At 35.3% G+C, this 72,089-nt stretch overlaps 2 protein-coding genes and 1 pseudogene across 2 annotated transcripts; 2 read left to right on the top strand and 1 right to left on the bottom strand.

Moving 5' to 3' along the window:
• Positions 1-7,035: 7,035 nt before the first annotated feature.
• On the bottom strand, positions 7,036-11,861 carry LOC107634806 (uncharacterized). Its single transcript, XM_016338223.3, has 6 exons — positions 11,131-11,861; positions 10,768-10,868; positions 9,445-9,542; positions 8,551-8,759; positions 7,515-7,567; positions 7,036-7,324 (listed from the first exon to the last, which is right to left on the bottom strand). Exons 1-6 carry the CDS (start codon positions 11,759-11,761, stop codon positions 7,310-7,312), a joined length of 1,107 nt encoding a protein of 368 aa, XP_016193709.2. The 5' UTR covers positions 11,762-11,861; the 3' UTR covers positions 7,036-7,309.
• A 15,360-nt stretch (positions 11,862-27,221) lies between these two features.
• LOC148578441 (uncharacterized) lies at positions 27,222-28,925 on the top strand (annotated as a pseudogene).
• Positions 28,926-49,717: 20,792 nt separating this feature from the next.
• On the top strand, positions 49,718-50,191 carry LOC148578440 (uncharacterized). The gene has a single exon (XM_088503045.1). It carries the CDS (start codon positions 49,718-49,720, stop codon positions 50,189-50,191), a length of 474 nt encoding a protein of 157 aa, XP_088359171.1.
• The last annotated feature ends 21,898 nt before the right edge of the window (positions 50,192-72,089 follow it).

Below are 72,089 nucleotides of genomic sequence, written 5' to 3'. Positions count from 1 at the left end.
CAATAGTGTTTCAAATGGTAAAGTGAATGTCGACATAAAAACCAATATATATAACAGGATTAGGAATAATTCTTATATAGAAATGTCTCCATAACTAGAAGGTCATGAATGAGTAAATTGTGGGATCGATCCATGACCGTTTCTAGAAAAACAAATAAAAAATTAGTTGAGAAATGAGACTTTCCATAAACAATCTCATCTTATACTCTTAATAAAATATTAATTTTTGTGTTTTAATTCATACTTTTAATTTATTCTGCTAAATATCATGAGTTAAATTAAATACTGATGTGACAAATTAATATGCTAATTTAATAAGACTAAATACATCAATATTTAATGGGTTAATCACAAAAAATATTCTCGAATTTTGTAAATGCTGAGAATAATGTTCCCCACTTTTATTATTGACAAAAATATTCTTGAATAATTTAAAAACATGCACGAAATGTCTGTCCGTCAAGTGATGCCTTCTTCGTTAATGGAAATGTCTAATATAGCAAATGAAAAAACTTATGTGACAAACAGAGATCTTACCTGGACTCATTCACAAATTTTCCAATTCATTAACCCTAATCCCTAATTAATAACCTAATTCCAACTAATGCATTGAGAAGTTAAAATTGTAAAAGAAGGTCAAAGAGAGTAAAAAAGTTAACGATGCAGTTATTGTTGCCTCTCCATCTTCTCCTCTTCAAGTCACCGTCGAAGACCATCATCTGTCCACCGTTGCCGCGACGCTGATTTGGAGGGGCATTGTCGCATCTTGGTGGTTGTTCATCTGACAAGATATGCGTATTATCTTTTCCGTTAGGAACTTTGTTTCGTTCATGTTGTTGTGGTTATATGGTCTTTGATGGAAAAAATATGGCAACTAAATATGTGACAATGTTGATTTTCGGGCATTAAAATTTTGTTTTTTGGTGTATGCGTTGTTTGCTGTATTGTATTGGTTTAGGGTTTAGTTAGTTTCATTTTTTTTTGTTTTGGAAGAACAATTTTAGTAGTTAATTGGAGCTTTGTTAGTATTAAAATGTGTCTTTTCTCTACTTAGAATTTTAGATGTTAACACTCATAACGTTCGTGATGCACCACATGGATAGGTTAGAGAGCAATCAAAAGGGTGAAATGCAATATTCTGGGAGTACTGTTAGCAACATTGATAGGGTATGTGTGGATACTTGTAATTTATTTCTGGTAGAAGGGTTGTTTTTCGATTTAAGTTACGCAGGGTTTAAGGATGTCCATTGGTTGGAACCCGATGTTGACTTATCAAATGGCTTATGGCCACTTAAGAGGGATGCTGATGTTGTTAGTATATGTGAGGCAACTATGAAAAATAGTAATAGGGTTCACTTGTATTTTGAGCATGCTGTTGTAGAAAATCCTGAGTGCGTAAATGAAGTCGATGTATCTGATGAAAAGGTAGAAGTTGTAGAGGTGAATGATGAGGATGTTTGTGGTAATGATGAAAGACAGGAAGAACATGAGGTGATGGAGGATCAGTACAATGGTAATGAAGATGAAAGTCAAGAGATGGGTAATATTGATTCTGCGGTGCATGATGAAAACAACAATAGTGTAAAGACCACTAATGTACTACCAACTAAGGCACCCCAAGTTGAGGGAGATCAAACTGCTGGACATGAAATCAATAAGAAACAAAATAGGGAGAGCCAAGATGCAATAGTTGATGAGTCAACCTCTGAGAATATAGGTAGACATGCTAGAAAGAGGATTAGAAAGAACACGCAAGGCCACCATCATTGGACATCACCAAATTAGGAGGGAAAACACTAACTGAAGAAGCTATAGGAGAAGCAGAATCTGCACAAGAAGTGTCAAGTGAAGATGTGAATCTACATGTTGAACCTGCAGTAGAAGATAATTTCATTTAGAAAAATTATGTAATTTAAGTATCATATAAATACTGAACTGCCATGTTGTTAACACCGGGTATTTTATTTTATGTTATTCTAGACGAGAATCATAATGAGTTAGGGAAAGGTAATTTAGAAAATTAGGAAGAAGGAAAAGACACTTAAAGTCACAACCATCAGGGCAGAGAATTATTCCTCCCAGAGACAATGAAGCCCCAACAGTGATTGTGCCTGTACAAGAGTCTAATGCTGATGGAGTTGGTGAGGGTAAAAAAAATGAGTTCCAGTACGAGTCTGAGAATCTCCACAGTTTGGCTGAATCAGATGATGAAAACGGGATTCCGATATTTCCACAACACAATCCTCATGCACGCTTCGGCCAAGTTAGACTCGAGCTAGGCATGGAGTTTGCAACGATGTAAGAGTTCAAGGATGATGTGAAGAAGTTTAATATCCAAATGGGGAGAAAAGTGTTCTTTTTAAAGGTTGAGCCTTTAAGATGCAGAGTTATTTGTTATAATCAGGACTGTCCATGAGAGGTGTATTGTTCAAGAAAAAATTTTCTACCAAATTTTCAAATCAAGACTTTAGTTAATAAGCACACCTGTCTTAGGAGTAACAAATCTAGATCAGTAATATATAGATGGATGGCTGGAGAGTTAGTTAACAAGCTTAGCATTTCTCCTAATTTGCTACAAAGGGAGGCAGAAGAGTGGTTTAAGGTAGAATATGACATAAGTGTAGGTGAGCGAATGATTTATAGGGCAGTGGAGACAGTAAAAAATATCATTGGTACAGAGAAGGAACAGTATGGGAAGCTACCGCAATTATTTATGGGAGCTGCTTAAGGCGAATCCTGGTTCTATATGTACTATGAGCACAAATCCACAGCCAGAGAATTTGCCTAAGTTTAGACGTTTATAAATATGCTTAGAGGCATATAAGAAAGGATTTAAGCGTGGTTATAGGCCTTTTATTTGCCTTGATGGAACCTTTCTTAAAGGATATTTTGGGGGGAAAACTACTCACGGCTGTAGGACAATATGCGAATAATCATCTATTTCCTATAGCATATGATGTGGTTGATGCTGAAACAAAAGAAAATTGAAAATGGTTCTTCCAGCTATTTCATGAAGATATCGGGGATTACAAGGAATTTGGGTGGAACTTCATGAGCGACAAACAAAAGGTAATTTATAAATCTTAATGACTTAGTTATTTGTATTTGTGCACTTCTATTGTACTATTGAATGTTGGTTTCAATATTTCGTTTAGGGGCTGGTTCCAGCACTCCAAGAAGTCATGCCAAAAGTGCCACATAAATTTTTTGTGATACACATCTAGTAGAACTTGAACAAGAGATGGAAGGACAAAAAAGTACTTGGCCAATTTGAAATTCAAAAATACAATAGCCTATGTCAAGCGGATCAATGCAGGAGCATGGGAGTACTTGTCAACTTATAAACAATCATCATGGTCGAAATCAGGATTTTCTGATTGGCCTAAAGTAGATAATGTTACCAACAACAATGCTGAATCATTTAATACAACAATAGTGGACATGAAAGAAAAAAGTATTCTAACAGTGCTAGAAGAGATGAGGTTCTACATTATGAGGGTTATGGCACAGTACAAGGATACTTTATCTTCATACACAGGAAAAACCAAGTCATGCTTACCTTTCATAGTGGGCACCGAAAAAACCACCTCCCTGAGTTAGCATTCGTCTTCGATTTTAGTGCAATAACAGCAAGAGAATAGAGACACGTACCATCATACTGCTTTGAACCAGAATCTTCACACCTATCGTTGCATCCTTCTGCCATTGACGTAGACTTTCGTTTCATTCCAGCTCCATCCATGGTTGAACCCCTCTTCAGATGCATCACATTTTCATTTTGCAATTAGGAATTATGGTTAATGAATTGAGAAATTTGGGAATGGCTCCAGGTAAGATCTCCATTTGCCATATAAGCTTTTTCATTAACGGAGAAGGCATCACTTGACGAACGGACATTTCGTGCACATTTTTTAATTATTTAAGGATATTTTTGTCGATAATAAAAGTGGGGGACATTATTGTCAGTGTCTACAAAATTTGGAGGTATTTTTGGTGGTTAACCCATATTTAATCCGTCATATAACACTTAACAAAACACATTAAGGTTGAGATTGAGAGGGAGACTGAGACTGAGAAGTTAAGATTGTGAGACAGAGACTGAGAGACAAAGATTAAATTAAGTCTTTATATTATGTTTGGTATAAAATATACTGGACTGAATTATGTCTCAATATTATGTTTAATTTAAAATAAAAATAGAGATTAAGAGGTAGATTTGGAATTTAAAGAGTTAAATAAGAGTATTTTTGAAAAAAATGATATTAAAATTTCAGTTTCTTGTAATTTACTTTTTGATATACTGAAATGACTGAAATTTTAGTTTCAGTCTCTAGTCATCAAATGCAATACTGAATTTTAATTTTCCAATCTCAATTTTAGTATTTAAAAATAAGAGTTATGCTATGTATACACCAAAATTAGCCATTAAAATCAGCTATCAATATAAAATATATGTTAAAATATAAATACATATTGAAAATAAATTAAATCATAGATATATTTATACACAAATATATTAGTGACTAATTTTGGTGGCTAATTTTAATGTACAAATAACATTTTTTTTAAAAACAAATGCTACCTAACAACATAAACTAAAACAAAGACAAAGTTACTTAGTTACCCACAAGGCCACAATAAAAGGCAGCAGTATCAGTTTTCTGACTAACATGTAGACATACTCACATGATTCCAATTCATATCCCAGCCGGATAAGTGAACAAAATATTAATAATTGAATAATAAATAAATAAGAGAAAGTACCGGCAGAATATGCCAAATTATCATTACTGATAAGCAGCCACTAAATATATATATCTGGCAATTTTAATTGATTTTCTCACAAGTAGCAAAACATATTGGCAAGAAATTAAAAAAAATTGATTGGATGTGGTATGTATTATTGCAAAGCCCCAAAATAAACGTAACAAACACATAATAACAAAGCTAGTTGTAAATAAAAACTCTTGTATTTGAATTTTATTTTGTATATATAACAATTTATTAGTCAACAATAAAATCTTAAATAGAGTTTTAATACGCGACGAATGAATTCTTAGTGTTAGACTAGGAAATTCCATAAAAAATTAAAAAATAAAAACTCTTGGGATGCTAATCATAATCGAATAAGAAATGTTCCTAATGATTAATCCGGGACCTCAGAGGGAGGTTATGCTACAGGTTTTTTTATTCAAGGCCTGTTATGTGGGGGCATGACATTGAATGCACATTAAGCAAATCAAACAAAAAATCAATCATTTAAAAGTTAAATTAAAACATTGCTATGGCTCAGAAAGACAGAAACCCTCAAGAAGGTTGTCATAGACAAGCCAAATAAAGAAGCAAACAACAGCAGCAATCTAATTTGCAAAGACGGTGTAAGGAATAATGAATATATTTTTCTTTTTTGTTATTAAAACGAGACTAACGTCCTTAGACAACTACAAGATCGAAATTAAATGGTGTAAGAAATAATGATCTGCAACCACTCTTATTAGTGTTGTTGAATCTTAGAGGAGTCGAAACCCATGAAAATATAAAAAAATGTGGGTCAATCAAATGAATTCCAACCTGGTTAATGGTTATTGAGAAGGAACCATACATTCTATGGACCTAGCCACCTAGGTTAATACCAAAGAATAAAGTCAACTAAAGATTTATATCAAACAAAAAAAAAAGGGTCAACTAAAGACGCCCACCTACCTTCCTCATTAGGCTCACGTTCATAAAATTAATTTTATAAATTTAATTTTAATAAAAAATAAGTTTATGTTAAAATAATTTATATTTAGTAATTTTTATATCAAAATGAATTATAGTAAAATAAATATTATTTGAATTATACTACTCAAAATTATTTTTAGATAAAAAATTATTAAAATAGACATCAATTTAAATAAATTTTTTATATTATTCTATCATTTTAATTTAAATATTTAAATAGATATTATTAATTAATTTTATAATAAAATTAATATTTATTTACTAAAATAAAAATAATGTATAAAAATTGGTAAAATATTTTTATATCAAAAACAAAAATAAGATATAAAAAATATATCAAAATATACTTTATTATATTATATTACTTATAATTTTTTAGTACTCTCGATTCTCTTTTATTTAATATTATTTTAAACTATAAATTTTTATTATTTATGACTTTATCCTTAGTTATAATTAGTTTTTTATTTACTTTCTTCTTTTTAATGGGATTAATAATTTATATTATAACAAAATTATTATAATAAATTAATATACAAAAATTACACTTACAAATTTAACATAGTCAAATAAAAATAATTTTTTTATACAAAATCAAAAATAAAAATTTAATAAAAAAATATAATTATATATTTAAAATATTTGAATACTAAAGAGACTACAAGTAAGAAAATAAATGGTAGAATTGATAAGAAAAATAAATTCAATCCTAACTTGATTTTCTAAGTTTAGAGAAAAAAAAGTATCCAAATATAAAGAGAAAGCGTTCAATGCCCTCAAACGTGGTGCTTCTCTTCTTTCTAATGCTAAACCAAATTCAGCCTTAAAGAAGTGCCGAAAATTCGAATAATATATATTAAAAACTATAACCAAGTTAGATTAGTCTAATGATTACTCGCTTAAAGAAGTGCTGGAAATTCGAATCACACCTTGTGCATGCAGCAACCTATTGGCCATCGACAAACTCTTAAATGAAACTCAATATCTCAACAAATTAGTTCGGGTTGGGAGATAACGTGAAAAACTAAAATATATATATATAATATGTGAAATAGCACTAACTTAATAGTTGATTTCTTATATACACAACATTTTTGTTGATATTACTTATATGTTCACGAACACTCCAAAACTTCGTTTGTAGCTCCAATAGAATGTCACAACTGTCATGTTATTCAATTATTTCAATCGCTTTGTTCGTTTTTGCTTTTTGGGTTTTAGATTACAAGTTACTCTAATAGAAGAATTGCTCGTGTACATTTAATATTCCTTTATATACACTATAATACTATATATAAGAGACGTAGTTAAATAACTTAACTAACTTAGTCGCCTAATAAAATACTAACATTCTTTACAATAACAAAGTCGACATTCATTCCTCAACGTGGGGGAAATTAGAAACACGAAATGAAAGGGTGGCTGCATAAATTAATAAATTTAAGCAAAAGTGGAACAGCTCAGCCAGCAATTGTGTCTTGTCAAATAATAAAGCAAGCAACATTTGATCATGAATATTCTCTCGGCCATGTTGCAACCACTTACTTATATGTCACCCTACAAGTTCACGCAACATCTATGATTTTCATTTCTCATCATCCTGCACATTCAAGCAAGGTTTCAAATAAATTGGTCAATTCAGATTATATTAAAAACGAAGATAGTAATATACATTATAACTTATACCAAAGGCTAAATTTTTCCTCAGCTTTTGTAATTGAAGAAAATGAAAATAAAAATTATCAAGTGGATTAGTAGAATTACAAATAGTCATATAGTATGATACTTACGGAACTTTCCACCAGGTTGTCTAAATCATCATCCAAGCCCCCATTGCCATTATCTGAAAGACGAGAGAGGTTGATGGTGAATTTAAACTCTCATCAAAGCTTGCAGACTAAATTCACGTTACATATTCAGGTACATATTGATGTATATGACATGCATTGAGGCTCAATATTACAGTTCGTTCTAAATGTAGATGGACCAAATTGATTTGCAAAATCTTTGGAGGACAAAATTGATGGACTAATTTGGGAATCTGTGGACATGAAACACCTACTGCACAATAATTTACGTTCCATAATCCAATTTATATCCCCAGAGTAAGATACTAACTATTTTTTTATGCTCAGCAAGATAACAACTATTATAATATTCTTGAATACACCCACTAAATTTTCCCATACTTGAGAATATGGCCAGTCTAGATAACAAATGGGCAAACACCAAGAAAATCGTAGTCCATCTAGTGGAGTTAGCTTATGGAAAGAAACAATTTCTAAATAGATTTTTTCAAGAGAAATTTGCAAATGGAAACTACTCCTGGCGTTTGGGAGTTTAAATGAAAGGAAATGTGAAAGGAATCATCCACTCTCAAACTCTCTTTTAATGCTTGTCTTCAACTTGTGAGTTAATTAGGAGGAGGAGTTTTGCATTGATCACATCAATTTCAGTTACTTCAAAAACTTCAATTAAGGATTATATATCCAAATCTTCACAGCATTTCACCTTCCCCTTTCTCATCTTATTAACCATCCAAACATGGGGATTGAAGCTCAATATGGTCCTCTCTAAAGCTTCCAGACAATAGCATAAATCAAAGGACCAAACATGTATCAAGTATAAGACAAAATATTCATAGACAAATTGCATGGCATAACTCTGAGTGTTTGTTATAATATCATTAATATCCTTTTAACTATTCTGATACTTAAGAAAAATGAGATATAAATTATAATTGGAGATGCACCAAGCCTATTAGTAATAAACCAGATTATTCAGAAATAAATGATAGGTTTTAATGGATAAATTGATAAGGTGTACCTTGATCATTGTCACTGTCTCCTGCATCTCCCAGAAGAAATACATCCAAGTCTTGCTCAGTTGTTGAAGTTTTAGTTTTAGTCTCCTTTTTCACTTCCTGCACTTCTTGATTAGAGGTCAATTCAACTTCTAATGGTTCCATCACTGTCTGATCTTTTACTTGTTCAGATGATTTTAGTTTAGCATCTTCCATGTACTTTTTCTCATAGCTATCAGAAATCACAAGATAAAACAGTTTACCCAAAGTCACAAAACAGTAAAAGTAAATCCAGGAGAGGTAATTTTTAGAAATACGTGGCATATAAATCATGTATGAGTAAAACTAACATGATACTGTCTCACAAGTATATTGAGTTTTCGTAACAAAAGTACAATCTCCAAATTGGACAATTATTTCCAACAGCAAAGAAGTTCCTTAAATATTGAGTGTAATTCCTTGTGTCAAGGATGGGGATGAATCTTTTAGATACTTCGCAAACCTTAAAAAAAATGTACAAATTCCAATAAAAAAAGGGCAACGCAATGCATAAGTATCCCGTGTTAACCCAGTGTAATTACTATTACCACGGCTTGAATCCGTGACCTTGAAGCCACACAGAGATAACTCAATTGTTGCTCCAAGGCTCCCCTTCAAAAATGTATGAATTCCAATATTCTAACTTAAAAAGTAAATGTTAAATGCCTACAGTAAGTGATATTTATAAAATTTTAAAAAATCTCTGCATGTTTTGCGTCATAAAAAAAACTTGGAAGCATTCATAGAATACATGATCTTGTAGTCTTCTCAGACTATGAAGACCAAATAATCCTTTATCAAATTTACTGAGGTCAGAAACAAAATTTAATGTGAAAAGTGAAAACCAAAATACTGCAGCCACAGGATAAATGACTTACGGTGCAATATGATTATTCACAAGTATAAAATATATTCTCCAGAACTTCCTCTCTTTCATAACACGTGGACACAGCTCATACCTCAATCTTGAAATTTCCTACAACAACAATAGCAGGTATACATAAACCAAGCCATAAATCCTAGCAAACTATCTTATCTTCATGCTAGATTAATGCAAAAAGATGTAATGTCTTTAAATAGTCGATTTGCATAAACGATATAATTGGAGATTGGAACACATGTTATGATTCTCTCGTGGTAACATGTCTTCACCAATTACCCCATGTGGATCCAACAAACTGACGGTCAAATAAGGCTTGGTTTGGTAAAATTTTTTGAAGAGGTGCTTGTGCTAAAAGCACAAGTCCCTCATTTTACGTTTGGTAAATCAAAAACACCATGTGCTTGTGCTTGTAACTTTTAAAAGATAACAGTATTTTTGAAAGCACCTAAGGTAGAACTTTTCAAATATGGCTTGTGTTTATCAAAATTAAAAAGTCTAATATTACCTCATACATTAATTAATATCCAAATTTAATTCTTACATTAATATCTATTATAGTATTTTTTAATTTTAAAAACTATTTTACCAAGTGCACTTGCTATTGCTCGTACATATTGAAAGTCATTTTTAATTTAATTTACCAAAATATAGATACTACAACTTTTTAAAAGCTAGCTTTTATAAGCTACTTTTGGAAAAGAAAAGCTTTACTATACCTCGCTACAGTCTGGGATGGTTTAGCTATTGCACCCTTAACCTATTCCATTCTCCCTCCCTCTTTTCTCTTAAACTTACACCCAATTCCTCCTCAAACAGCAAAGGATGATAGTTAAGGCACAAATAATTAACATCTGAAATCCACAGACTATCCTCAATACCACGCCACTTAATACACTATCATGCTGCAAACATGAGCTCCATTTTGGCAATTATCCTGGTTAGAATTCATGTACTCTACTTTACTCATGACTTCCCACTCCAACGCTTTTAAGGATACATGAAACTTTTTTACCTAATATCATGTCATGTGAAGATTTCAACTATAATATTGGGCAAATGGTAGTTACTACATACTACCCGAAACAGCATGTAAAAGACAGAGTCACTAATCACTATAGAAAAAGCAGGTTTTACTTCTTAGCTGCCATGGTTTAGATTACAGTAAATGAAGAATTGATTTTAATATCACTGGCTCTTCTCTTAATGAAAGCACCACGAAAGAATGCAGTTATCTAAACAAAGTACTTAATAAGTTAATCCTCAAAACCCCTTATTTATTCTTTGATTTAATACTAATCAAACTTTAAGAGGATGATACCTTGACTGCAGAAAGAACAAGTTTGGCATGTTTCTCCTGCCAATCGGTTAGGTCCTGCCTAACATTAGAAACAGCAGGGACATCAGACAATTCAGTATCATCTGCAAACAGGAACCAAGCAAGTTAAGAACACAAGCTTCTCCTATTAACAATAAACAGAACTAGTATTCACCAACACTATTTATACTAAGACTAAGGATTAAACTAAACATCACTAAAGCTATAATGCACTCAATTTCACTTTAGAATATACTAAGATAAATCAACGAAGAGCAGAACGGCATCAATTGAACAAGCTTACATAACTGCACCTAAGTCGAACCCTAAGATTCCTAAAAAAGGATAAGAAAGAAAGAAGAAAACCTTGAAGAGGGAAATCTCGGAAGGTGGTGACGGTGATGCCGGTGACGAATTCTCTGAGATGGTCGGTGATGCCGAAAGCTTCGAGGTCGACATCGTCGGGCGGAGAAGGTGCGGTTGCGGTGGCGGAGTCGGCGAGGGCGAGGAGCTTGATCTGATCGGCTCGCTTGATGGCTTGGGCGCTTAGCTCGGAAGCTTGAGCGGCGAATTCTTTGGAAAGCTTGGAAGCTCCAAACGACAGGTCATGAGATCGTTTTGCTGCCTCTGCCGCTAAACTTCGAGCTTTGTTCCACAGCTCCATGTTGCTTCTTCTTCTTCGTGATTGGAAAGTTAACGTAACGAACGCTAAGGAAGGAAGGGTCAGTTTTTTTTTTTTTTTTTCGTTTTTTGATTGGGAAAAGTCCACGGAGTGGAAAAACGCAGAGCTCGCTGACCGCCACGTATTCCGCTTCATCACTCTCTCTCTAGTCTCTACTGCTCCGTGTTTTTTTTTTTTTAGATTATTCATGTCAAAATCAATCAATATAGAAATAGGAATATCAATATCTACACTCTGATAGTTATTATAATGTGTCAAAATTTGATGACTGCATTGTTCTCTCTTGCTAATTTCAGAGTACTTTATATTTAACATAGAATAATTATGATTTTGATTGGGTTTGTGTTTTGTGCAGGAATTGCATGGTGCTACGCAATGTTCTATATACTACTATCAGGAATTCAGGATGCATCCTAATTGAAGATGATGAAAAAGAAAAAGAACAAATGTTTAGTTAGAAGATTTTTGCTGAAAAGGTGATGACAAACACATGAATCATGCTTAGTATATGTTAGCCCATTCCTAAATTAGTAATAATAACAAGTATAATTACCCGTATAATGAACATGATAAGATTAAAATTATAATTTTAAGTTATTTTATTAAAATTAATTTGAATTATAATAATTTGATTAACAAAAAAGTAACATGTTATGCATTATTTATTTTTTTAATCTAGTGTTAATTGAATTAACTCTAAAATAGTTATTAATCGATTTTAGTAATCTACTTTCTTTAATAAATCAACATATATACTGCATGTGATCATAAATAATCTAGCAATACTTAAATTCACCAACAAATTTTTATATGTTTACTGTGACCTAAGAACATATCAAAATCATCTCAAAATTAACAACAAATTATTAGAAAATTCTAATGCAGAAAATTCTCCAATAACCAATAAATAATTTAAACGAGTAAAGTATCGTTTTTGTCCACAATGTTTGAAGTAAATTCTATTTGTGTCCCTAACGTTTAAATCGTTCTATTTGTATCCCTCACGTTTGTAAAAGTGATTCAATATTATCCTGCCGTTAATTACACATCACGAGCGCTTTAGTTTGAGTTTTAAAAATCTCTTCTTGAAGTTAGAATACAAATATCTGGGATAGAATCGATGATCTACTCCGAAAAATAGCTCATCAAATGTTGAAACTAATTCCTACAACATTTATACAATTCACTTTTCTAGGGACATAATTGAATCTAAACACAAATAGTAGGTATAATATTAAAATCGAACACATCCAAGTGAGACCTAATTGAAAATGAATACATTCAAGTGAGAATAATTGAAAAATATAATCTGATTTGTTAGTATAATTGATAGTAGGATAACATTGAATCACTTTTATAAACGTTAAGGATACAAATAGGACGATTTAAACGTTAGGGACACAAATAGAACTTATCCCAAACATTGGGGACAAAAATGATACTTTACTCTAATTTAAACTCATTGAATAACAACTCAATACTATCCTTTGATACCTGCAAAATATATACCTAAAACAATATTATATCAATGTTAGTATACAAAATTATATGATTAACGTAATTATAAAATTGTTTATCAGGAAAATAAAATAATATGAATTTTTAAGATAATTTTAATATTCTCAAATTATAAATGTACAATAAGAATGCATTATTCATTAGCACAAAAAATTTGTCAATTTTTTGATTGATAATAATAAATGTTAATAAATTAATAAATTTAATTAAGAGATTTCGTTATTACCTTTTCATTATAAGTTTTCAAAAACTTTCTTTATATACCACAGTCATTATGCAGTTATCTTTCAAGTTTCCGTAATCTTGCAACAGCACTTACACACCATCTTTGCTCGTTACTCGTTACTCTTTAAAATATGAACAAAAAATATTTATAAACTGGACCTAGCATTACTTAATAAAATCATGGAGGGGATGGAACCTGAACCTGGCCTACAAAACTCTATGGAAACAATTTCTCAATAAAAAATTAAGTTCCTCCCAAGAAAACTAACTTTACCCACATTCCATTAGGTTGGTCCTAATATGTGAGCAGATCCAACCATCATTCGGTAAAATAGAGTTTATTGTCCCTTCTTTGGACGCTTACATCCATGTAATTAGAACCCGAATCACTGAATACAACTCGATGAGATATTTCATAGATATGGTGCATTGTAAACAATTACGGCAAAAGACAATCGCACTGAAACATTAGACGAAAAGAATAAGTTGGAGTAAGAACAATCATTAAATTATCAAAAGAATAATATAATAGAATGAGTATATAAAAAAATACTATAAAAAATTATAAATTGTACCTTAAAAGGATCAATTTCGATGAAAAACGAAGAATACATTCTTATTATATGAAATAGTAAAAGAAGAATAATAAATTAAAAAAAATGAATTGACTCTCACATCTAGGCTTATATACCACAAAAAAACACTATATATATATATGTGTGTGTGTGTTTTATTAGAACAAAAATAATTATGTAAAGTAGTTAGTATGAAGGTAATATAATTTTTTATTATTTACATTAGTTATACATCATATATTTGTTTTGTTAAAATTATATAATTTTATCATATTATGATTAGAATTATAATTTTTATCATGATTAGAGTAACCTTTGCTAACTTCATATCATTATCATATCATATTATTATTATTATTATTTGTTGAGTTAAAAAATTAATTAAATTAATTAATAATGACAAACATTAATTTATTAATTAGTTTTGATTATTTTGGTTAAAGTGATGCAGGCCAAAAATTCAATATTCAACTGCAGCCCAAACTGAATGAAAACAAAAACAAAGCTAGCGGGCTACAAATCAATAAAAATCCAAAAGAAAATTAGGCAAGGAACCAACGGGCTGAACTTGATACAAACCCGATCCAAGCCCAATTGGTTCTCTCATTCAAACTCTTCCCATGTGCCTTCACCAAAAGCAACGTACACCTATCTTGTCTCAATCAAAACTCAGAAAAAGAAAGAGAAAAAGTTTAGTCCTTAAGTTGTTCATAGAAGAAGAAAGAAAGAGAAGGTTAGGCAAGAAAGGTTGAGGTCAAATTAGCAAATTCAAACCAAATCAAGTTTAGGCAAAGGTTAAAGGTAAACTATTTTCTATTGCATGCATGCTGCTTTCCTCTCTTCTTTCCAACACTCTGCAAGTCCGAAATAGGATACAAGGGAAAGATGATTTGTGTTGTTCTCTGTTGTGTATCTATGGTCACAAGTGAGTCTTGGGGACCAAGTAGCTTCTCAATGGCCAAGATCTCGGTTTACCATTGAGGATATCTGTTTTCTGCTTTTCTATGGTTTTCGGTCAACAAGAGAAGGTCAGAACCCATTGTTCTGAAAATCGAATCGGACCGGCCGGTTCAACCGGATTAACCGAGAACCAGTCATCTGGTCGATTCGGTTCCACTGTAAAACTGTTCAGCAAAAAAATTGGGCTAAGAACCGGCCGAACCGGCGGTTAACCAGTGAACCGTCGGAACCGGCCGGGTTTTTCAGGGTTACCGGTTTTTTTATAATAAATATATAAAAAAAACCCAACCAACAGATACCCAGCCCACTCCACCCCACCCCTACCCCACCCCACCCCCACCCTTCCCCCTTCTCTCCCTATCTGTCTCTGAGAAACCCTAACCTAGCTGCCATCACTCTTCCACCGTTGCACTCTTCTCACCCCTCCCCTCCCCTCCCCTTTCTCTCCGTCTCTGAGAAACCCTAAACCCAGCCACCATCACTATCCCACCGTCGCACTCTTCTCATCGTTCTTCTCCTCATCGCCGTAAGTCGGTCGTCGTCTCTTCGGATCGTTACTCTTCTTGTCGCCGTCGGCCGGTCGTCGTCTCTTCGGCAATCTCTTGATGCGTGAGCATCTTTCCTATCTTTTCCTAGTAAATTTGCATCTAATTTGTTGAGTTTAATAAAGAATTAATTTTATTTTAGCCACTATGGATGCTACTTTGAGTCTTTTGCAATTTTGTTTATTTTAGGTAGCATTAAGCGGAATTTGATGGAGTTTCTGCAGCACAAGAATCAAAGGAGATGGCAGCAAGGAGCGACGCGTACGCGTGACTGACGCGTACGCGTGATTTTGGAGCTTTCCATGGCGACGCGTGCGCGTGACTGACGCGTACGCGTGACAGACGCGTACGCGTGATTTGAAGATTTGCAAAGCGACGCGTCCGCGTGACTCACGAAAAAGACCATCGACGCGTACGCGTGACATGCGCCACGTGCAGAAAACGCAGAAAAACGCTGGGAGCGATTTCTGGGTTGTTTTGACCCAGTTTTCAGCCCAGAAAACATATATTAGAAGCTACAGAATGGACGAAATAAGTGGTCCACATCCATCCATTGAAGACTTGATTATTTAAATTAATTCGAATTTAAATTTAAATTTGAATTCTAGGAAAAGATATTATTTTAATTTTAAAAGTTAGATTTTAAATTTATTAGGATTAGTTATAAAAGGGAGAAACTTTCCTTCCTTTAGGAAGGCCCCGGAGGGAGACTTCCAATTCCATTCCAAATTTACATTCTGTATTCCATAACATTCTACCATGAGCAACTAATCCTCCATTGTTAAGGTTAGGAGCTCTGTCTATTTGTATGGATTGATTTTATTGTTTTTTTCTATTTTAATTTATGTATGGATTTATATTTAAGAATTATTTTCGCTCTTTATTTTATGAATTTGGGTGGAACGGAAGTATGACCCTCTTTCTATTTGAATTCTTGTAAAACTTGGAAAAGCTCTTTACTTGAACAACAGCTTGAAAACATATTCTCCTAAATTTTAATTATCTGGATTTAACGGGATACGTGACATATAATCCTTTTATTTTTGGGTAATTAGAGTTTTTATGGCATATAAACTGGAATTTGATCATGCAGCTTCTAATTGGAATTAATTGACCAAGGAATTGGCAGTTAATGAATTTTAGAGGAGACTAGGAAGGTCTAAGGAATTAGGGTCTAGTCACATATAGTTTGCCATAAATTAATCCTACATGATTAAAATAGTTAGTAAGAAAAGTGAATCCGGAAAAATAGATAACTCTGAAACCTTAACTGCTTTCTCAATATTTTACTCCAAACTTATTCATCTGCCTGTCTTCAAACTCTTCTTTATTGTTTAATGCTTTTAAACTCTTAATTACTCTTTTCTGTTTGTCTAACTAAGTCTATCAAATACTATTGTTGCTTAATCCATCAATCTTCGTGGGATCGATCCTTACTCACGTAAGGTATTACTTGGTACGACCCGGTGCACTTGCCGGTAAGTTAGTGGGTTACAAATACCGCACCAAATTTTTGGCGCCGTTGCCGGAGATTAATTGTAATTGACAACTACTTGTTGTTTGATTTCTTAGATTAGATAATTTTTCTTTTAATTAATTTTATTTTAGTATTATTAATTTTTGTTTATTTATTTGTTTATTTTTATTCCCGTAATTCTTTTTCTTTTATTCTTCCTTTCATTCTTTCACGCGTACCCCCCTCCCCTGCTGTTTCGTTTTGGTTTCCCATCCCCTGCCCCGTTTTATTTATTTATTTATTTTTCTTTTACATCCGTTTAATTTTTTTTAAATCTCGTCGATTTTTTTTATTTTATTTCTCTTTTCATTTTTATTTTTTTTTCTTCGTTTTACTTTGTTTCTTTTTTGTTATTTTTTTATTTTTTATATTCTATTAGTTTTATTTTATTTTTATCTTTAAAAAAAATAATAATAAAAAAAATAAAAAAATAAAATAAAATAGCACTAAAATTTTTTTTAATTTCTGAAATTAAGTTTAATGTTACCCAGTGAATTTTATTTTAATTTTATTTTAATTTTTTTAATTTTTTTAATTTCAATTATTATTTTCGAAATTTTTTTATTTAGTATTTTTTTAATTATTTTACACAGGTTACCTCACAGGAACTTCTCTGCACTCTGTCGTAGAGAGTCCCATTTTTTCTTGTGTTCTGTTTGTTTATGCGCAGGAACAGAGACAAAGAACATCTCTTAGACTTTGATCCTGAACCTGAAAGAACTTTCAGGTGACGTTTACAACAAGCAAGACTTTACAAGGCTACAGAATCCACTATGGATCCTAATAATAATGCTACTGCCAATGTGGCAAATCCGAATAGGGATGAGCAACAAAGGAGAGTGCTTGGCTCTTATTCTACCCCTACTGCGGATCTTTATGGAAAAAGTATTGTGGCGCCTCCTATAGCTGCAAACAACTTTGAGTTGAAGCCACAATTGGTCACCTTGGTGCAACAAAATTGCCAGTATCATGGACTTTCTCATGAAGATCCAAATCAGTTCATATCTGATTTTCTGCAGATATGTGATATTATAAAGACAAATGGAGTGAACCCAGAGGTGTACAGACTCATGCTCTTCCCGTTTGCTCTGAGGGATAAAGCAAAGCTATGGCTAGATTCCCAACCAAAGGAGAGTTTGAATACTTGGGAAAAGGTTGTTACAGAGTTTTTTACTAAATTTTTCCCACCAAAGAAGCTGACTAAGCTTAGGTTGGAGGTTCAGACCTTCAGACAGAAGGAGGGTGAAACCCTTTATGAAGCCTGAGAGAGATACAAGCTACTGACTAGGCAATACCCTCCGGACATGTTCTCCAAATGGACCCAACTAGATATCTTCTATGAAGGCTTGGGCGAGATGTCCAAGATGAGCTTAGATACTTCTGCGAGCGGTTCACTGCACAAGAAGAAGACACTAGAGGAGACTATTGAGCTGATTGAATTGGTTGCAAGCAACCAATATTTATACTCATCTAACAGGAATTCTGTGAACTCTGAGACCTCTCAGAAGAGAGGCGTGCTGGAAGTGGAAGCTGTTAATGCTCTTCTTGCTCAGAACAAGCTTATGTCCCAGCAGATAAATCTACTTACTCAACAGATGGGTGGCATGCAAGTCTCAGCTATCAACACTCAAAATCCACCCCAAGAGACCTCCTATGACATGGCAGGTAACTTTATGCAAAATGATAATTATGATTATGCTCAACCTTCTTCTAAACAGGTCAATTACATGGGGAGTGGTCCTAGGAATCCCAACAATGATCCATATTCCAAGACATACAATCAGGGGTGGAGGAATCACCACTACAAGAAAAAGGCGTATTTGTAACAAAAGAAATTGTTACAAAATGTCGAAATTTTGAAACAAAAGTTTTTTGTAACAAAAAAAGGGGTCGTTGCAGTAAGTCCCGTTACAAAAAGTTTTTGTAACGAAAAATGAAACTGTTACAATTCAATATGATGTTTTGTAACAATTTTTTCTGATACAAAAAACCAGAAGCCGCTACAAAAGTGGTAACAAATTTTGATCTTCAAGGTATTTTTCGTGACAATCTATTTTTTCCTATAAAAAAATTTTGTTACAAACTGTAACTTGATTTTGTAACATTTTTTTTCTTTAGTTACAAAAGTAAAATAATTATTTTGTAATATTTTTTTTAATTAACTAATATATTAACTATTTTATTAAGCAAGTCTACATTTATATAATATGTAAAAATATACATAATTCAAACATGCCTCATTTAGCTAAAATTGTTTTAAAACAAAATAACATTAGTGAGTACATTGATTAGTTCTACAAGTTATATGTCTTGCACAAGTTCAACCAAAAGTTAAAAGTTCTAACATAGATTAGTGTCTCTATGAATCAAAATATTCTTGAGCCCTCAAAGTAGCATGTGGTCACCATTTCAGCACTCCTATAAATAAGAAAATAAAAAAAAAAGTTAGGTGCATAGTCAAAAGAAATATCTTAAGGCAGTTAGAAATCATGTAGCAAACAAGGGTCTATTTTGACACAGAAATTCGTCAAATAGAACTTGTTTGCTCAAACAACACAATGCAGTTTAATTGAGCAACTAAATAGGACAACAACAAAATAGTGAATAATAAAACCCAAACTTCCAGTTTCCAACAACCAAAACAGTGAAGCACTTAACTGGATAATCAATCAATTGAGTTTAGCAACAGTTGAAAACCAAAAGCAATTAAATACCAACTCAATCAATTAATTGAATCAAAGATGAATATTGAAAACAGCTTAAGATAAATTCCGGTAGCATTTCAGCAGTAAATTTTCTTATTTCACAATTTCAATCAATCAATTCAAATTCCATATGAATTTTTTAACAGTTAAAAACACAAAAAATTATAATGAATTCATAGGAAGGAAGTAAATAAGCCAATTCCAGCAAGAAAACATGAGAAAACAATTAAAACCAATCCAACCAGCAAGAAGCAGAGCAACACTCAGCAGAACAGCAATCAATGGCCCATCATACAGCACCCAAAACAGTAAAATGAACAAAGGTAATGGATTCAGGCAGCATTCTATTCATTGTAGTCAATAACCATTACACTTGCTGTTGAGTTGAGAAATTAACTAAATTAATTAGTGATGACAAACATTATTTTTGAGCAAAATAAATAATTAGTGTTGATTAATTATATCTACCTATTAACTAATTGTTTATTGTTGCAGGCCAAATGTTAATAGCCCAAATGGAATAAAAGGCATTCAGCAAAGAATATTGGGCTGAAAGCAAAATAAAGAGCCCAAGCAAAAGCAAAGGAAGAAACCAAAGAAATTAAATCGGGCCATGCATACTAATATCCGATCCAAGCCCGAACTGATTTCAGAATTGAAATTCCCTCTCTCCTGCTTAACCAAAAGCAACGTTCTTCTTCCTTCTAATCAAGTCACATCAAGATTTTAGAAAAAGCAAGAAAGAGAAAGAGAAGAAAAGCTTCCTCCATAAGCCAATAACTAAAGAAGCAAGAGAGAGAGAGTTGAAGCTTGAGGCACAGAAGCTAAAGCAGAAAATCCAAGCTAAATCAAGCTTAAGAAAGGTAATCCATCTCATCTTGCATGAATCAAATCCTCATCCCTTCTTCCCAACTCTCTGCACTACCCGAAAATGGCTTTGAAGGGAAAGTTGTTTTCTGCCCCATTCTGCTATGTATCTACGGACTTAATCAAAACTTGGGGACCAAGTTGCATCTCTATGGTTCAGATTTGGTTGACCAGTGAAAAACAATTCCGGTTACTTCTTCATGGCTTTCGGTCAAGTTGGAAAAGTCAGAAGCAAAGGTTCTACTTTGATGCTTGAGAAGAAAAAGTAAGCTTGTGGGTTGGTGAAGCTCAAGGCTCAAGGTGTTGACCTTGGAAGAAGAACTTAGCCACATGCAAGGAGATATAAGAAGCTTGCTGTTCATTCAGAAAGTAAGGAGAGAAAACTAGTGAACCTGAGGTGTTTGTTCTGAGAGAGCTCTTTGAAGAAGTTCAACTAATTGGACAGTGTAACCTAATCAAAGGTGCATTCCGCCAGTATGAAGAACTGAATCAGAGGCTTGCTAATCTGGTTTTTCGCATAGCACAGAGGCTGTTGATGAAATCAATCTCCTTCATGTTTTACTGATTGTAATGTACTTTTCTAAGCTTATCTTTCTGTAATTTCTTGAGAGAAAAGGCATTGTGAGAAAGCTTGAGAAAAAGCCATGAGTGGAAAAAGGCTGAGAGATACACTTGAGAGAAAAGCCTAGAGTTATTTTCTGATTTCTTTAGGTTGATTAAGTGTCTTGTATCTAGTATCTGAATGGTATCCCTTTCTTAGTTGGGTTAGCACTAAGAGGTATAGTTAGGTATTAGCATAGCCAATGTCAAGTTAGGTTAGAACTTGAGTGTGAAAGGATTGGGTCAATCCTGTGTTATTGGTGTATGTAATACTGTTTACTATAGTGAAATTCTTCCACAGTTGTGGAGGAGACTGGACGTAGGTTGCATAGCACAAGGCAACCGAACCAGGATACATGCTGGTGTTAGCTTTTCTCTTCTCTGCTGTTTTCTGTTTTCTGATATTCATGAGACAAAAATAAATTGTCTCATAAATTTCCGCTGCTAAGTTAAAACAGAATTAGAATTGCAAATCTGTTTTAAAAGGATAACAACTGTAATTAAAAGGAAGGCAAAGATTCAACCCCCCCTTCTCTAAGCCAACCACAACCTTCAATTGGTATCAGAGCGTTGGTCTCAAGAATCAAGCTTAACCGCTTGGAGCAAAGATCCAATGGCGAACAATCTGGGCACAACCACAATTGCCTACACCCTCACTGAAGGCCAGTCAAACAACCGACCACCTTTCTTTAACGGAAAGAACTATTCCTACTGGAAAGAAAGGATAAGGATCTTCATCCAATCCATTGACTACAACTTATGGAAGATCGTTGTGAGTGGTCCCAAGATCCCAACAAAAACAAGTGCTGATGGAGTGGTGACTCCGAAAGAAGAAGCTGAATGGAATGAAGATGACAAGAAGAAGATAGAGCTGAACGCTAAAGCAATCAACCTTCTTCACTGTGCTATCAGCTTTGAAGAGTACCGGAAGGTGTCTAGATGTAAGACAGCCAAAGAAATCTGGGAAAAACTCCAGGTTACACACGAAGGCACTAAACAAGTCAAAGAAACGAGGATTGATATGCTGCAAAAAGAGTATGAGATGTTTAGCATGAAGGATGGAGAAAACATTGATGAAGCATTTGAGAGATTCTCAATCATAATCAACAACCTTGATGCTATGGGTACAAACTATGCAGAACAAACCTTGGTGAGAAAACTCCTTAGAAGCCTCACAAAAGAGTGGGAAAACACTGCCACTGTCCTAACCGAGAGTAACAACATAAGTCCCATAACCTATGATGAGCTGAGAGGAAAACTCCTTGCCTATGAAGCCACACACACAAACACAGACTCAAAGAAAAAGGGAATAGCCCTCAAGTCACAAATAGAACCGAAAGAGAGTGAGTCTAGTGATGGTATTTCAGATGACGAACTTTTGTTTTTTGCTAGGAGATTTAGAAGGATGATGAAGAACAAAGGCAAATACAAGGGTGCAAGTTCAAAGGAGCACAAGATAGACTTGAGCAAAGTGACGTGCCATCATTGCAAGGAGGCTGGACACTTCAAGTCAAACTGTCCAAAGCTCAAAAAGGAGGACAAAGGCAAGAAGGAAAGGAAGAGAGTACTCATGGCAGCTTGGGAGGATCTTGAAAATGACTCAAATGAAGAAGAAGAATCTGAAGGAGATGACAAAGACTGTTTCATGGCTGGAAACAACAATCTTGATGAGGTAAATTATTATGATTTGACCATTGAGGACTTGCATGTTATTATTGATGATCTCACCTTAAACACCTCAAAACTGCTTGATAAATACAATGGATGCAGATCTGAAAGAGATGTGTTAAGAGCTGAAAATGAATTTTTAAAAGAAAAAGTGAAGGAAACTGAATGTGCTTTGGACATCATTGAAGAAAACAGATTTCTAAAATCTGAACTTGAAAAATTAAAAGGAAAGCACATTGTGGATCCTTCACATGAGTTAATTGCTGAAAACAAAAGATTAAATGATATGATTAAAATGTTGAATAGTGACTTAGCAAAATTTGCTCAAGGTTCTAGCAACTTGGACAAATTACTTGCAAGTCAAAGACCATTGTTTGAAAAATCTGGTTTAGGCTACATAGCCAAGGAAGATGTAGTTTCTAACACATCCTCTATAAAATTTGTGGCTTCTTCATCAAATACCAAATCCATACCAAACAAATCAGGTACCGGATATGTTTCAAAATGTGAAGAAAAATCTGATAAAGAATACACAAATGTAGCTGAGCCTTCACCAAGAACTGGTCCAAGTTCAAACCGGCCAGGTTTGGGTTATATTTCGAAAAATGAGGCTGCTTTCAAGAAACCAACTTTTCACAACAAAACCTCATTCTCGAAAGGCAAAAATATACAAAAAAATTCTGGTGAAAATGCTTTTGCAAAGAGGAACAACCTTACTAAAAATCAGTTTGTCAAAAGAAATGCATCTCCTCCAAGAACCAGAAAATTTCAAAACTTTAATCATTTCAAGCAATATAACTCACATCAGTTTCAGCAACACACACCAGAAAATCATTGTGTTAATTGCAAGAAATTTGGTCACTCATATGCACAATGCTTCATTGAAAAGAGAGTTGTAGGAAACAAAGTCTACAATGTTATTTGTGATTTCAATGCACTTGGGCAACCAAGATGGATTAACTTCAAAGGATCCAAATTAATTTGGATACCTAAGGCTACTTGAAACTCATCATGCAGATTTGCCTAGCATCCAAGAACAAAAAGGACATGTGGTACATGGATAGTGGATGTTCAAGGCACATGACTGGAAGGTCAACCTACTTCATCAAACTAAATAAGTATGATGGAGGTTTTGTGACCTTTGGAGATGATGGTAAAGGTAAAATCATTGCTGTTGGAAAAGTAGGTAATGAGCAATCTACTTTCATTGATGATGTACTTTTGGTTTGTGGTTTAAAGCACAATCTTTTAAGTATAAGTCAGCTGTGTGATTTGGGATATTTAGTTGTTTTCAAAAGGCTTGAATGCTGTGTTGTCAATGAAAAGACAAATGAAGTGATGTTTGTTGCCAAGCGTTTCAATAATATGTATGGACTTACTCTTGATGAACTAAAGAATCAAAATGTAGCTTGTCTTCACTCTAAAGAATCTGAAAAGTGGTTATGGCACAAGAGATTGAGCCATGCAAGTATGTTTCAAATAAACAAACTTGTAAAGAAAGAATTAGTAAGAGGTCTTCCTTTGATAAAGTTTGACAAAGACATCACTTGTGATGCTTGCCAAATGGGAAAACAAACAAAAAGTTCTTTTAAATCAAAGGAAGACATCTCTACTAAAAGACCACTTGAGTTGCTACACATTGATTTATTTGGTCCAACAAGAACTCAAAGCCTAGGTGGTAAGCATTATGGTTTAGTAATTGTGGATGACTACACTAGGTTTGGTTGGGTTTTATTTCTTGCACACAAAAATGAAGCCTTTTCGGCCTTTGAACCTTTTTGCAAGAAAATTCAAAATGAAAAGGATTTGAAAATCTCTTCTATAAGGAGTGATCATGGAACTGAATTTGAAAATAATTTGTTTGAATCCTTTTGTGAGGAATTTGGAATATCTCACAACTTCTCTTGTCCAAGAACACCACAACAAAATGGTGTTATGAAAAGAAGAAATAGAAGCATACAAGAGATGACAAGAGCTATGCTTTGTGAGAGCAATGTTCCAAAATTCCTTTGGACTGAAGCGGTTAACACAGCTTGCCACATTTTAAATAGAACAATCATAAGGAAATTTTTGAAGAAAACCCCTTATGAACTTTGGAAAGGCTACCCACCAAACTTAGATTACTTGCACATCTTTGGATGCAAATGTTTTGTTTTAAATAACAAAGAAAATTTGGGAAAATTTGATCCAAAGGCTTATGAGTGTTTGTTTGTAGGATATTCCACGACTAGTAAAGCATATAGGGTTTATCATCAAGATGCTAGAATTATTGAAGAATCCATACATGTTACATTCTGTGACACTAACTTGGTGCAAAGCATTTTGGAAGATGGTGATGCAGGAAATCAAGCTCAAAATGAGGATGAAACTGCTCAAAATCATGGAAAAGAAAATTCTGGACAATCTGAACCAGAAACAGCAAATGCTGAAAATTCAAGAGACAATTCCATTTTGTCTCATGAATCTGAAGGAAATTCTGCAGACAGCAGCACACAGAATCCCTTGGTGATTGAATCTGCCTCCAAGTCCACCAGACCTCGTGAATGGAGATTCTTGAAGAATTATCCTGAGGAATTTGTCATTGGGGACGTCTCTCATGGAGTGCAAACAAGGTCTTCCACTAGAAAGGCAAATGAAGGTTCAAACATTGCTCTTCTTTCACAAATAGAGCCTCAAAACGTCAAGGAAGCACTTAGTGACCCTTTTTGGGTTAAAGCTATGGAGGATGAGCTTCTTGAGTTTGAAAAGAACCAAGTGTGGACGTTGGTTCCAAGGCCAAGTGGAAAGAAAGTGACCGGCACCAAGTGGATATTCCGGAACAAGTTGGGAGAAGATGGTAGCATTGTAAGGAACAAGGCAAGGCTGGTGGCACAAGGATATGACCAAGAAGAAGGAATCGACTTTGATGAATCCTTTGCCCCTGTTGCCCGAATGGAAGCCATAAGACTTCTCTTAGCTTATGCTGCATTTTGTGGTTTTAAATTATACCAAATGGATGTGAAATGTGCATTTTTGAATGGAGTGATAGATAGAGAAGTGTATGTGGAGCAGCCTCCTGGTTTTGAAAACAAAGAGCACTTTGATCATGTTTTCAAACTATCTAAAGCTCTCTATGGTTTAAGACAAGCTCCTAGAGCTTGGTATGAGAGACTTAGCTCTTTTCTTTTGAAAAATGGTTTTCAAAGAGGCACCACTGATACAACTCTATTTATCAAGAATTCTAATGATTCTTTTATCCTAGTCCAAATATATGTTGATGACATTATTTTTGGATCAGCCAATGAATCCCTTTGTTCTGAATTTGGAAAACTCATGACAAGTGAATTTGACATGAGTATGATGGGTGAACTTAATTTCTTCCTTGGGCTGCAAATTAAACAAACTGATAAAGGAATTTTTATTCATCAAGAGAAGTATGCCAAGGAATTAGTTAAGAAATTTGGTATGGAAAATGCCAAACCCATGGGAACTCCCATGCATCCTAATTCTAAATTAGATAAGGGAGAAACTGAGAAAGATGTTGATGAGACTAGGTATAGAGGAATGATTGGCTCTCTTATGTACTTAACTTCCTCTAGACCCGATATTGTGCAAAGTGTTGGATTGTGTTCTAGGTTCCAATCCAAACCAAAAGAGTCACATCTTTCGGCTGTTAAAAGGATCATTAGATATGTTCATGGCACATCCAATTTTGGTCTTTGGTATCCTAAGATTGATGATTTTTCTGCAGTTGGTTATTGTGATGCAGATTTTGCTGGTGATAGAGTTGATAGAAGGAGCACTTCTGGTTTATGTTGCTTCCTTGGGAAGTCCTTAAATGTATGGTCAAGTAAGAAGCAACCAACAGTGGCCCTTTCCACTGCAGAGGCTGAGAATATAGCTGCTTCTTCTTGTTGTTCTCAGCTTTTATGGTTAAAAACACAGCTTGCTGATTACAAATTAAAGGCTGAAAATATTCCCCTGCTGTGTGATAATATGAGTGCCATAAATATTTCTAAAAATCCAGTTTTGCACTCTAGGACTAAACATATTGAAGTGAAATTTCACTCAATAAGAGAACATGTCCAAAAAGGGGATATTAGCATTCAATTTGTTAAATCAGAGGAGCAATTAGCAGATATTTTTACAAAACCATTAGCTGAGGATAGATTCTGCATGCTTAGGACTTGTCTAGGAATTTTGAGTTATGATTCCTTGTTTGAAAAATGCTGATGTATTTGCTGGAGCTTTTTGTCTCATAAACAGGCATGAGACAATTTTGGGCAGGTAATGAACGTTTCCATCAAGTCAACATGTTCTAGGCTTATTTCAAATGAACCTCAATCTGGGCCAACCTCAATATTCAGATCAAGAGTGGTCCAAATGTGTTTCATTAATCTCATATCACTTCAAGGCCCCAACATGAATGTTACAATATTGTTTGTTATTTTTGATGACCTGTGTTTCATAAAAGGTTTTCAATAAATGTTTTGTGGCCCAAAAGGTTTCAAGTGGATTTGTTCTTGGCCCAAAAAGGTGTTTCAGGTTAATATTGTTGTTTTTCAAAATTTTAAAATTAATTTTTAAAATCAAATAAAATCTTTCTTGAATGAGGTCATGTCTTTTCAAGTCTTTTCAAATGGTGATGCAGTTGCATGGTTTTGGAAACTTGCTTTTGGGTACGGTTACCAACACTCCCTCTCTTCCCTCCATAACTCCTTCTCCATCACTTCGGTTTTCACCACTACCCTTACTACTCTCTCTTCTTCTTAAATTGAAACTAACCAAATGAGGAAGAAAACCATTGCAAAAAGGGCTCCTCGTGAGAAGGTTTTCAAGCTACCCACAAAGCCATCCACTCGCTCTCAAGACCGCACCTTTACCCCTTCTCCTTCTCCTCCTACCTCTCCTCATCGCTGTGACCCCATGGCTCGGACCAAAAACACTCCAAGGTTTCCTGCCTCTGCCAAGCCGACGCCACCACCAAAGGCCACACCTTCCAAGCCTGGCTCCTCAAAACCAAGTTCAGCAAAGCCTGGCTCCTCCAAAGGCAAACGTCAGGCGACTGAGGAACCCATACCCGAACCATCTCAACCAAAATCCAGGTCGGTTCCAATGCGCTCTCAACGAGGTAACACTCGAGTCCCTCTCCAGAATGTTAAAGAACCAGACATTGGACCATTTGATCACAAAGCTCACTTTTTGACTTCTCATTCGAACTATAACCCTTATAGATTCAAATCTGCCATGAACAATGATTTTTATGAGAAGGTTATCCAGTATCGTACCCTATGTCCCTCTTTTCTCGCTGATTTGCCATCTTTGAAAAGAAAAGGTTTTCCTTTTGTTGATAACTTGATTTTTCTGGACTGGAATCACCTTTTTGATATCAAAAAACCTGTTTATCCCTTGTTGGTCAAAGAGTTTTATGCAAACATGACTTATCATGAGGGCACTGCTCATTCGTATGTCAAGGGCCGAGATATCGTTTTAAACAATGAGACCGTCAGTGATGCTTTGAAGTATACTGATGTTGGGCCCTGTGCCTACACGTCAGTTAAGTGGGATGAAGGAGTTGGTGTTTCTTACAATGATGCCCTGGCTAGTATTTGTGAACATATCTCTTTAATAGATGGCATTACACCCACTCACAAAGCCCTAGGATATGAGCGTGCTCAACTGCACCGAATAGTCAATCATATTATTCTGCCTCAAAGCGGCTCATATCAAAGGATTTCCTACACTGATACTCTTGTTTTATATGCCCTTCTCACCAAAACTGAAATTTCATTTGCATATTTGATGGTTAGATACATGTTTGACTCTGTTAGAAGTGAAAAGGACAAAGCTCTTCCTTATGGCATGTTTCTGACTTGTATTTTTGAGTATTTTGGTGTTGACTTGACCAATGAGAAATATGAGAATAGACATTCATACCTAAAGGGGGGTGGTTCAGTGAAACAGAACAAAGGACCCACTCGATCTGAACGAGTCGTCCTAGATGATGAAGATGAGGATTTTGTCCCTGAGGATTCCACTGCTCCTTCCACTGAGGGTACTTCCATTTCCACTGGGAAGAAATCCACTCTGCTGAATGTGGTCAGAGATGTTGCTCAAGAGTTTGTCTCCCAATCGAATCACTTGATTGAATTGAGCAAAGAGAAAAGGAAGCTGGCTAGCAAGCATGAGAACTTTCTGAAGAAATCAAGGGATAGGGTGGCTGTACTTATGACTTTCATTGACAACCTTCAAAATGATGAAGATATTGCCACTGATGTTGAAGAGGATGCTGTTTCGGAAGGGGATGGCTCTGATGCCTAGGATTTGTCTCATAAAAACTGCTGCTGCTCTCTTTTTGTCTCATAATTTCTGCTTCTTTTGCTACTTTTGAACTATTTCATTTTGGATGACTGTAATAACTCTTACTACTGATGCTCTTTAGACAGCTTAATTAGTACATTGATCTGTGCTCTAACTCTTTTCTGCAGGATGCAAGACTTTGTTTTTGTTGCTCTTATCCGCCCTTGATGACAAAAGGGGGAGTAAAATAGCAATAGCAATAGCAATAGGATAGGATAGTAGACTTGTTACTTATCTTTGCTGCATTAATACTTGTTTCTCACATGCTGAATCTGTTTGCTGATGGTAATAACTTGATGTTGGGCTGATTATGTGATGTTGCTCATTTGATATCCCTTGTACAAGATATATTGTACATAACTCTTTATTGTGCTTTCTTTAAGTACAATGTGAAACAGGGACAAAGAGGAAAGCATAGATTCAGGGGGAGCAACATAAAATCAAAGGGAGCTTTTCTAAACCTGACTCAAACTCATTTCCTTTTGATTATTGCTTAAATTATGTTTGTCATCAAGGGGGAGATTGTTGAGTTGAGAAATTAACTAAATTAATTAGTGATGACAAACATTATTTTTGAGCAAAATAAATAATTAGTGTTGATTAATTATATCTACCTATTAACTAATTATTTATTGTTGCAGGCCAAATGTTAATAGCCCAAATGGAATAAAAGGCATTCAGCAAAGAATATTGGGCTGAAAGCAAAATAAAGAGCCCAAGCAAAAGCAAAGGAAGAAACCAAAGAAATTAAATCGGGCCATGCATACTAATATCCGATCCAAGCCCGAACTGATTTCAGAATTGAAATTCCCTCTCTCCTACTTAACCAAAAGCAACGTTCTTCTTCCTTCTAATCAAGTCACATCAAGATTTTAGAAAAAGCAAGAAAGAGAAAGAGAAGAAAAGCTTCCTCCATAAGCCAATAACCAAAGAAGCAAGAGAGAGAGAGTTGAAGCTTGAGGCACAGAAGCTAAAGCAGAAAATCCAAGCTAAATCAAGCTTAAGAAAGGTAATCCATCTCATCTTGCATGAATCAAATCCTCATCCCTTCTTCCCAACTCTCTGCACTACCCGAAAATGGCTTTGAAGGGAAAGTTGTTTTCTGCCCCATTCTGCTATGTATCTACGGACTTAATCAAAACTTGGGGACCAAGTTGCATCTCTATGGTTCAGATTTGGTTGACCAGTGAAAAACAATTCCGGTTACTTCTTCATGGCTTTCGGTCAAGTTGGAAAAGTCAGAAGCAAAGGTTCTACTTTGATGCTTGAGAAGAAAAAGTAAGCTTGTGGGTTGGTGAAGCTCAAGGCTCAAGGTGTTGACCTTGGAAGAAGAACTCAGCCACATGCAAGGAGATATAAGAAGCTTGCTGTTCATTCAGAAAGTAAGGAGAGAAAACTAGTGAACCTGAGGTGTTTGTTCTGAGAGAGCTCTTTGAAGAAGTTCAACTAACTGGACAGTGTAACCTAATCAAAGGTGCATTCCGCCAGTATGAAGAACTGAATCAGAGGCTTGCTAATCTGGTTTTTCGCATAGCACAGAGGTTGTTGATGAAATCAATCTCCTTCATGTTTTACTGATTGTAATGTACTTTTCTAAGCTTATCTTTCTGTAATTTCTTGAGAGAAAAGGCATTGTGAGAAAGCTTGAGAAAAAGCCATGAGTGGAAAAAGGCTGAGAGATACACTTGAGAGAAAAGCCTAGAGTTATTTTCTGATTTCTTTAGGTTGATTAAGTGTCTTGTATCTAGTATCTGAATGGTATCCCTTTCTTAGTTGGGTTAGCACTAAGAGGTATAGTTAGGTATTAGCATAGCCAATGTCAAGTTAGGTTAGAACTTGAGTGTGAAAGGATTGGGTCAATCCTGTGTTATTGGTGTATGTAATACTGTTTACTATAGTGAAATTCTTCCACAGTTGTGGAGGAGACTGGACGTAGGTTGCATAGCACAAGGCAACCGAACCAGGATACATGCTGGTGTTAGCTTTTCTCTTCTCTGCTGTGTTCTGTTTTCTGATATTCATGAGACAAAAATAAATTGTCTCATAAATTTCCGCTGCTAAGTTAAAACAGAATCAGAATTGCAAATCTGTTTTAAAAGGATAACAACTGTAATTAAAAGGAAGGCATAGATTCAACCCCCCCTTCTCTAAGCCAACCACAACCTTCACTTGCAAGCAGCAGAGGCACAACAGTTTATCCATTAATTCAACAGAAAATCAATCAAAGCAAACTAAACGATTTCAGCAACAGATTTATCAATAAAACTAATCTCAGTTCAGCAACCATCATCTATTCCAACACAAACAACAATAACTCAGCAGCATTTCCTTTCTCATTGAATTTAACAATCATTCAACAAGCAAGCAATGAGGGGGAAAAATCAACAGCAAGCAATAGCAAGTATAGAGCAGCAATAACAACTTAATGTGAGAAATTATTCAACAATAAATACACACACAAATACAAGGATTACTTAAATGACTCATCATGCTTATCCACATAAGTCTGCAGTGAAACCACTTACCGTTTCACTTAAATGACTTAAATTTAAAGTATTTATAAAAATGAATCTAATCATTTCTAATAAATTAATCTCTAAAAGTAAAAGTTAATAAAACAACTAATTATGATAAAATTAACTTAAGTTTAAAGTATTTATAAAAAATAATTTAATCATTTTTAATAAATTAATCTCTTAGAGCTCAATTTAATAAAATAAATCATAATTTATTCATAATAAAAATTACTTAAAATATGTAAAATATTTTAATTTTTGAAACAAAATAAATTATTCTAAAAAGAATTATATAAATAATTTTTTTACTCTCAAAGTGTTTAACATTTTGAAATAATTTTTTGTTATAAAATATACTTACATTTTGTGACAAACAAATAACTTGTTACAAACAATATTAAATTTTGTGATAAATTAATTTTTTGTTACAAAATAATTGAAGTTTTTGAAACAAAAAGATATTTTGTTACAAAATATTTTAAATTTTTGCAACTACTTTATTTTTGTTACAAAATATTATAATATTTTGTAAGAAAATAACAATTTGTTACAAAAACTAATATAATTTGTTAAAAAAAAAATCAGGTTGTTACAAAATATTAGCATGTTTTGTAACAGCTTGTAATGTTGTTACAAAACATTATTCTTTTGTAACAATCACCAATTATTATTATAAAAAATTATTTTTCGTAACAATTTTAAATTTGATACAAAATTTTTGTTACAAATGTTCTATTTTCTTGTAGTGCACCCAAATTTTGGATGGAAGGACCAACTTTAGAGACCTCAGAACTTCAACAATAATTCTCAGGGCGGCTTCCAATAGAACAATTACAACAACTGCCAATTTCAGTCTCAGCAGCAACAACCACCTTAGCAGGCAAACTCTAAATCCCAAGAAGATTCTAATTGGGAGCTGATGAGGAGTTTTATGCAGGAAACCAGAGCCTCCATTAGAAACTTGGAAGTGCAGATGGGCCAACTAAGCAAGCAAATACCTGAGAGGTCTGCAAGTACATTTCCAAGTGATACAATGGTAAACCCAAGAAAATATTGCAAGGCTATTCAGTTGAGAAGTGGTAAAGTAGCTGGCTCTGAGACCAAGACCAATGAAGAATTAGTTGAAAAAGAAGCTCCAGAGGAGAAGAAGGGAGATGTAGAGCACGCCCCTCCTAAACATGCAGACAACCCGTTTTCTGACTCTCTTGACACTTATCCCACCTTGCCAAAGGCTCCTGAATACAAGTCAAAAATGCCATATCCTCAGAGGCTTCAAAAGGCGTCCAAGAAAAAGCAATTCTCAAAATTTTTAGATGTCTTCAAAAAGCTGCAGATCAACATTCCTTTTGCAGAGGCTCTGGAGCAAATGCCTCTCTATGCAAAATTTATGAAAGAATTGTTGACTCACAAGAGGAATTGGAAGGAACAAGAGACAGTGGTGTTAACCAAGGAATGTAGTGCCATTATTCAACACACCCTTCTCGAGAAGATGCCAGACCCAGGAAGTTTTGTCATTCCTTGCACCATTGGAGATGTCGGCATTCAGAGAGCTTTATGTGATCTTGGAGCTAGCATCAATCTAATGCCACTTTCAGTGATGAAAAACTTCAAATTGAGAAGGTAAAACCCACTCGTATTTCTCTTCAACTTGCTGATCTTTCTATTAAATTACCTATGGGTGTTGTTGAAGATTTACTTGTGAAAGTAAGACCATTTATCTTCCCTGTTGATTTTGTTATATTAGACATGGAAGAGGAGGTAAAACCCTCTATTATACTTGGTAGACCCTTTTTAGCTACAGGTAGAGCTCTGATTGATGTGCAAAAGGGTGAATTAACCCTGAGGGTCAATGAAGAACAGGTGGTTCTAAATGTTTTTGAAGCCCTCAAGCACCCTAATGATTCTGAGGGGTGTATGAAAATAGATGTTATTGAACCACTTGTTCAAGAAGTACTGGAAGCTGAGGTACTTGATGATGTTCTGGCTCCTATTTCTGAGTATGAGTTAGTTGAAGTTGATGATTTACCACCCCAAAAGGAGCTGATGAGCACGCCAATAAAGGAGGAAGAAGTCCCCAAGCTTGAGCTCAAACCTTTACCTCCATCCTTGAAATATGTGTTCTTGGGTGAAAATGATTCATATCTAGTGATTATTAGCTCTTCTCTGAAGCCTGAAGAAGAAGAGGCACTTATTTCAGTACTCAGAAGCCATAAAACAGCTATTGGATGGACCATTAGTGACTTGAAGGGGATTAGTCCAACCAAGTGTATGCATAAGATCCTTCTTGAAGATGATGCTAAACTAGTTGTGCAACCACAAAGGAGACTCAATCCAACTATGAAAGAGGTGGTCCAAAAAGAGGCAATGAAACTATGGGAAGCAGGTATTATTTACCCTATTTCTGACAGCCCTTGGGTAAGTCCTGTGCAGGTAGTTCCCAAGAAAGGAGGGATGACAGTGATCAAGAATGAGAAGAATGAGCTTATTCCTACAAGAACAGTCACATAATGGAGAATGTGCATAGACTACAGGAGGCTCAACACTGCTACAAGGAAGGAACATTTCCCCCTCCCTTTCATTGATCAGATGCTTGAGAGGTTAGCTGGTCATGCTTTTTATTGTTTTCTAGATGGATATTTTGGATATAATCAAATTGTAGTGGACCCTCAAGATCAAGAGAAGACAGCATTCACATGCCCCTTTGGAGTATTTGCTTACAGGAGAATGCTATTTGGACTTTGTAATGCTCCAGCAACTTTTCAGAGGTGTATGCTTTCAATTTTTTCTGATATGGTTGAAAAGTTTATTGAGATATTTATGGATGACTTTTCTGTTTTTGGTAATTCTTTTGAATCCTGCCTTAAACATTTATCTCTTATCTTGAAACGGTGTCAAGAATCAAACCTTGTTTTAAATTGGGAAAAATGCCATTTTATGGTTACAGAAGGCATTGTTCTTGGACACCGGATTTCAAGTAAGGGGATTGAGGTAGATAAAGCAAAGGTGGAGGTAATTGAAAAATTACCACCACCAACCAATGTTAAGGCAGTTAGGAGTTTCTTGGGTCATGCAGGATTTTATAGAAGATTTATAAAGGATTTTTCTAAAATTGCTAAACCATTGAGCAACCTGTTGGTTGTTGATGTTCCTTTTGTATTTGACTCTGATTGTTTGCATGCTTTTGAAATTCTGAAAGCAAACCTTACCTCTGCTCCCATTATAGCTCCTCCTGACTGGGATTTACCCTTTGAATTAATGTGTGATGCTAGTGATTTTGCTATAGGAGCTGTTTTAGGACAGAGGCATGGTAAGCTTGTACATGTCATTTACTATGCTAGTCGTGTGTTAAATGATGCTCAAAAGAATTACACAACTACAGAAAAGGAATTATTAGCTGTTGTGTATGCTGTTGATAAGTTTAGGTTCTATTTACTTGGTTCTAAGGTTATTGTTTATACTGACCATGCTGCTTTGAAGTACCTTCTAACCAAACAGGATTCTAAACCAAGATTAATCAGATAGGTTTTACTCCTTCAGGAGTTTGATATTGAGATAAAAGACAAGAAAGGGTCAGAAAATCAAGTAGCTGACTATCTCTCCAGGATTGAGCCTGAAGCTGGAGTACAACCACCCACAGCTGTGACTGAGACATTTCCAGATGAGCAATTATTCCTCATTCAGCAGGCTCCATGGTTTGCAGACATTGCAAATTATAAGGCCATAAATTTTATTCCAAAGAAGTACAGTAGGCAACAAGTGAAGAAGCTATTGACTGATGCCAAGTACTACATTTGGGAGGAGCCATACCTTTTTAAAAGATGTTCAGATGGTATCATCCGGAGATGTGTCCCAGATGAAGAAACACAGCAGATTCTTTGGCACTGCCATGGTTCTGAATATGGAGGCCACTTTGGTGGTGAAAGGACAGCTACAAAGGTCCTTCAGAGCGGGTTCTACTGGCCTACTCTCTTCAGAGATTCAAAAGAATTTGTGAAGCACTGTGATAGATGTGCAAATGCCACGAACCTCCCTGCCAACCATGAAATGCCACAGCAGGGGATTCTTGAGGTTGAGTTGTTTGATGTGTGGGGTATTGATTTCATGGGACCTTTCCCACCTTCACATTCAAACAACTATATTCTAGTGGCGGTTGACTATGTGTCCAAGTGGGTGGAAGTTGTGGCTCTACCCACCAATGATGCCAAGGTGGTAATGAGCTTTCTTCAGAGATATATCTTTAGCAGGTTTGGTGTCCCAAGGACACTAATTAGTGATGGAGGAAGTCACTTCTGTAACAGACAGCTGGACTCTCTTCTGCATAGATATGGAGTCTGTCATAAAGTGGCAACCCCCTATCACCCTTAGACAAGTGGACAGGTTGAAGTTTCCAACAGAGAACTTATGAGGATTCTAGAGAAGACCGTTAGTGTTTCAAGAAAGGACTGGTCTAGGAAGCTTGATGATGCTCTCTGGGCATACCGGACGGCGTACAAGACTCCAATTGGCATGTCCCCATATCATTTGGTCTATGGCAAAGCCTGTCACTTGCCAGTTGAACTAGAGCACAAGGCTTATTGGGCAATCAGGTACCTGAATCTTGATTCAGAAACTGCAGGAATTAAGCGAATGCTTCAGTTGAATGAGCTTGATGAATTTAGATATTCAGCTTATGAGAATGCTAAGCTCTATAAGGAGAGAACCAAGCTACTGCATGACAAGAAGATTTCCATCAGAGTCTTTGAGCCAGGACAGAGAGTGCTTCTATATAATTCAAGGCTCAAATTCTTTCCCGGGAAGCTGAAATCCCGGTGATCAGGACTGTTTGTGGTTACCAGAGCTTCACCATATGGTCATGTGGAAATATAGGAAGAGAATTCTGACAGAAAATTTACAGTGAATGGCCAGAGGTTGAAGCACTATCTTGGAGGCGAGATTGGTTCCCAGAGGTCCACTCATTTGCTGAACTAGTAGAACTGACTGTCAAGCTAGTGACGTTAAAAAAGCGCTTGTCGGGAGGCAACCCGATAATTTCGTATCCTTAGTGAAGGTTATGGTAGGCTTAGAGAAGGGGGGTTGAATCTATGCCTTCTTTTTTAATTACTATTGTTACCCTTTTAAAACAGATTTGCAATTCTGATTCTGTTTTAACTTAGCAGCAGAAATTTATGAGACAATTTATTTTTGTCTCATGAATATCAGAAAACAGAACACAGCAGAGAAGAGAAAAGCTAACACCAGCATGTATCCTGGTTCGGTTGCCTTGTGCTATGCAACCTACATCCAGTCTCCTCCACAACTGTGGAAGAATTTCACTATAGTAAAAAGTATTACATACACCAATAACATAGGATTGACCCAATCCTTTCACACTCAAGTTCTAACCTAACTTGACATTGGCTATGCTAATACCTAACTATACCTCTTAGTGCTAACCCAACTAAGAAAGGGATACCATTCAGATACTAGATACAAGACACTTAATCAACCTAAAGAAATCAGAAAATAACTCTAGGCTTTTCTCTCAAGTGTATCTCTCAGCCTTTTTCCACTCATGGCTTTTTCTCAAGTTTTCTCACAATGCCTTTTCTCTCAGGAAATTACAGAAAGATAAGCTTAGAAAAGTACATTACAATCAGTAAAACATGAAGGAGATTGACTTCATCAACAGCCTCAGTGCTATGCGAAAAACCAGATTAGCAAGCCTCTGATTTAGTTCTTTATACTGGCGGAATGCACCTTTGATTAGGTTACACTGTCCAGTTAGTTGAACTTCTTCAAAGTGCTCTCTCAGAACAATAACCTCTATTCACTGGTTTTCTCTCCTTGGTTTCTGAATGAACAACAAACTTCTTATATCTCCTTGCATGTGGCTGAGTTCTTCTTTCAAGGTCAACACCTTGAGCCTTGAGCTTCACCAACCCACAAGCTTACTTTTTCTTCTCAAGCATCAAAGTAGAACCTTTGCTTCTGACTCTTCCAACTTGACCGAAAGCCACAAAACAGTAACAATAGAACTCTTCTTGTGATCAACTTGATCTTAGCCATTGAAAAACTACTTGGTCCCCAAGTATCACTTGTGACCGTAGATGTGAAGCAGAATAGGGCAGAGACCAACTTTTCCTTCAAAGCCATTTTCGGGTAGTGCAGAGAGTTGGGAAGAAGGGATGAAGATTTGATGCATGCAAGATGAGATGGATTACCTTTCTTAAGCTTGATTTAGCTTGGGATTTCTGTTTTAGCTTCTGTGCTTCAAGCTTCAACTCTCTCTCTCTTGCTTCTTTGGTTATTGGCTTATGGAGAAACCTTTTTCTCTCTTTCTCTTTCTTACTTTTCTGATGCCATGATTTGACTTGATTAGAGAGGAGAGATACGTTGCACTTCAAAAGAGGGAAGACTTCAATCTTACAAGAGAAGCTTTGTGGGATGGATACGGGTTTGGATTTAATTTCCATTAAGCAACCCGATTGGCCCATCAGTTCCTTAGGCTTCTTTCTTTTGGGCTGTGCTTGCTTCTTTATCCATCAGCCTTGCTATATTACTTTCATACCACTTGGGCTGCTTGAATTGAATTAGGCCTGCAACACAAAATAAATAATTAGCAACATATACTTATTAATTAAACAAAATCTAATTATTTATTTTGCCAAAAATAATGTTTGTCATCACTTAATTAATTAGTTAATTTCTTAACTCAACAATTAGTTATTCTTCGTAGTAGTAGCCTTCTTACTTATTTGATTTTTATTGAGTTTTTATTATTTTTCTGATCATGCAGCTATTTTAGAACAGGAACCGGAGATTCCTCTTACTATTTGTTTTTATTTTCAGTTCTTCTTTGCTTGAGGACAAGCAAACCTTTAAGTTTGGTGTTGACGCTTCGCTTAAGGGTTTTCTATTTATTTTTATTGCACTAAGGGAGGTGAATCATCTTCACAAAGGAGCACAACCTGAAGAATAAAACGACCGCTCGGATAACTAAGGTGGTTGAGTTTCTTTCATTTTTTTCTTCTCCTTCCCATTTTTATTATGTTATGTTCCGGTTTCCTGCTACTTTGTTTTGTTTATTGCATGATCCTTTATTAGTAGATTCATAGGTTCTAGTTTAATTTTCTGTTAAGTGCTTTAATTCTGAAAGATGTCTCTTGTATTGCCCACTGAGCTTGAAATCAAAAAGAAAGAAGAACAGATGTAGTGCATGAGAACTTGAGTTTAATTTTTAGAGTAGTCTCATTTATTCAAATGTGGTGGTATTTTCTGTGACTCTGAATGCATGACATGAACAGTACATATTTTTCATAGTGAAGTTTATGAATGTTAAAATTGTTGGCTCTTGAAAGAATGATGAAAAAAAATGTTATTGATAATCTGAAAAATCATAAAATTGATTCTTGAAGCAAGAAAAAGCAGTGAAAAACACAAAACTTGTGAAAAAAATAAAATAAAGAAAAAAAATCAAGCAGAAAAAGCCAATAACCCTTTAAACTAAAAGGCAAAGGGTAAAAAGGATCCAAGACTTTGAGCATTAATGGATAGGAGGGCCCAAAGGAATAAAATCCTGGCCTAAGCGGCTAAATCAAGCTGTCCCTAACCATGTGCTTGTGGCGTGAAGGTGTCAAGTGAAAAGCTTGAGACTGAGCAGTTAAAGTCGTGATCCAAAGCAAAAAGAGTGTGCTTAAGAACTCTGGGCACCTCTAACTGGGGACTCTAGCAAAGCTGAGTCACAATCTGAAAAGGTTCACCCAGTTATGTGTTTGTGGCATTTATGTATCTGGTGGTAATACTAAAAACTAAAATGTTTAGGGTCACGGCCAAGACTCATAAAGTAGCTGTGTTCAAGAATCAACATACTGAACTAGGAGAATCAATAACACTATCTGAATTCTGAGTTCCTATGGATGCCAATCATTCTGAACTTCAAAGGATAAAGTGAGATGCCAAAACTATTCAGGATTGCAGTTGTAAACCCCACTATAAGAGGAGACATGGGCTTAATCGAACTCTCATTCTCATGTAAATTCACATCCTAAGCTTATATTAGTTATGGTTGCTTGAGGACAAGCAACGGTTTAAGTTTGGTGTTGTGATGCGTGAGCATCTTTCCTATCTTTTCCTAGTGAATTTGCATCTAATTTGTTGAGTTTAATAAAGAATTAATTATATTTTAGCCACTATGGATGCTACTTTGAATCTTTTGCAATTTTGTTTATTTTAGGTAGCATTCGGCGGAATTTGAGGGAGTTTCTGCAGCACAAGAATCAAAGGAGATGGCAGCAAGGAGCGACGCGTACGCGTGACTGACGCGTACGCGTGATTTTGGAGCTTTCCATGGCGACGCGTGCGCATGACCGACGCGTCCGCGTGACTCGCGAAAAAGACCATCGACGCGTACGCGTGACTGACGCGTACGCGTGACATGCGCCACGTGCAGAAAATGCAGAAAAACGCTGGGAGCAATTTCTGGGATGTTTTAACCCAGTTTTCAGCCCAGAAAATACAGATTAGAAGCTACAGAATGGACGAAATAAGTGGTCCCCATCCATCCATTGAAGACTTGATTATTTAAATTAATTCGAGTTTAAATTCAAATTTGAATTCTAGAAAAAGATATTATTTTAATTTTAAAAATTAGATTTTAAATTTATTAGGATTAGTTATAAAAGGGAGAAACTTTCCTTCCTTTAGGGAGGCCCCAGAGGGAGACTTCCAATCCCATTCCAAATTTACATTCTGTATTCCATAACATTCTACCATGAGCAACTAATCCTCCATTGTTAAGGTTAGGAGCTCTGTCTATTTGTATGGATTGATTTTATTATTTTTTTCTATTTTAATTTATGTATGGATTTATATTTAAGAATTGTTTTCGCTCTTTATTTTATGAATTTGGGTGGAACGAAAGTATGACCCTCTTTCTATTTGAGTTCTTGTAAAACTTGGAAAAGCTTTTTACTTGAACAACAGCTTGAAAACATATTCTCCTAAATTTTAATTATCTGGATTTAACGGGATACGTGACATATAATCCTTTTATTTTTGGGTAATTAAAGTTTTTATGGCATATAAACTGGAATTTGATCATGCAGCTTCTAATTGGAATTAATTGACCAAGGAATTGGCAGTTAATGAATTTTAGAGGAGACTAGGAAGGTCTAAGGAATTAAGGTCTAGTCACATATAGTTTGCCATAAATTAATCCTACATGATTAAAATAGTTAGTAAGAAAAGTGAATTCGGAAAAATAGATAACTCTGAAACCTTAACTGCTTTCTTAATATTTTACTCCCAACTTATTCACCTACCTGTCTTCAAACTCTTCTTTATTGTTTAACGCTTTTGAACTCTCAATTACTCTTTTCTGTTTGTCTAACTAAGTCTATCAAATACTATTGTTGTTTAATCCATCAATCCTCGTGGGATCGACCCTTACTCACGTAAGGTATTACTTGGTACGACCCGGTGCACTTGCCAGTAAGTTAGTCGGTTACAAATACCGCATCATTTCTCTCTGTCGCTCTCTTCAAGGTCAACAACACCTATTATCGTCACCTCCCTTCGACGTCGAGTCTGAGCTGTTGGCATCGCCGCCGCGAAGGACTACTCCGTCGTCGTCGCTGCTCGATTTGTTAGTGTCCGTCTCTCTCTTTGAGTTTTCTCTCTGTCTGAGGGTCAGAGCTCAACGTCCTTTCTCTCTGTCTCTCTCACGGTGATTTGTTATTTGTTTGCTGGATTCAAGATTTTGATTTATTTGTTATCTGTTCATGATTTATTTGTTTGCTGGATTCATGATTTTGATTTTTGATTTTCTGAGGTTATTTGTTCATAATTTATTTGTTTGCTGCTTCATGATTTTGGTTGCTGAATTATTTATTTGTTCATGGTTTTCTGAGGTTATTTTTTGTTTTTGATTTTTCTATTTTTGAATTATAAGAAATTATTTTTGAAAATTTTCTTGTTTTATATTTTTGTTGCTGATTGATGAAGATGGCTGATTACTCGTGAGAATTCAGGGGAGAATAATGTTGTTGCTGCCTCTGTGTTAATTGGAGAACTTGACTTATATGAACTTGTCACATGTTGGATTTGTGGAACAATTCCAATAAAGATTTTTCAACTTACATGCTTGGTTACTCTTGATCTTTCACTATCTTTCGACATGAATGGTTCAATGATTTGTTGTTACTGCCTCACCTCCAAGAATTGAGTATGTGGCACTTTGGATTGATGGGAACATTTTCTCCAGAGATCTTCCATATTGACATCCCAGTAACTCAAGACCTCCATGGTTTCTTTTTGGACTTTTCACTCAATGGATCTCTTCATACCATAATAGTAGGTCACACAAACTTCAGTGTGTTAAGTTTTTGGTTTCTATAATTGTTATGTAATTGGAATAATTGTTGATGGTTGATTTCAGTGAATCTGGGATAATAGTGTCCTGCTGTTTTACTTCTCTTAAATTTTAATGGATGATAGTTGATGGTATTTTGTTAAATTATCTGAAATAATTTTATTGATGATTGATGATTTTTTTAATTTTAAATTATATATTTAATTTTTAATAATTTTATTTAATATTTAATTAAACCGGTTGAACCCCGATTGAACCCTGATCGAACCATTAAACCAATGAACCAGTCACTCTACCGATTCTTTGACCGGTCCGATTCTCGCAACCTTGTCAGAACCAAAGTTTCTATTCTGAGGATTAATGAAAAAAAGTGAGTTGGTGGGTTGGTGAAGCACAAAGTTCAAGAAGTTGACCTAGGAAGAGGAACCCAGCAACATGCAAGGAGATAAAAGAAGATTTTTCATCATTCAGAACCAAAGAGAGATAACACAGTGTATTGAGGTTTAGTTCTGAGAAGAAGCTCTCTGAAGAAGTTCATCTACTTGGACAGTGCTTTCTTTCAAAGAAGCATTCCGCCGAAAATGAAGAACTGAATCAGAAACATGGAAATCTGGTTTATCACATAGCAAAGAGGTTGTTGAAGAGTCAATCTCTTTCATGTTTTACAGATTGTAATTTACTTTTCAATGTTTATCTTTCTGTAATTTCTTGAGTGAAAAGGCATATAGAGAGGTCTCAAGTAAAAGCCAATGAGTGGAAAGAGGCTGAGTGAAACACTTGAGAGAAAAGTTTAGAGTTATTTCAGATTTCTTTAGGTAAGTCTGTGTCTTGTTTCTTGTACTTGTAAGGTATCCCTTTTTTAGTTGGGTTAGCACTAAGAGTGAAGAGTTATGTATTAGCATAGCCAATGTCAAGTTAGGTTAGAACTTGAGTGTGAAAGAATTGTGTCAATCCTATGAAATTGGTGTATATAATACTTTAACTATAGTGGAAATTCCACCACTGTTGTGGTGGAGACTGGATGTAGGTTGCATAGCACAAGGCAACCGAACCAGGATACATGATGGTGTTAACTTTTCTCTTCTCTGCTCTGTCATGTTTTCTGATATTCATGAGACAAAATAAAATTGTCTCATAAATGTTTCGCTGTTGAGTTCAAACAGATTTAAAGAGCAAATCAGTTTTAAAGGGTTAAGTTTATTAACACAAAAGAAGGTCATAGATTCAACCCCCTTCTCTAATCCTTCTACAACCTTCATCATCATCATCATCATCATCATCATCATCATCATCATCATCATCATCATCAAGTAATATCAATATAAATGGGTCACCATTAAGGTAACAACTTGCCACTAATAAAATTATTGCATAATGAATAAGAATCAAAATTGTATCAATATAATTAAAATTAGTATAATTAAAATAATTAAAAATATTTTTGATTGATAATTAATTTAATAATATATTAAATATTAATTTTATATAATTATAACACAGATATTTTTCTAAATTAGTATAATAAAGATAAACAAAATCAAAAAATAAAAATTATAAAAATTATAACTAAAACACAAAAGAAAGATAGAGAACAAAAGTATAAAGTACATTATAATTTCACATATATAAAAAATAATAGAAAAAATTTTAAATTAAATTTGTTTATTTCATTTCTTCATTCATTATTTATTAAATAATTTAATATTTATTTTGTTCAAATCAAATTATTAATATAATTAATTATTTACTTAATATTATTCATCTTAGTGGTATAACTAAAATATATTAAAATGTCAAGGATAAAATTAAAATTAAATATTACAGATAAAATAAAAAAATTACATTTATTATCTTATAATTTTTTATAAATAAAAATTATATTTATGCTCCTTTAAAATGTATCACATTAACACCATAATATTTTTTATTAAAAATAAAAATTATGATAAATATCACATATATTTGTTAATTATATTATATAAAAATATTTTTTGAAGCGTATTACTTTTATTATATAAAAAATAACTTGAATAACTTTAAATATGATTATGATAGTTAATTAAACTTATATATTCTTTAATAATTTATCTCTAATAATGTATTTAATAATGGGGTAAATTTTTAATTAGCATCACAGAAAACACAAACAACAACGGTATATATTATCAATGCACTTAATGTAGGTTCCTTTATTTCAGCATTTCGAATTTGAGTTTAACTTCTCATAGTTCTCACTTCTCAGTCATTCGGTCATTCCATTAGATGCAGTTGATAACTATTAAATTCCTCGATTAACATTAGAGAAAAATATATTATTATATAATATAATTAATGAGTATATTTTGTTATTAAATAAACAAAGTTAAAATAGCAAAAGTGATAACAAGATTATTTTTATAATTTTATTTTGTCATTTTTATATATAGAAGATTAGAAAATAGTAAACTCCTAACTAAATTAGTTTGTATTTATTATATTTAATTTAAATAAGTAATAAATTATCTTATTTTAATTTATTTTTTAAATTATGTGATACTTAAATATTTAATCAAATTAATTAGTTGATATAATTAATTCATCATAATGAATTATATTTAATGAGTTAAAAGAAATAAATTAAGAAACACTCTCAGAAACATGCTATATCAGCTCCATCATTAAATGTAAAAATTCGATTTTTGTATAATAAAATAGATAATAATATAATAGACAGCGAGAAAGAGAAACATAAGCATTTTAGATCTTAGGTTGTTTCATTTGGATATTGTAATGTGGGTATCACACTATTTTATTTATTCTACTCTATAGATAATTTTGTAACTTTATTTCAATATCAATAAAATTTCAGTGCCCTTGAGTAATAAATTAAAATCCAAAATGAAGGTGAAAAAAAAAGTAAAGAGTATAAAATTATTGATTGAAATTGAATTCTATTTTTTGTTATTATAGTAGGTATTTTTATTCAATATATCAATATCATACAAAATTAATCATAAAAAATATAAAATATAAATAACTATACTAAATTAAGAGATAAAATTATATTTGTTATATCATTTTTACTTATAGTAGCACAATAGAATATTATCTACTCAACATAACTTAATATGCAAATTATGATTAAATATATTTTTATTTTAAAATATTCAAAATTAATCTTAATATAAATAAAACTAATTTAATATATTGAATAAATTAATAGAATAATATAAGTTAATTATTTTTTATCAAGTTCGTTGTTTTTTTACTACCTTTAAATAACAACTTTCTTTTTAATTTAACCATCAAATAAAATTAGCGGTGTTAGTCTATACCATTAAAAAAATTAACACTATGTAATTACATTTGTACATATAACATGTTTCTAAATTTTCATATGCAAAACTTAAGATCTTGTATTTTTTTTATGCTATAAATAAGCATTGTTCCGTTGTTACTTATAATAATCCGTATTGATTTAAAAGCTTGAAAATTTTTGTAGTATTAATTTTATATTTAATATTAAAACATGACAATTTACTATGTTATTTTATTATTAATGTATTTAATATTACATTATAAAATATAAAAATTGAAGTGATTATTATATAGTTTAGATGGATTTAGACTAAATATAAAAATATAAAATAGAATTGTATTATTATATTTTAGTAATTTTAATTAGTTAATAATATAAAATAAGATAGAAATGACTATTTATAATTGAATAGTTTTGGTAGATTAGATTAAAAAAAAAATAAAAAATTCTAAATAAAAAGCCAAACCAACTTTAATATTAAATACATTAATACGATTTTAATTTTATATAATAGTTAGATAAAAGATTAGTAAAAGCAAATGAAAGGATGACTTTAATTAGTATTCAATAAAATATTCATTTAGAATTAAAAAAAAAGTAAAACTATGATATTATTAAAAATATTAGATTTTTATGTTTAAAAAATTAAAAATAATAAATTTTTATGTTTAAAAAATTACATTTAAATAAAATATTTGTAAAATATAAAATTTAGAGTAACATATCTTCATGGACATTAATCGTTAATCAATTATGAACTAACATAAAATTATAATACAATTTATTTACATAAAAAATCAACAATTAATATTAATAAATAAAAAAAATCATCTAAACACTTTGATTAAAAGTATGAGTGATTAATTATTATTCATTATTAATAATATTTTGATCATAACAAAAAGTAAAAATATAATTATATCTAGATTTAGATTTTAGAAGAATTAACGTTATAAGTAACAAATTATCTATTTTATTATGCATATTATAAATTAGTGAATTAAACTAACTGATATAATGAATTATAATTAATTGATATAAATTATAATAAATTGTGTGATATTTAAAAAAAAATAAAATGAATAAGAAGAAAATAAAAAAAGTAGAAGAGATAGAAGACTACAATAAAATAAATTGAGTGCGAGATTTTTTTTTAAATTTCATATCACATTCGTTTCAATAATAATAAATAAAAATACATCAACTTGATAATTAAAAAAATAATGAGATAAAATCATAACACAATTCTAAAGTAAAAGCTTAAATTAGACCATAATAGGGGTGCACATGGGCCGGGTGAAGCCGGGTTTGATGTGACCCAGACCCGATCCGAAATATATACCGGGTCTATTTATTAGACCCGAACCCGACCCTAGACCCGATGAAACCAATACACTTTCGGGCCACAATTATACCGGGTGAAAACCGGGTCGTTAATATTACATTACGTTGATACCTTCTTGTAAGCTAGCATGTAAAAATATCCAAATTTCTAAGACTCCAACCATTATTTAACATGGTAAAATTCACTTAGAAAAATATAACAAGAACCAACCCTTCTTTAAAATTAAAGCATAACCACAATCAATACTAAAGCAAAACCACAATCAATACTAATATTGTCTAATAATACCAAATATTTAAATCAATACAAATAACACAATATTATGCATTAGTCTAAAGTCTTATGCATTCTAAACATAAAACATTAACTTATAGTCCTATAATGACTAATAAAACAAAATATTAAGGTTTACAATACTTAAATTCCACATAAGAATAGTCATGATCCATCACTAATAACACAAAATATTAATTGTGTATGATGACCGGACCACCGGGCCGACTTCGGGTGACCCAAGCTATGGCCCGGACCAGACCTGAAATAATGATCGGGTCTATTTTTAAGACCCTTACCCGGTCCTAAACCGGATGAAATCACACCAAATTAGCCCCTAAAGTGTTCGGGACCGGACCGGACCTTCGGGCCGGGCCGGGTCTGTGCACCCCTAGACCATAATATCATTGTACAACACAAATTAAAAGTAATTTTAAACTACAATATACCACACAAATAGGTAAATGACTTGAGTAAGTTCAAATACGGAACTTTTTTTATTTATACATACATGATAACACTATGGTCTATGAATGTTTCATGACTAACATATCATATAAATTTCCGAATTATGAGCACTTGTTAATGGGAGTTAGAGGGTGTGGTGGTTTGTGTCCACAATGGTTGCCTTCTTACGATGACACCTTGTAGGAAGAAAAAGAATTGTTGTAAAAACTACGCAAAAGAGTAATTGGTAAACAAATGATATTTTCTTCTAGTATATATGGTCTTTTATAGTAGTAAAATAAAAATAGAAAGAATAAAAATTTTTATTTTTATATTAGGAATAGAATTTGATATATTTATCCTAATAAAATTAAATAATTAATTAGTTATAATTCATGTATTTAAATAAATAAAATAAAAATACTTTTAAAAATTAATCAAATCAATTAATTGATACAAATAATTAGTATAATTGATTTTATTTGATTTATTGAATTCAAAAAAATAAATTAGGAAATAGTCGATTGAATTAATTAGTTGATATAATTAATTTATTATAATTGATTGGATTTAATGAATTAAAAAAATAAATAGAAAAACATAAGAGACAATAATTTACTTAACTAAATTAATCTGTATTTATTGTATTTAATCAAAATAAGTAACAAATCCTCTATGCCATATAAATTAATGAATTAAAATAATCGATATAATAAATTATAATTAATTGATTGATATAAATTATAATAAATTATGTGATATTTAAATATATAATCAAATCAATTAGTTAATATAGTTAGTTTATCGTAATAACTTGTATTTAATGAGTTAAAAGAAATAAATTGAAAAATACTCTAAAAAACATGTCACGTCAACTCCATCATTAAGTACAGAAACCTGATTTTTATATAATAGAATAGATAGATACATTAAATATTAGTTTTATATAGTTATAATAAAGTTATTTTCTTAAATTAGTATAATTATGCATTATTCATTAAATACTAATTGTAATATTGTAATATAATTATAATAAAGATATTTTTCTAAAATAAATTTATTTAGAGAAATATAAAGTGGTTATTAATAACCGGTGCCATTATCATATAATTATCATATCATATTATTATTATTATTATTATTATTATTATTATTATTATTATTATTAAAATACATAAAAATATTTTCGATTGATAATTGATAAGTAATTTAATAATGTATTGAATATTGATTTTATATAATTATAATAAAAATATTTTTTTAAATTAGTATAATTATATATTATTATTTAAATATAAATTATAATATAATTATAACAAAAATATTTTTTTAAAATAAATTTAGAAAAAAAATAATGCATTTATTTGTTGGAAAAATGAATTCAGGAAGAATTGATATCTCATTTTTATTAGTGAGACGAAAACTAATTTTAATATATTAAGTAGAAGTTGATGATAGATGATGTATGAAGTATAATTGATTGAATTGAATGAAGAATGATTTGGTTGGCCTTCGAGAAGAAGCTAAATTCCCGGAACTTTTTGAAGGAGGATAATTGTCAGTTTGTCATGTCCTGTGATGCATTAGTACGAAGAGTGATCAATGATCATAATGTGTTTTATTTATTTGTGACATTTTATTCGACGATAATAACGATGCTATGCTTTGTCGTTGTTCCATTTCAAGATGTCAAAAGTGGGTCTGTTTCCTTTTGGTCCATCAGGCCCACAATATATAATATCACAACCCAGTTACTGCTAAGCTTCCATGACTGAAGGAAATGTCAACATCCTGACCAAAAACAGAAAGAAGGAAATGTCAACACAAAAAAAAAAAAAGGAAAAAATGTTTTCCAATCAGACCCAAAAAATATTAAAAAGAAAGTCTTCAAGATGTTAAGGTAACACAATTACACCAACCGAGACTTTATTGAGCTTTTTGGACCTAGATCAGTATAGTAGTATTGGAGAAGGCTTATTAGAGCCTTTTCGGGAGTGATATGGATTATGGATCCTTAGCTATGAATAAAGTCTTAGGCCTATTGCCCCTCGGACCTAGATAGAAACACTACTATTGTTGAATATTTTCTGATATTATTCAATCTTATCTATTCTATTGTCTAATGAGCATACAAGGGATTTGTAAATCCCATTCTCTTGAAGTATTGTTTAGGTGCAAAACGAAAAATAATACCTTGATTGTGTCGGGAATTTGTAGGAAGTTGGGTTTCTTGAACTTTTTTTGTGTGGATCCTAGGGGATCGACATGAGGTTTGGTGTTGGCATGAAAGGACGAATCAGATATTACAGTTCGACATCAAGAAGAATTTATGATTCAATTCTCATGGACTGACCGCAGACTCCAAAAACAATGGGAGGTGGTGGCTGTTCATCTTCATTGTGAGGAAAATCGGAGGAAGGAGCAGTTTGGCAAAATTTTGGAGATTATTCACCGCTCAGGTCAATATTCTATAGTGATAGGAGATTTTAATGCCATCTCAGAATACCACGAGAAAGATGGGGTCGTATGAAGATAAGAAGCTCTATTGAGGCTTTCAATAATTTCATTAATGAAGGTGAGTTGGTGGACTTGGGGTATATTGGAAGCAAATTTACTTGGAGCAATAAACAATTTGGTGAGAATTTTGTTAGAGAAAGGCTGGATAGATGTTTGACCTCAACACATTTGAGGTTAGAGTACCCGAAAGCAACAATCACCCACTTGGAGGATACTGGTTCAGATCATCGTCAACTTCTATTATATTCGAACAGCGAAGAAAGCAGGAATAAGAGGAGATTTCGGTTCCAAGAGAGGTGGTGTGACAGCGAGGATGTATCAAACACTGTGAAAGAGGCATGGCAGACCCAAATAAATGGATCTCCTATGTACAAACTATTTTGCAAACTGAAAAAATGTCGCCATATGCTTGTGGAGTGGCAGAAAAGCAGCAGAAGCAACTCGAAGACACTCATTACTGATATTAAAAACAAGCTGGAATAGGAGAATGAGAAAGGGAATGGCGCGGATAAGAGACAGATTCATAATCTAGAGGGTGATCTAACAGATGCGTACGAGAAGGAAGAGCGGTATTGGCGGGAGAAGTCAAGGGTTCAATGGCTGAAATGGGGGACCAAAATACAAAATTTTTTCATGCAAAATTTCAGAATAGAGCCAGAAAAAACAAGATTCAAAAGCTGTTAGATGACTCGGGTAACTACAAATCCGATCAGGAAGAAATAGCTCAGATTGCACAACAGTACTTCATCGAACTCTTCTCAACTTCTAACCCAAGTTCAGCCATGGAGAGTATAGAGGACATGGAGGTAATGGTCGATGTCACGACTAACAGAAGACTAGTGCGGAGAGTCACAGAAGAAGAGGTTAAAACAGCAACCTTTTCCATTAATCCTTTTTCGGCCCCGGGTGATGACGGATTCACGGGTAAATTCTTTCAACATTACTAGAGGATCATCAAAAGTGATATAACAGAGGCAGCCATGAGTTTCTTTGCAGGAGGAAAGATGTTGCGAAGTTTTAACCACACGCATATTTGTTTGATACTAAAGGTTCAACAAGCAGAAAATATGGTTCAAATTAGACCCATTAGTTTGAGTAATGTTTTCTATAAAATCATCTCAAAGATACTGGTTCACAGGATGCAAGGAGTATTGAATAAGGTAATTAGTGAGAATCAGAGCGCATTCATCAAAGAAATGCTGATTAGTGACAATACCCTAATAGCTCATGAGCTCATGCATTTTTTGAAGAATAACATTTGTGGTGATCACGAGGTGGCAGTGAAGCTTGACATGAGCAAAGCCTATGATAGAGTCGAATGGAGTTTTGTATGGGAGGTCATGGCAAAGCTAAGTTTTTTGTGAACAATGGATTGATTGGATGAAAGAGTGTGTCACTACTGTATCCTACTCTGTTATTGTGGAAGGACAACCTCATGGTTACTTTAAACCATGCAGGGGATTGCGTCAAGTCGATCCTCTCTCCCCCTATCTATTTCTTATTTGCGCAGAAGGTTTATCCTATCTGCTCCACAGAGGAGAACAGAGGCTCAAGATCTCAGGATTGAGGATCAATAGCAGATGCCCTACAGTTAGCCATCTACTTTTTGCAGACGATTCTATACTCTTCTGTGAAGCGAATGGAGAGGTTTGTCAGAGACTACTTCAGGTATTGAACACCTACGAACACCTTAGTGGGCAGCAGATTAACTTTCATAAATCCTCCACCTTCTTCAGTAAGAATACCCCCCTCATATAAGAGATGAATTAGCCCATATTTTACAAATTCCACATGTAGGGAACCAGAACAAATATCTAGGGCTGCCAGCAATAATTAACAGATCCAAGAGGAGTACGTTTAATTATATTAAAGACAAAGTGAAACACAGGCTACAGAACTGGAAACGATCATTACTCTCGGTCAGTGGAAGGGAAGTTCTTATCAAAGCAGTTGCGACAGCTATTCCTCTCTACACTCTGAGCTGCTTCCCAGACTCCCTAATTGATGATATCCAAAGAAAACTTATGAATTTCTGGTGGGGTCAAAGGGGAACCGAGCGAAAACAGTGGTGGATTAAATGGGATATAATTTGCAGAGACAAGAAGCAAGGGGGGTTAGGCATCAAGGATCTTAAAGCTTTCAACTTAGTTATGTTAGCCAAGAAAAGTTGGAGAATAGCAACTAAACAGGAATCATTAGTTAGCAAGATATACAAAGGCCGTTACTTTAAATATTCATCTTTTCTTAAAGCAGACGCTGGATCAAGCCCCTCTTGGGCTTGGAGAAGTTTATTGGAGGGAAGGAAAGTGATTGAAAAAGGCTTAATGTGGCAGATAAGGAGAGGAGGTTCAGTCAAAATTTTTGAAGACCCTTGGATTAGGAATTTCAAGCCTATCTTAGTCTACCAACAACAGAATGTAACCTCAGATATTATATGGGTGAACCAACTACTTAAACAAAACAGAACATGGGATGCACAATTAATTCAGTCCATCTTTAATCCAGATATTGTAGCAAGCATTTTGCAAACAACAATTAATGAAGGAGAAGATATGATTACCTAGGCAAATGAGAAATTAGGCCACTATTCAGTAGCATCGGGATACCAAATTAATCAGCTCCCTAAAGTCTGTAACCAGAAGAATATTTGAAACTCGGTCTGGGATCTGCAATGCCCCCCGAAGGTAAAGATCTTCATCTGTAGGCTACTTCACAATGGGATTCCGGTTCGACAGTGCATCCAAAGCAGATTCCACAATGTACAGGACGTGTGCCCTAGGTGTGGAGGAGAAGGAGAGACGGCTCTTCACTGTTTAGTGCTCTGCCCATTTGCAAATCAGACTAGGCAATTATCCAACCTCAACGCGGCATCAACAGTTAACAATAATCAAGAACCGTGGCGATGGTGGTCGAAATTGAGCGAGCTTGCACGACGACAATTGCAAGGAAGGAAGGAAGGAATTAGCATTGGTGGCTATGCTAACTTGGACAATCTGGAAAGGAAGAAACGCTAAAGTCTTCGAAGGAAAGGATGTTTGATAAACTACTATTTTATGGTTTATAATGTGTTTAATTGTGTGGTTTTATCATGATCTTTACCCACTTATTCATATGAATAGCATGCATTTATATTTGCTTCCTAAAATTATTACATGATTGAAAACTTGCTTCCTAGAGACTTTTAATTATGTATTTTAATTCTCCTTTATGCCATTCGATGCCGTGATCTGTGTGTTAAGTGTTTCAGGCTTTATAGGGCATGAATGAGTTAGATATTGGAAAGGAAGCTTGCAAAAATGGAAGGAACACAAGAAATTAAGGAGATGACCAGCGAGAAGTGACGCGGCCGCATGGCTCACGCGACCACGCGGATTGGAATAGCACAAGTGACGCGGAGGCGTGGACGACGCGCCCGCGTGGCAAAGCAAAACGCCGCATGACGCGTCCGCATGAATGACGTGATCGCATGACATGCGCGATCTGCAGAATTCGCTGGGGGCGATTTTGGGCCCTGTTTTGACCCAGTTTTCGGCCCGAAAAAGCAGACTAGAGCCAGAGGACATGCAGAAACCAAAGACAACATTCATTCTACACAGTTTTCAGTTTTTAGATCTAGTTTTACTCCTCCTCTAGGTTTTCTCTCTACACATTTATAGTTCTTAGGATTTTTATTGCTTTTTGCATTGGGATATTGAGAAGAGTTATTACCTCACCAAGACTTCGTCATTCTAGTTCGTTTTCTTTACTTGGCTTTACTCTTCCATGTCCTTTAATTTACTCAGTTTTACTATTGGATTATTTTTAGAATTTATTAATACAAGAGTCACTTTTATTTTTAATTGATTTCTTTGAGTTTTATTTATCATGTCTTTCTTTAATTCCCTTTCCTATGTTATAAATTCCACATTCACAATGAGCGAGTAGTTCCCTAACTTGATGGGGAGTTGATTGAAAGGAACCTTTGAGTTGGAATGCTTAAAGGAGAAATTGTAATTGGGTTTATTGTTGGATTGCTCTCTAGTCACTAACGCCAGTCCTTCCAAGTAAGCGGATTGGGACTTGTGAATAGAAACAGCATTCCAACTTGTTTGACTTTCCCTTACCTAGTAAGGGATAACTAAACAGAACGACCCTCAATTATCAATTAATCTTGAGAGTACTGCAACAAGAATAGGGCTTCCAACTAATCAACTCCCAGTCAAGGCTTTTATTTAAATTACATTAATTTTCTGATTTAATTTCCTGTCATTCAACTCAATCTTTTTGAAAACCATCTGATTAATAAAATAGCACACTTTGCTGCAACTTGTTGGGAGACGACCTGGGATTCATACTCCCAGTATTTTAATTTTAATTTTTGTGACAACCCTTCTAAATTGATAAGCAGAATTCTGGTTGGTTAAGAACTATACTTGCAACGCATATTTACAACAATTCTTGACTCGCCAATTTCCGCCACGTCAATTTTTGGCACCGTTGCCGGGGAGTTTCAATAGAGTGCTAAAGTTATTAATTGGATTTTATTTATTTTCATTTTATTTTATCTTGCTACCATGAGCTGCTTGTTTCTTTCGTTAGATGACGCGTTCACTTCCTAATCCAAGCTTGCTAGTATTCGATCCTGAGATTGAAAGAACTATTTCAAGAATAAGGCAAGCTCGGCGTCGGTTAGTCGTCTCTGAAGGCGGATCTAAAACGTCACTTGAGAAAGAAACCAGCCCCCGTTCTACTGATTTGGTTGATTTACGTGCAGGTAACATGGCAGTAGCTAGGAGAGTTACTATCCAGGAGGCTGGAGTCCCTGATTTTACAATGCAACCATTTCAAGCGCATCACCCAGCGGTGACTACAGACTTTGAAATAAAGACCGCACTACTCAAGTTGATGCCCAAGTTTCATGGCTTGCCTGCTCAAGAGCCTATCAAGCACCTGAGAGATTTTCAAGCAGCCCGTTCTACCGTCAGGCGTGATGGTGCAGATGAAACTTCAATTTTGCTGAAAGCTTTCCCGTTTTCTCTTGAGGGGAAGGCAAGAGAGTGGTACTACACTCAACCAGCAGCAACTGTATCCAACTGGGATACACTTAGAAGAGAATTTTTGGAAAAGTTCTTTCCAGCTGAAGTTACTGATAAACTGAGGAAAGACATTTTCATGATTGTTCAGGATGAATCTGAGACTCTCTATGAATACTGGGAGCGCTTCAATAATCTTCTGGAAGCATGCCCCCACCGTATGATTGACAAGATAGTATTACTCGGTTACGTCACACAAGACATGAGGCCCCAAGATAAGACCACATTGGAAAGTGCTAGCGATGGATCTATGAGAAAGTACAAGACCACTGACGAGGCATGGCAATTGATCAGCGACTTAGCTGAATCTACTAGGAATCACAGGAAGAAACAAGGCCGTTCAAAAGCCATTGCAGAAGTATCCTCTAGCAGAGAGACTGCTGCTTTAACTCAGAGCATCTGTGAAATGACCAACTTGCTGAAGCAGATGCAATTGAACCAACAACAAGTTCAGCAAGCTCAACCTTTTCCACCACAGCAAAACCAACAGTTAGTCTCACAGAGAGTTTGCGGAATCTGTGCTGATTATAGCCACTATACTGATGAATGTCCGCAGCTCCAGCAGGAAGACAACACCGTGGCAGCCACTCATAACTTCTATGACCGCCCCAACCAAGGGTACAATCAAAGTGGCAACTACAACCATGGATGGCAGGACAATTCTAACCAGAATTGGAGGGACAACAACAATAACAGAGGAGGCAGAGACAATCAGGAAAATCAGAGGTGGAATAATAACAACAACAGGCAGCAGAACCAGAACCAGCCTTACAGAGCACCTCACCTGAGACAGTCCCAAGGACCACAGAATATCCAACAGCAGACCTCTCAAATTACTTATCCGTCCTTATCTTCTAATGATGATTTACTATAATCCATTGATCGGAGACAACAGACCATGGAAAATAACATTAATGCCACTCTAAATGGTCTGAACGCTACTCTGTAAGCTCTTGTCTCACAGATTGGATCAATGAATAACTCCAATAACCAGTCTTTGAACTCCAGTGAAATCCCTTCTCAACCATTACCCAATCCCAAGGGTGGCATTAATGCCATCACCCTGAGGTCCGGAACCACACTGCAGGAGAGGAATCAGGAGGAGCCAAGCCTACCAGAACACGCCTCAGCTGAAGAGGTAGTGGAAATAGAAGATGCTGAAGAGGAAGAGGACATACAGGACATAGCTGAAAAAGAAGAAGTTCAACCACAGAAGAAAGCACCACAGGGCGCAGATACTGCAGAAGACACCAATCCTATCCCATTTTCACAACTTGCAAGGAAGCCCAGGAAGCAGCTGGAACCTGATCCCAAAATGGTAGAGATATTCAAAAAGGTTGAGGTAACTGTTCCTCTTTTTGATGTTATTCAACAGGTACCTAAATATGCAAAGTTTCTAAACAATTTATGTATACATAAAGCCAAAATTAATGAATTAGAAACTATTCCTTTAGGTAGTTCCATATCTGCTTTAATGGGAGGTTTACTTGAAAAGTGTAGTGACCCAGGTCCTTGTATAGTTAATTGTACTATTGGTGGTGTGATAATTTCTGACTGCATGTGTGATTTAGGAGCATGTGTGAGTATAATGCCTTTGTCTATATATGATATTTTGAGGCTCCCTCCCTTAAAAAGGTCGGCAGCTCGTTTTATGTTAGCAGATAAGAGCATTATTACAGTGGTTGGAGTTGCTGAAGATGTATTAGTGGGCATTAAGGGACTCACATTCCCCACTGATTTTTATATTCTGGAGATGCCCCAAAATGACTTAGAGAAGCCATCATCAATCCTACTTGGAAGACCTTTCCTGAAGACATCAAAGTTCAAATTGGATGCTTTTTCAGGAACATACTCTTTTGAAATAGATGGCCGATTAGTAAGTTTCAATCTGAATGGAGTTATGAAGCACCCTCCAGAAGATCATTCTATCTTCTAGTGTGACATCATAGATGAAACTGTAGCTGAAGTTCACCAGGAGGAATTAGAGGAGAAGCACACAGGACAAGGTCCAAGTGTGGGGATATTCTCAGAGGACAATGACAGTACTTTACCATTGCTACCAGCTCCAGACAACCCAGAGCCTGACCATGATCAGAAGTTAGACTTGAAACCCCTTCCTCCACACCTCAAATATGCTTACCTTGAGGACAAGCAACAGTGTCCAGTTATCGTTGCAAGGGAACTCACTTCTCAACAAGAAGAGCAGTTACTTAGTGTGCTAAGGAAGCACAAGAAGGCAATTGGGTGGAGTTTGGCAGATATAGTAAGCATCAACCCTCAAGTATGTGAGCACAGAATATTTTTAGAAGAGGGAGCAAGGCCCGTTCATCAACCCCAGAGAAGACTGAACCCCACTATCTTAGAGGTTGTCAAAAAGGAAGTGACCAGACTACTAGAGGCAGATATCATCTATCCCATCTCAGACAGTGAATGGGTAAGCCCAGTACAAGTGGTGCCAAAGAAGTCTGGAGTTACTGCAGTGAAGAATGAGCATGGAGAGCTCCTGACAACCAGAGTTCAGAACGCCTGGAGGGTCTGCATTGACTACAGACGCCTCAACCAAGCAACCCGTAAGGATCACTATCCTCTTCCATTCATTGATCAAATGCTGGACCGCCTGTCAGGTAAATCACATTATTATTTTTTAGATGGTTACACAGGTTTTTCCAGATTCATATAGCTCCTGAGGATCAGGAAAAGACTACTTTTACATGTCCTTTTGGGACTTATGCTTACAAGAGAATGCCCTTTGGCTTGTGCAATGCACCAGCTACCTTCCAGAGGTGCATGATGAGTCTTTTCTCTGATCTTATTGAGGACTGTATGGAAGTTTTTATGGATGATTTTAGTATTTATGGCGATTCCTTTAGCCTTTGCTTAGATGGATTATCTAGAGTATTAGATAGATGTGTCAGTACAAACGTTGTATTAAATTTTGAAAAATGTCACTTTATGGTTAAACAAGGGATTGTACTAGGACATGTTGTGTCTAATACTGGCATTTCTGTAGATCCAGCAAAGGTGGATGTTATTTCTAGTTTACCTTACCCCTCTTCTGTGAGGGAAGTCCGTTCGTTCCTTGGCCATGCAGGTTTTTACAGGAGATTCATTAAGGACTTCAGTAAGGTGGCACTTCCCTTATCCAGACTACTGCAGAAAGATATTGAGTTCGAGTTCAGTGAAAATTGCAAACAAGCGTTTGATAAGCTAAAAACCACCCTGACTCAAGCTCCAATTGTGAGAGGACCAGACTGGAGCCAGCCATTCGAAATAATGTGCGACGCTTCCAACCATGCAGTAGGAGCAGCATTGGCTCAGCGTGAAGGTAAGGATCCTTTTGTTATTGCTTATGCGTCTAAAACTCTAGATGCAGCACAGTCCAATTACACTACTACTGAGAAAGAGCTTCTTGTTATTGTTTTTGCTCTGGATAAATTCTGAGCCTATTTACTTGGTACAAAGGTAGTAGTGTACTCAGACCATGCAGCTCTAAAGTATCTATTAGCTAAAAAGGAATCCAAACCAAGGCTTATACGTTGGATACTGCTATTACAAGAATTTGATTTAGAAATTAAGGATAGGAGCGGTAACCAGAATTTAGTGGCAGACCACTTGAGTCGCCTTGAGCACATTTCAGATGACCCCACTCCTATAGCTGATAATTTCCCATTTGATAACCTGCAAGCAGTATCTGAGGTAGTCCATTGGTATGCACCTGTAGCTAATTATCTAGTTAGCCGCACCTTTCCTCCAAACTTTTCTAAGCATCAAAGAGACAAGCTGAAAATCGAGTCTAAATATTATATATGGGATGACCCATATTTATGGAGATGTGGCGCTGACCAGGTAATTAGACGGTGTGTGCCTCAATCAGAATTTCAGTCCATCTTAGAGGCCTGTCACTCATCTGAGAGTGGAGGATATTTTGGCCCTCAAAGAACTGCTAGAAAAATCTTGGACTGTGGATTCTGGTGGCCTACTCTTTTTAGAGATGCTGCTGAATTTTGTAGATCTTGTTTTCCATGCCAAAAATTTGGTAATATATCCAGGAGGGATGAGATGCCTCAACAAATTATGCTTTTTTGTGAAATTTTTGATGTTTGGGGCATTGACTTCATGAGTCCATTTCCAAATTCTAATGGTTATTTTTATATATTGTTAGCTGTAGATTACGTTTCCAAGTGGGTGGAAGTAATTCCTACCCGCACTGATGATGCTAACACTGTTGTTTCCTTTGTGAGAAACCACATTATTTGTCGCTTTGGATCACCACGAGCAATCGTGAGCGATCAAGGCACCCATTTTTGTAACAGGAGACTAACAGGATTAATGAAGAAGCATGGGATAATTCATAAGGTTGCAACAACATACCACCCTCAGACTAATGGGCAAGCCGAGGTGTCAAACAGAGAAATAAAGCGTATCTTGCAGAAGATAGTCAAACCTCATAGAAGAGACTGGAGCACCAGGCTACAAGATGCACTTTGGGCGTACAGAAACGCATACAAAACACCCATTGGGATGAGTCCTTTTCGCTTAGTTTATGAAAAAGCTTGTCATCTCCCTGTTGAAATAGAGCACAAAGCCTTTTGGGCAGTAAAGGAGTGCAACATGGGAATTGAGAAAGCTGGAGCTGAAAGGAAATTGCAACTGCAAGAATTGGAAAGCCTTCAACTGGAAGCTTATGAGAACTCAAGACTATACAAGGAGAAGATGAAGGCTGTACATGATCAGCACATCAGAAGGAAAGAGTTCCAACCTGGGAATTTGGTCCTCCTTTACAAATCTCGACTAAGGCTCATGCTAGTCAAGTTGAGATCAAGATGGGAAGGTCCATACAGAGTAGAGAAGGCTGAACCGTACAGAGTTTATCACCTAAGCCATCCTTCAAGCTCTGAACTTATCAAAGTCAATGGACATCGTTTAAAGCTGTACCATGGCGAGCAGCTGAAGAAAAACAAGGAGCTCGAGATCTTTCTCTTGGGAGATCCCCACATAGCCGAAGACTGAGCTAGTGGAGCGTCCAACTTACGGACGTTAAAGCAAAGTGCTAGGTGGGAGACAACCCACCATGGTATGATCGTTCTTTTCTTTATTTGTAGTTTTTTTCTATTTAATAACTCTTCTCTTTATTAGTACATTTCGTGCATCTGCATTTACATATTTTTAATTTTATTTAAAAAAAATGTTACGCGACGCGACCGCATCATTGACGCGTCCGCGTCGCAAGGAGATGGGAGAAAATAAAAACAAACAGAGAGTCACGCAGGAGCGTGGCTGGAGGCGTGCCAATAGTACAAATCATCCCATGCGACCGCATCCCTGACGCGTCCGCATCGAGTGGGAATACTGGCCTCCCACGCGACCGCGTGCCCCACGCGGTCGCGTGCCCTAGAATTCGACGTCAAAAGGGCGCACAACCGAAAGTTGTGCTAGAGTGGTGCTGGATTGGTGCTGTAAGCACAATCCTTCCCACGCGGCCACGTGACCGACGCGACCGCGTCATATCCTTCTAATGGCCACTCACGCGATATCATGCCCCACGCGATCGCGTCACCCAATATTTGGCAACTAATGATTTTGAACAGAGAGTTGTGCGAGTGCGAGGCTGCCCTCGCGCCATTAGCCTAAAACGGGTCACACGACTGCGTGACCGACGCGACCGCGTCAATCAGTTTAAGCGCAAGTCGCGCGACCGCATGCCTCACGCGACCGCGTCGCTTGCGCTGCACAGTTTTCCAGATTTTCCAATTATCTTATCTTTTTCTCCCCAATCCTGTTTTCTCTTTTCCCTCTTTATTTCTTCCTCCTCCCTTCTTCCTTCTTCCTTCTTCCTTCTTTCTCACTTTTTACACCCTCACTCTCTCTCTCTCCCCCATTAACAAGGTTTTCTTTTTCTTCTTCTCTCCTTACTTTTCTATTTTTCTTCTTATTTTTCTATGTTATCTTCTTTTCTTTTCTTTTTACTTTCATTATTCATATTTTCTTCCTTTTTACTTGGTGTTAGATATTTATGTGAGTCATTATTTCTCATTATATGCTTGTGGATTGTTCTAAATTTGTTTGGCAATTATATATTACTTTTTAAAGGGTTGCTTGCATGTTCAACTTAATACTTTCCATACATTATTTCACCATGCATGCTATGTGTTTGTGAAAAAGCCCATATGGCATTTTGCACTTTTCTCCGTTATTCTACTCTACTATTAAATGCCTGTTTTTCACAAAACCCCTTTTATATTTTATTCATTATAAATAATTGTCAATACAAACGTGATGGTTTGTTACGAGTGATGCTTGATCTATGCTACTCATGCCTTTGCCAGCATGCCAATAAACACCTTGCATTCACTTGTCATCATATGCACTAACTATTTTCCATTTATGACTTTTCACATGTAGTCATGACCATGTGTTAACATCATTTATCTTTTATTGTGCATTCATAACCACCCTTTTCCGTTCTCTTCCTTGCTCTATCTCTTTGAATTTAATTTACTTTCTCTTCTCTTTTTCAGAATGGCCACCAAGAAAGGAAAAGAGAAAGCTACTCCCAAATCAATAGCAAGAAGAGGAACAAAAAGAGCATTAGTGGCAGAACCCTCTTCAACTGCGGTTAAACCCTCAACACAGAGATTTAAGAGGATTATAAAGGTTGATGATAAAGAAAAAGCCTTCCCAGCAAAGGACACTGCACGATTTCTCAATCGCTACTGTGAGCAGATGTTCCCCTTCCTAGCAGAAAGGAGCTACAACAACGAATACCTTCTTCTCCTCCCAAACCATATCACTACCTTTGTTGAGCCGCAAATTGCACAAAGACAATGGGGTTTCCTACAGAGACAGCCGAGGCAGGTCAATCTTTCTTGGGTAGTCGAGTTCTACTTCAACTTCCACCTGCCAACCCTGCAGTCTGTCTTTGTCCATCAGAAGCAAGTCCCCATTACAGAAGAGGACATTCAAAAAGCTCTAGGTCTTACCCCTATTCCAGAAGGTTTGGACGCCTTTCAAGAAGCCACACTCAAGCGCCAGATGTACCAATTTGACTGGGACACCGTTCTCAGAGTTATCGCACTACCTGGCAGCCGATGGATCTACGGATACTATCGTACCCGCCCTAAGGGAATTTCGGCTTCATCACTTACCTTGGAGGCTCACGTATGGGCACAGATCATGTCCCATTACGTCTTTCTGAGCACTCACGAGTCCTCCTTCACTGCGGACATGGCCATTCTACTATGGTGCATCTTTACAGACCAGCCTCTGAACCTCCCAAGACACATCTGGAATGCCATGGAACACATACAAATCGCGAGCAACTTACCTTTTCCTGCCTTGGTCTCAGATCTCGTCTCAACAGCCGGAGTCTCCTTCGGAGCTGGGGACACCAAAGCCATACTTCCACGGGATGATTAATATGTCCCTAATGGGAAATATATCAGACCCTTGGCAGTCACTACAAGCCAGCCCACTGTACCAGCTCAGGACATTCCTCCTTCCGTACCACAAGTACCTACCACAGACCAACTGCTCCATCAGATCCTCGAAAGGTTGGATCGGCAGGAACACAAAGCTAAGATGAGAGAGCGCCGTAACAAGCGCCGATTCACATACCTCAAGGAGCTGATTATGAGAAAATTCAAGGACTCAGACACCCCGAACTCCACTTTCTTTACCAGCACAGGGAGCCATGATGGTCCCGACTGTAGAGATACTGCTACCAGCCCACCCCTGTTCCTGACAGATGGCACCAAGGACGGTGCAAAGCCTTAAGTGTGGGGAGGTCAGTCAGTACCTGACTTCCGAAGGTAATTTCTCTTCCCTAAACACCAATAAATTAGGATATTTAGTTAGTTTTTCTTTTATAGAATAGGATAAATTGCATAGTAATAGATTAGGTTCATGCATGTTCTACTTGATTGAAAAGACAATAAGTTTCTTCTAGGACACTATTTTTGGAACAAAATTTCACTAATTTTTAATTAAATTTTTATGTTAAAATTGCTTGAAGTTGTATTTGGAACATGATTTTTGAGCTAAAGAACACACAACCTGTGAGATTTGAGCCTTTATGCATGATTACATTATTTAACCATAATTATTTTATTCTTGTATGTTTACTTCTCTATGATTGTATCTATATTTTGTTTCATCCTATATGTCCAATATTTATTATATTTATATGTTTGCATATGATTGAGGCCATTAATTGTTTAACTCACTTATCCAAATTAAGCCTACCCTTTCAATTACCTTTGTTAACCACTTTGAGCCTTTAAATCCCATTTGTTCTATATTTTATCACATTACTAGCCTTAAGCGGAAAAACAATTATATATCCCAAACTGAATCTTTGGTTAGCTTAAGATAGAATTGTGTGTACTAATTAAGTATGGGAAATTGTGGGAACAAAAGATAACAAGGAAATGTGTCATGATAATATAATGGGAATTTGGATACCTACTCATGTGAAACTATAAGAATTAAAAATCTACGTGCATTGATAAGCTATGTTTATTTTTATGCTTATATAAAAAAAATAAAAAATATTCAATAAATAAATAAGGGGACAAAATTACCCCAACGTTAAGTTAAGAATTTAAAGGTCAATGCATGTATGATAAAATTAAAATAAAAGTTGATACATGAGTATGGAATGTGAAAGAGAAATTCTGGGTAGCTAGGTATGAATTCTAAAGTTATATAGAATATATATAGGTTATGTTAAAGCTTGGGTTAATTAAAGATTCAGTTTATAAGCTTACTTAGCCATATATGTATCCTTACCATTACCTTGGTCCCATTACAACCTTGAAAAGACCTCATGATGTTTGCATTGGTATATCAAATGTTGTTGATTGATTAGGAGAAGAATAAAAAAAATTAGAAAGCATGATTAGAGAAGGATGGAGTGATTACCCTATACACTAGAGAGACTAGAGTGTACATACACCATCAGTGAGGGTTCAATGCTTGAAATTTTATATTCCCTGCTTTCATGAGTTATCTTCTTGCATTTTTAGCTGTTCTTACTGTATAAGAATTGAATTAGTGGAATTTGATTTATATTTGTCTTGAAGAACTTATTTACTATTGATCAAGTGGACAGAAATCATATAGTTGCATTCACATATATAGGTTGCATTGTATTGCATGAGTTCTACATGTCCCTACTCATTCATTTTATCTCCTTCAACTAAGCATGAGGACATGCTAATGTTTAAGTATGGAGAGGTTGATAAACCACTATTTTATGGTTTATAATGTGTTTAATTGTGTGGTTTTATCATGATCCCCACTTATTCATATGAATAGCATGCATTTATATTTCCTTCTTAAAATTATTACATGATTGAAAACTTGCTTCCTAGAGACTTTTAATTATGTATTTTAATTCTCCTTTATGCCATTCGATGCCGTGATCTGTGTGTTAAGTATTTCAGACTTTATAGGGCATGAATGAGTTAGAGATTGGAAAGGAAGCTTGCAAAAATAGAAGGAACACAAGAAATTAAGGAGATGACCAGCGAGAAGTGACGCGGCCGCATGGCTCACGCGACCGCGCGGAAGAGAGGAAATCACAGTGACGCGGCCGCATGGCTCACGCGACCGCGCGGATTGGAATAGCACAAGTGACGTGGAGGCATGAATGACTCGCCCGCGTGGCAAAGCAAAACGCCGCATGAATGACGCGATCGCGTGACATGCGCGATCTGCATGATCTGCAGAATTCGCTGGGGGCGATTTTGGGCCATATTTTGACCCAGTTTTCGGCCCGAAAAAGCAGACTAGAGCCAGAGGACATGCAGAAACCAAAGACAACATTCATTATACACAGTTTTCAGTTTTTAGATCTAGTTTTACTCCTCCTCTAGGTTTTCTCTCTACACATTCATAGTTCTTAGGATTTTTATTGCTTTTTGCATTGGGATATTGAGAAGAGTTATTACCTCACCAAGACTTTGTCATTCTAGTTCGTTTTCTTTACTTGGCTTTACTCTTCCATGTCCTTTAATTTACTCAGTTTTACTATTGGATTATTTTAGAATTTATTAATACAAGAGTCACTTTTATTTTTAATTGATTTCTTTGAGTTTTATTTATCATGTCTTTCTTTAATTCCCTTTCATATGTTGTGAATTCCACATTCACAATGAGCGAGTAGTTCTCTAACTTGATGGGGAGTTGATTGAAAGGAACCCTTGAGTTGGAATACTCAAAGGAGAAATTGTAATTGGGTTTATTATTGGATTGCTCTCTAGTCACTAACGCCAGTCCTTCCAAGTAAGCGGATTGGGACTTGTGAATAGAAATAGCATTCCAACTTGTTTGACTTTCCCTTACCTAGTAAGGGATAACTAAACAGAACGACCCTCAATTATCAATTAATCTTGAGAGTACTGCAACAAGAATAGGGCTTCCAACTAATCAACTCCCAGTCAAGGCTTTTATTTAAATTACATTAATTTTCTGATTTAATTTCCTGTCATTCAACTCAATCTTTTTGAAAACCATCTGATTAATAAAATAGCACACTTTCCTGCAACTCGTTGGGAGACGACCTGGGATTCATACTCCCAGTATTTTAATTTTAATTTTTGTGACAACCTTCTAAATTGATAAGCAGAATTCTGGTTGGTTAAGAACTATACTTGCAACGCATATTTACAACAATTCTTGACTCGCCAATTTCCGCCACGTCAATGTTCCTCCTCAACAAATGTATGCTCAAGCTAATGAACTCCACTCGGAATATCAAATGCACAAACTCCACTAATTTCTTTCAATAGCTTTCTTTGGTTCAGACATGCAATCTAATCCCTACTTATTCATTTCTTTCACTAGCTTTCTTTAGTTCAGCAAGTAATTTTATATTGACTTTTCTTTTTCCCCGTTAGGTTATTATGTTTTCATGTAAGGGCATTTTGGAAAATTCCTCTCTTATTAATGGGTGTCCAAGTATGGACCAGATCACAACAATGTACTCATTTTATCTGATGAAATGAATATTGTCTATCTTTGAAAAAAAATGAGGTTATATATGATTCATGGAAAAATATCCCTGGAAAGGAGATGTCAAAAGTAATTATTGTCTCAAATCATGTTATTTTATTTCTAATTTTGCCAGATTAATCATCACATCAACATGATTAATTTGAAAAAAAAAATATAAATTTGATAAATAAAAATGGTTAGAATAGCAGTTAGAGTAGTTAATCTGTTTCTAGATTTAGTAAATTAGTTAGAAATTAGTTTAATATTTTTTTTTCATAAAAAACTACTCTTAATTTATATATAATATTTTTTTCACTTTATTAAAGATAGATTATTGCAATAAATAACAATTTTTTTCTCTACATTTTTTCTTTAAACTCTCTTTTCACTCTACTGTAACTACTTTTACATATTGCAATGCAGAATTGAATCTTACATTTTAAGATTCTAATATGTTATCAAAAATCTAAGTTCTTGAATTTTTTTCTTCGAAAATCATGGAGATTGAATTGAGTGATTTTTTCTCAAAAAAATCATTTACTTCCATAATTGATAAGCTACATGAGAACAACTATTTTACATGGAGGTACTTAGCTCTATTCACGATTCTAAATTTAGATATGGAAGATCATCTAAATCCACCAAAGATCCCTCCTCAATTTGCTACTGATGAAGCAAAGACATATACATAATCTGAGACCTACAAAAAGTGGCATCTATAAGATCTAGCTCTCGACACATGGATTATAGTATCAATGACATATACCTTCAAGAACAAAGTACTTCATTTGCAAATGATTTCATGAAATTTGGGTAAGAATTAATGGATATTTTACTAATGCATCTTTAGCATGCATTCAGAGTCTCAAAACGCAATTTATTATGCTAATTCATATAATGTTCAACTTATTTCAATGTTCTAGTTATGAAGACTAACTCTATAATTTTAGGTATACTTCAATTATTTAAAGTAGTCAAACAGTACAATTATCCCTTCTTTTCGAAAGTTTACAGAGTAAAGTACATTAGACATGGTTTAAGACTTTAAGTGAACTACATAATTACGATCTTGATTTGGATTGATACAACTACATGCCAATTTGAGTTTCTAAATAATTATGTACATAGAACAATTCTAATGTTGGATTTGGATTTTCTACCAACTGCATCAACATAGGAACTGGAAAAAAAAAGAGAAATAATCACTAATAATTGCGGTGCTATTTCTTTTCTAGTGACCTTATGATTCCGAGATAAATCTAAATCTCACCTTTCTTTGTATTTGGCCTTGAATCTTGTGTAAAATGATGATTGGATATTTTATACGCTTTTTGACATCATTTTTATATAGTTTTTAGTAGTTTTTATTTAGTTTTCATTAAGTTTTTATAGGTTTTAGTGTTAAATTCATATTTTTGGATTCTACTATGAGTTTTTATATTTTTGGATAATTTCAGGTATTTTTTGGCTAAAATTAAGGAGCTGGAGCAGAAGTCTGATTCAGAGACAGAGGAAGCACTGCAGATGCTGTCCAGATCTGACTTGCCTGCATTCGGAAGAATTTTTCTGGAGTTAAAGAAGTCCAAATGGAGCGTTCTCAACAGCTACGAAAAGCTGACTTCCAGAGCTTTCCAGTGATATATAATAGCTCATACCTTGCTTCGGATTAGAAGGCCCAAAACTGGCATTCAACGCCAGCCATCTGACTAGTTCTAGCGTCCAGCGCCAGAAAGGGATTCCAAGCTGGAGTCCAACGCCCAAAAAGGTGCCAGGACTGGAGTTCAACGCCCAAGGAAGCCTAAGCACGTGGATTTCATCAAAACTCATTCCAAACACTCACAAAGTGGGCCCCATAAGTGGATTTTAGCACTAAATAGACTGTTTTACCCTTACTAGTCATCTGTTTAGTATTTAAGGGATTTTATTTATGTAATTTAGAGATCTTTTAGAGAGAATCATACCTTTTACACTATTTTCGAGTTTTACATTGTATTTTACTTCAGTATGAGTTTCTAAACCTCCTAGATTGAGGGGAGGAGCCCTGCTGAGTACCATGAATTAATAAAAGTATTACTGTTTGTTCTTCGATCCGTGTTTGATCTATTTCTAAGATGTATATTTGATCTTCATCGTGGTGAATAGGATGATCTGAAAAATTATCTCTGTTCATCACATTAAGATGAACGTGCCTAAAAAACACCCGCGTCTACTTGGGTTCGTGTGAATACTTGGAAGGAAAGCATGAGCCAACAGCTATGTTTATACATCTCTCAGACGGCTAATCCACGACTTCGTTGGGGACTTCTGGAGACATCAGTTCAGCCAATTTATGGGAGATTAGGGTCTCTGTGGTATAGGATAGAACCCAAAGATACAGTATTCTTTGATCCGGAAGATCCGACCTTGTCTGTGGCGTTTTGAGTAGGATCGCAAAGAGAATGGACTGTACGCGCTTCACTCTCAAGTAGAGATGGATCCACACTAAATCTGGGGTTCAGATCCAGAAGAGTATTGGCAGCTGCTCAAACCAGTGTTAATCACATATAGCCTGCCATAGAAGAAGATCATTCACAAGCAAAGAAGACAGTAATACCAGAATTCATTCAGAAAGACAAAGCAACTCCGACTCTCAACTCTATTCCTTTTATTGATTTATTCCTATTGATGATTTTAAGGTATACATTACTCTTACAACCTTAAACAACCTTCTAATTCCGCCTGACTAAGACCTGGAAGACAACCATTGCTTGCTTCAAGCCACAATCTTCGTGGGATCGACCCTGACTCGCTCAGGTATTACTTGGACGACCCAGTACACTTGCTGGTACTGATACTTTACGAACAGTGTGGGGTTTGCGTACACGTGCACCATAATACTTACAAAGCTTTTCCCTCTTCAAAAAAAAATTGAAGACCTCAAAGCACAGTTAGAACTTAAGTTTTTTTTTTTCGAAAGAAAAACTCAACACCAAAAGTAGAGCGTAGAGGACAATAGCACAGAAAAACAAATACACAAACCTAATAAAGGGGAGACAAACACACCAAGCAAAGAAAAAGTGTGGAAGAGTGTTAGAGAGAATTCACAGCAGTGAAAACAGAACACTTCGAAAAGAGTGTTAAAGTTGAATGCTAGTGAGGAAGCCTTCCTGGGCGTTCAACGCCCCAAGAGGGAAGCATTGCTGGCGTTGAACGCCAGTGCAGAGAAGCAAAGAATCTGGATTTCCTAGCCTCTCAGGAATTGTGGGTCACACAGAATCTTCATCTACCCCACTTAACCCCACCTACTTTCACACTTCCCCATACACACTTCCCCAAAAACCCTAGTCCAATCACATACATATCATTTTCCCAAACCATCATAACTCCCACCTATCCCCACCCACTTCAAAATCAAATTTTCCACCCAAACCCACCCTATGGCTGAAACCTAACCCTCCCACTCCTATAAATACCCCTCTCTATAACCCTTCATATACACATATCTCATACCTTCTCCACCCTACAAGTCCGAGCCCTCTCTCTCCCTCTCCCTCTCACTCTCTCTATTTTTTTCTTCTTCTACTCCATTCTTCTATTTTTGCTCTAGGACGAGCAAAGTTTTAAGTTTGGTGTTGGAAAAGCATAGCTTTTATTCTTTCCATTACCTTTTATGGCACCCAAGGTTGGGGACTCCTCTAAGAAGAGGAAAGGAAAGGCAGTAGCCAATCCCTCTGAATCTTGGAAGATGGAGAGATTGATCACCAAAGCTCACCAAGACCACTTTTATGAAGTAGTAGCTGAGAAGAAAGTGATCCTTGAGGTCCCTTTCATGCTCAAGAAGAATGAGTATCCAGAAATCTGAAGAGAGATCCAGAGAAGAGGTTGGGAAGTCCTAACCAACCCCATCCAAGAGGTTGGGATTCTCATGGTGCAAGAGTTCTATGCTAATGCATGGGTTACCAAAAACCATGACACTAATGTGAACCCAAATCAAAGGAATTGGATCACCATGGTCCGAGGAAGAATCTTAGATTTTAGCCCGGAAAATGTGAGGTTGGCGTTCAACTTGCCTTTATTGCAAGGAGACATTCATCCTTACACTAGGAGAGTCAACCATGCTCAAAGATTAGATCAAGTGCTCTCAGATATCTGTGTAGAAGGCGCACAGTGAAAAAGGGATTCCCAAGGCAAGCCTATTCAGTTAAGAAGGGTTGACCTAAATCCCATAGCTAGAGGATGGTTGGAGTTCATCCAAAGATCCATTATCCCCACTAGCAACCGGTCAGAAGTGACTATTGACAGAGCCATCATGATTCATCGCATCATGATTCATTGCATCATGATTGGAACTGAGGTGGAAATTCATGAGATGATTCCTCAATAACTGTACAGGTAGCTGAGAAGCCTCACACCAATGCAAGATTAGCTTTCCCACACCTTATCTGTCACTTATGCAATTCAGCTGGAATTGTCATAAATAGAGATATCTCCATTGGAGAGGATAAATCCATCTCTAAGAAGTGAATGGAGTAAACTAGAGAGCATGCACAAGAGCCTGTGCATCTGCCTCAGTATGAGATCCCTGAGATGCCTCAAGGGATGTATTTTCCTCCCCAAAGCTATTGGGATCAATGGCAAACTTCTCTTGGAGAATTGAGCACCAACATAGAGCAATTGAGGATGGAGCATCAAGGACATTCCACCACCCTCAATGAAATCAGAGAAGATCAATGAGCCATAAGGAAATACCAAAGGGCTATGCGGGAAGAGCAACAAAGGCAAAGGGATAACATAGAAGAGATCAAGCAGCACATTGGATCCTCGAGAACGAGCACCAGACGCCACCCCTAAAGGTGGACTCGTTCTCTTTTTATTCCTTTCCTTTATTATTTTCCTATTTTCTGTCTATCTGTTTATTTGTTCTCTTGTTCTAAGTTGCATGATCATTTGCATTCGATGTCTTTAAGTTGTAAAATGTTCCATATATCCCTCACCTTGCTTAAATAAATTTTTTATCTGAAAAAAATCGAGAGATGCATGAATTTCAAGTTTAAAATAAGATTAGTTTAATTAGTTTGAAGTGGTGTTATTTTTTTTTGTTTTCTGAATGTATGAAATAAACAGTGCATGTTTGAAGTTGAAATTTTAGAATTTTGGCTCTTGAAAGAATAAGAAAAAAGAAAAAATATTATTGATAATCTAAAAAATCTGAAAATTGATTCTTGAAGCAAGAAAAAGCAGCAAAAAGCAAAAGAAAAAGCATGTTGCAAAAGTAAAAAAAAATTATATGCATGCAAGAAAGAAAAATGGCGAAAAAGAAAAAGAAAAATCCATTACTGCCCAAAAATGCAGGAAAAGGAGGGCAGATTGAAAAAGCCAGTAACCCTTTAAACCAAAAGACAAGGGTAAAAGGGCCCAAGGCTTTGAGCATCAGGGGTTAGGAGGGCCCAAAGGAATAAAATCATGGCCTAAGCAGCTAAAACAAGCTGTCCCTAACCATGTGCTTGTGGCGTGAAGGCGTCAAGTGAAAAGCTTGAGACTGAGCGGTTAAAGTCGTGGTCCAAAGCAAAAAGAGTGTGCTTAAGAACTCTGAACATCTCTATCTGGTGACTCTAGCAAAGCTGAGTCAGAATCTAAAAAGGTTCACCCAGATAAAGTGTCAGTGGCATGAATGTATCCGGTGGTAATATTGGAAAACAGAGTGCTTAGGGTCACGGCCAAGACTCAGAAAGCTATGTTTAAGAATCAAAATAAGCTTACTAAGAGAGTCAATAATATCATCTGGATTATAAGTTCCTAAAGATGCCAACATCTCTGAGTTTCAATGGATAGTGAGATGCCAAAACTATTCAGAAGAAAAAAGCTACTAAGTCGCGCTCATCTAATTGTAACTAAGCTTCATTAGAAACTTAGAAATTTATTGTATCTTAATTTTCTTTTCTATCCTACTGTGTTTTTAGTTGCTTGGGGACAAGCAATGGTTTAATTTTGGTGTTGTGATGAGCGGATATTTTATACGCTTTTTGACATCATTTTCATATAGTTTTTAGTTGTTTTTATTTAGTTTTCATTAAGTTTTTATAGGTTTTAGTGTTAAATACACATTTTTTTATTCTACAACGAGTTTTGTATTTTTGGATAATTTCAGGTATTTTCTAGCTGAAATTGAGGAGTTGGAGCAGAAGTCTGATTCAGAGATAGAGGAAGCACTGTAGATGCTGTCCAAATCTGACATGCCTGCATTCGGAAGAGCTTTTCTGGAGCTACAGAAGTCCAAATGGAGCGTTCTTAATGGCTATGGAAAGCTGATTTCCAGAGCTTCCCAGAAATATATA

Source organism: Arachis ipaensis, chromosome B1, assembly GCF_059453495.1.
Source record: "Arachis ipaensis isolate K30076 ecotype BB chromosome B1, ASM5945349v1, whole genome shotgun sequence".
In the NCBI taxonomy this organism is placed as follows: domain Eukaryota; kingdom Viridiplantae; phylum Streptophyta; class Magnoliopsida; order Fabales; family Fabaceae; genus Arachis; species Arachis ipaensis.
Note: the sequence above shows the minus strand (reverse complement) of the source record. Positions and strands in the feature narration are given on the sequence as shown.

Coding starts and splice junctions, on each gene's coding strand:
- LOC148578440 (XM_088503045.1), top strand. CDS start 49,718: ATGAAGATAAGAAGCTCTATTGAGGCTTTCAATAATTTCATTAATGAA.
- LOC107634806 (XM_016338223.3), bottom strand. CDS start 11,761: ATGTTAAATATAAAGTACTCTGAAATTAGCAAGAGAGAACAATGCAGT. Junction 10,869..11,130: donor CCGAGATTTCCCTCTTCAAG/GTTTTCTTCTTT, acceptor TCCTGTTTGCAG/ATGATACTGAATTGTCTGAT. Junction 8,760..9,444: donor GTGAATAATCATATTGCACC/GTAAGTCATTTA, acceptor GATTTCTGATAG/CTATGAGAAAAAGTACATGG.